The sequence below is a fragment of the Cottoperca gobio genome, chromosome 17 (genome assembly GCF_900634415.1).
Source record: "Cottoperca gobio chromosome 17, fCotGob3.1, whole genome shotgun sequence".
Classification (NCBI taxonomy): domain Eukaryota; kingdom Metazoa; phylum Chordata; class Actinopteri; order Perciformes; family Bovichtidae; genus Cottoperca; species Cottoperca gobio.
In genome coordinates this window covers 1466123-1538211 of record NC_041371.1, presented here as the reverse complement: position 1 = coordinate 1538211, position 72089 = coordinate 1466123, and the positions used below count along the sequence as shown (strand labels likewise).

Here is a 72089-nt window from a genome sequence, read left to right as displayed (position 1 = left end):
ACACGCATCTGCCATGCAAAACTTTCCACTGCAAACCCCTCCTCTCACCTCCGCCAAAACTGCTCCATCAGTGTTTGAGGTGGTGACAGGAGGACAACCGGTGTGTTAGTTAAAACCTTAATAGTATTATAGTATTATTATAACCCTTCAATTGATGTTATTTCTCACTTTGTATTGTTATATGAATGGAGAACAAACTGACCTTATATTTCTTGTGTTTTGTGGTTCAACCAGATGAAGAGCTTGTGAATGTGTCGCACTGACATTTGTTTGGCTTATTTGAAGCGTGTTTGCACTTAAAGGATTCACCTGTTTTGAAGCTGATAACCACGGAACCCTAACCCTTGTTTGTTTCATTTCTAAAAGATGTGACCTGCTCAGCTAAACTACTTTAATGCCAAAATCAGATTTTTTAAATAATTTTTGTGTCTGGCAAAGTAGCCTGGTGACATATAATTACCTTTATAAGATTCAGACACATTAAACTGTTTTCTCCTTTTCTTGACAACTGCTTCAAATGGATGAACCTAACCCCCCCCTCCATCATTAACCTTTGGAGACCCCCCCAGTGCATCCTGGTAAACCTTCAAGCACCCCAAAGACTCCTGAATGTCTCCTCAAAGACGGATGGAGGGAGGAAGGGTAGATAATTACACACAGTCCAGCCTGTCTTCACCTCCCTGTGATTACTGAGGCTGCATGTTAATCACACTTGAAGCAGCAACCTTTAGTCTGCGCGGGGCGTGACGAGCCCCCTTATTACTGTTCAGCTCTTATAAGACACATGAGGAGTTTTCTTTAAAGGTCCTTATGAAGGTTTCTAGGGTATGTGTCTACTCTGCTGCAGCAGTGTGTCTGTGATGGTGTGTTGGTGTGAGCGTTGAGGAAGAGGAGCGAAGATCACTGGAATGAAGGTTTGATTTTTGTTGAAATGGAAATATAGATGGGTAGTTAAAAACAAAATGTAGTTGAGGTTGAAGACGGTCCGTGCACTTTCCTTTTACATTTGAATCCAACATTATTTGTTGTGGTGAATAAACGGCTTCAGCTCCAGCAGCAGACTCAGGTCAGCACGCAGGTCGTGACTCGTCCTCACACCACATCACCAGAACCAGAAGTTCAAGCTGCTTTTGAACTTGACTCTGATGGTTTTTCACCTCAGGCCACACATTCACTTCAATGAAACAACTTATTCACTGTGTGGCAACGACAGACTTCAACTCAAAAATGATAATCAAAAGGTGGAGAAGTGCGTTCGTCTGGATGATCCATCTGCACAGGAGCTGCACACCATCTCATGCACCGCTTAGTTATATTATGGTTGTTTACGACAGAGGAGCTGCTGAATATAAAGATACAAATCTCACAACATGATAATGATAAAGCATTAATGATTTGTGCAAGGTTGGCAGAAAAAACTGCTTTTCATCTCAAATCAGGTAAAGAAGTGAAGAGACAGAAGAACTTCTGTTTTTATTATCTAAATGTTTTAAATCCAGCACATTATCATTGACTACCACATTATTCAAAACACAGATACAGATATAACTGGTGCCTTGTATGGAAACTCTGCACTTCCCATAATGCAACTTAACAGCGTCTCCTGTCAGCAGCCGAGTCTCCTGAAATGGTGTTGAGTTCATGTCGAGGGAAACGGTTTCTCTTGACGTGTCACATGCACGTTTAATACACATCACACCAACACCAACACTTACTTTTGTTTTGCTTCTATTTCCAACGTTAATGTTTGAAACGGAGCTGAAAGAGAAACCTTCCCTGGACACGTAACTGAAGTGTGAGGCTGCCCCACGATGACCCTGATGTCATCACTATGTTATTATAACTTAACAAAGCTCAGCCACAAATGACATCTATAATAAGACATTAAAAGAATTGAATGTGGTCCTTTAAACATAAACTAGAATGATTCCCCTGAAGTCTTGTGGCGGCGACAGCACCGTCAGTAAGACAAAGCCCATAGGTCCGTGCCCGTGCTGCTGGGGAACCCGGCTGTGAGTAAACACGGAGGGACAGGAGGTGTCGGGTCGACTTCATGAGCACTTCTCTGCTACGGGATCAGCACGGACGCGGATTTATCAGCAGCTCTGAGAAGAGGTCGGGTAAGTCGGGTCAGTCAGGTCACAGCGTCTTCCAGAACAAACTGACTCTCCCTAATCCCCACATACTTCCTGCTGGAGGGGGGGAGGGGGGATCCCTCCGGAGCAGCTGAGATGTTATAACAAATAGCTAAATCACTCTGACACTAACATCCAGGGGAAGCAAGTTGTTCTAGTGAACGTGGTGTACGTGTAGGTCCTGAAGTAAAACTGTGACAGTCCTCACGTGTTGAAGGGTCCCAGGCAGGATGCATGATGTTGAGAAACAGATGCTGGTGATACATTCTTAAGCGTGATCTAAACTGTTTTCTCTCCCAGTGTTTACGACTTCCTTTAGAGGCAGGGGAGTCAACATGCGGCCCGGGGCCAAAACCGCCCGCGGGGATGAGTTTACAAAGTGTAAAAATGATTGTGTTTTGGATCACAAAAAAATCCTGTTCCAGATACCTGTGACTAAATGTGTGTGTCTTTGTAGACGCACTGATCTGTCGTTGTAACACACATGTGTAAATTATAAACGATAATATTGTTGAAATTGAAACTTTTCTTCTCAGAAATCTCAGGTTGTAAAAAGATAGTTCATTAACTTTGAACATTTTCAGAATGTACTTGTTTGCACTAAAACGAAGGGAACATGTGGAGTTGTGGTTATTTACAGGTTACTGTGGTGTCACTGCTCCGGCCCACTTGAGCTCACATTGTGCTGCATGTGGCCCCTGAACTGAAATGAGTTTGACCCCCCTGCTGTAGTGCCTTGAATTTGTTTTTCATTTCTGAAACAGAGGGAGAAAAACGTTTAGTCTCACTACTCATTTCAGCCACACGAGGCCTCGTGTTCTCTGTAGGACTAAACACATTTGTGCTTTCTGCAGTTTTACTTTCCTTGGAATTTAATACTTTTTTAATTTAACTGGAAGAATTTTAGAAAATTATTCTGACAAAAACAAAAAAATCACCTGTATTTTCTAACTTGGCTCCAACAGTTCTGTGACATAAAGCAGGAAACAATGACTGTTTTGGTCTTTTGGAGAAATACAATTTATTTTTCCTGCGACACTTTAGTCTCATCCTGAAAGTCACATTTAAAACAACAACGTTTGCTTCTGAAAAGCGGTCGAGACGATGTGTCTCCCAGAAGATAAGCAAAGCTCGAGCTGCACTGGACTGAAGGGATGTGTAACCATGACATAAAGCTCGAGGAGCTGACGTCATCTTCAGGTAGCTCAGCTGTAAGCAAACACTCACCTGACACTTCTTCATAGAACAGATGAAACGTCTCAATTATATGCAAACACACCGCCACCTAGTGTCTGGAAACTAAGAACTACAACAGAAACCACGAAGCGACATTATTATATGGATGTCTTCAGAAGCTTGCACACAACTCTTTCTGCATCACTGTCCTTTGTCTTTTGAACATTTTATTGTTTTTTTACAATCGGACCAAGTCTTTAGTATTGTTAGTGCTAAACAACACATGATTTGTAGATGGACACAACTTTGATTTGACTATTGTAAATAATTGCAGATCCTAATAGTTACATTTACAAAATGCAGGACAACTATTTCGCTACTGATCCGACATTTAATTAAATCAACGATCTAAGTTTCTTCTTCACTGGCATCAAGTGCATCACGTGTGCATCAACAAGTTTACCCCAAACTAAAGGACAAAGCAGCGTGTGTGTCTGCAGTGCATGACAGGGGGCGCACACAGACAACAGAAGAAGATATTTCCGCTAAAACAAGCGCAGAGAAAACCGCCGACATTCCCATCCCGTGCGCAACACACATCTGAGTGATTTACACACAATCCACCAGGAAGAAGAGATTTTACAGACAGACACATTCACGTCAAGTTGCCAAACAGCTACTGTGATCAATGTTAAGGGGGTATTATTGGAATGTAGCAGGATATTACATGGCGATGAATTTGCCATAAAGTATTAAATATGTTGTAACAACTGAACATGGATCACCATGAAGTCAACAAACTCTCCTTGAAGCAACACAACGCTTCATTGATTCTATAGAAAGACAGTCAAATGCATTTCTTCATGAGAATATTGGAATTGTGCATATGTCTGCTCGTTTGCGTGCACATCCACTCGCGTGCGTGTACGTAGGGATGCGCGTGCGCGCAGGCGGAGGATCGCCGAGCCGAGCCTACCGTGCAGCAGGCACAAGCCGCTGGGCGCGCAGGAGAAGCCGCAAAAAATTCAGCAGCCGCTACTTGAAACTGCGAGGAGAGCAGAGGGAGCGGTCGGAACTTCAGTGTGCACGGTAGAGCCAACACCTCTCTCTTTCCTTCTTTTCTCCCCAACACAGCGCTTTTCATGCTTTTGGCTGTTTTATTTTCATCCCTTTTGTCTTTTTTCATTTCTCCATTTGGGGAGCCGGGGCGCACGCTGCATGGATGCGTGGAGCATGAGACAAAAGAACCGGCGATTCGACCGGAAAAAAATGAAAATAAGTAAAAACGGAACTAAATTGGACATTTTGATATTCCAGAAATAAATTCTTATTCTATCTCCTTTTCCAGGCGAAAAATGTGCACGAGCTTAAAAAGGGGTGTGTACCGTCTGGAGGACACGCGCTCTCACCCTCAGACACCATTTCGTTTTTACACTTTTATTGAGGAAAACTCGCTTCGACAGGAGCGTCTCCTCTCGCGCACCGCGCGCTCTTATTATTTATTGATGGCCCTGAAATAATGTATTATTATAATTTCCGCAGGCTGCTAGGCAACGCAAAGAGGAGTTTTTTCTTCATCTTTCCAGCCAGTAAACAGTTGAACATTGAGAAATAAGAAGAGCCCTCAGCTCGCCCCTCCTTTGTCTGTGTGGAGGTGTGACACCGTTTGTCAGTATTCAATCAGCACGCTCACATATTACACACATTCAGCTCGCCAAGCAGAATATTTCATGATTTAGATGAATATTGATTCATACTGGCGTTTGCACTGAGAAGGAGAAGGTTGGAAGATGAGGAGGAAGAGGAGGGGAGATGGGGGATTTAGGGAGCGTGTGTGGGATGGGGAGGAGGAGGGAGGTGATGAAGAATTGGGGGTGCACCTGATTAACCCCCCTCACATACATTCAATTCATGTTTTCGATTCGCTTCTGTCACTGCTGCATCGATGTTGGATGTTATTTCTGCAGCGAGTCAAACTTTATTAGCCATCCTCCGTCCGTTAAATGCCTGGTCCTTTGTTTGCCGCGGCACGCATGCGCATGTGGAGTAGGGTGTGGATGGGAGAGATGCCACCTTGCTTATCAATAGGATGAGAGGAGGAGGAGGAGGATGGCGGGGGTTTTTCATTCTTCGTCCATTGATTTATTGTGAAGTAAAATTAGATTATAGAAATAAAATGGTGTGTGTGTGTGTGTGTGTGTGTGTGTGTGTGTGTGTGTGTGTGTAGACGTGTGGTTTAGAGAGTGATGCTGTATCAGACTAGACATTTTTTTTTCCACAGAAATCTCGTTCAGTAGAGATGCTGTGCTTTTGTGCTGAAATAATTCATTGTTTGATTTGATTAGTTTGATGTGCAGAACATTTATAAAACGATAATGCAGATAATTAATCAATTATATCTTTGAAGGCCATTATCAGCCATTCCCTAAATCCTGCTTCTAAAATGGAGGAACTGCTGCTTCTCTTTATATCTTTAACCTTCATTTATTGTGATTTTGATGGAGATTTTTCACTATTTTCTGGTAATTGATAAATCAAAGAAATCCTTTCAGATGAATCGATTATAAAACGTTGCATTAGTTGCAGGTCAATATAAAGTAATCCTATAGCTGCTCCTACTGACCCGGAAGACTGCCAGATACTTTCTCCTGTTTTCACGTCATATATATATATATGTAGATATATGATCTTTATTTTGCACATCATGCATCTTAAATCTGTTATATATCCGGCAACCAAAAATGTCAAATTCAGACCAATGTTGGCTCAAGTGGCCAAAAGGGAAACACACCATCATTTATTTAAACAAATAAATATTCATTACACAAATCAAACCAACCAAATGTCTTCAATTAAACTGAATTAAATTAGAGCAAAAGTGGCAATTCAAGAATGAAAGTGCTAAATAATTAAAGTATTGTGATCACTAGTGAAACCAGTCGCGTGTGTGTGCATGTGTGTGTGTGTGTGTGTTGCAAAGTGAGTGAAAGCAAAAGTAACTAACTAAGGCAGTGTAACAAAATCGGACGTGAGCAGGTGCCTGCAGGGAGAAGCAGACAGCGTCCAGGTGTTCCAGATTACACCAATCAGTCAGCTGCAGGGCGAGGAGGGAAACCCCAGATGATACGCAGGGGTCATCAAGCTAAAAAACAAGAACCCATCATGACACCTTTACTAGGTGTGTGTGTCTGGCAGGTGTTTGGTGAAACAGGAGCCTGTGATGTCATAATCTGTGCAAACTAAAGTAATAAAGAAAGTTTACGACGGACTTTGCTTACACACCATGGATGATGCTAAGACGGAACATTCTCCTACAGAACGATGTTCTCATACTTTCTCAATTACGTTTCCAGGGAAACACATTTCCTCCTGGATTACAGTTTTAAACACGTGGTTAACTTTGTAAATTGAAACAAAACAAAAACGCAACAAAACTATTTAGTTCCGTTTAGTAAGTCCCTGCATCAGCATTTGGTTTCACACGAGGCACATTCTCTCCGGCTGAAGGTTTTGTGTTTTACTCACCAAACGTCACCAAACGTCGTCCATATGTGGACTTTGATCAGAAACGTTTGTGATACGTCAAAACAAACAAACATTTGAGAGAATGTGGTTGTCTGGGAACGTAAGTTCTACATCCAGTTAGGACCTGCTTCACAATTAAATATAGTTATTTAGTGTTTATACAGTTTTAACCTACAAGACTCAAAATGTTTCAACTATCAAATCATCAAATCATCAAATCATCAAATCATCAAATCAATGTTTACTGGCAAATTTAAAAGCATTGAAACATTGTCAGCAAATGAGCTCAGACTAAAGAAAGCCTGAAGTTATTCTCCATCATTGCTTTGGACCTCCGAGTAACCCTTGTTAAAGCCTCTTCGCTCTCCTGTCTGGAGAACATCACCTCCGTGACCCTTGACCTCTGACGTCCCGCACGGACAAAGGTGAAGTTACACTAGTTTGTACAGCGATGGTCTTTCAGGATTCCTCCATCAGGGTCAAGCTGGATTTCGTGCGAGGACTGAGCTTCACCTTCAGAAACACATAATAACGAGAACGTTCTCGACCTTTCGGAGGATTTTCGTGAGTCGACACGAAGGTGTTGATTGTGAGTGAAACTGAGTGATGGGGAGCTGCAGAAGCACTTAGCTGTTAGCTAACCTCGGCATGTTTTAGCCTGTTCACTTTAAATCACACATGCTTTACACATTATGCAGCGTTTTAGAAACTCAAATGTGTTTCTTCTACTTTTCTACTCATCCATTGACGTTCATTTGCTCCGTACACGATCGTGATGAAAGATGCTGATTCGCTGTGATGGATTACACACTCAAGATAGTTTTCAGAGTTTGCTTTTTGAAATGAAACTGGAAACTAATGGTAATAATCTAAGGTTATTAGAAACGTTCACAATGTTCAGCGAGCAGATCCACGATCTGCAGTTAGGAAGTGAAACATATGCAGCGAAGGTTCTGAAAGTTTTAACAACTTCTTCAGCTCAGAACTGATTTTCTGTTTGGACTGAAGCTCTGCTTCTAAAGGCATCGTGATATTTATTAGTTTAGTTTAAGTTTAGTTTAGTTTAGTTTAGTTTAAGTTTAGTTTAGTTTAGTTAGTTAGTTTAGTTTAAGTTTAAGTTTAGTTAGTTTAGTTTAAGTTTAGTTTAGTTTAAGTTTAGTTTAGTTTAGTTTAAGTTTAAGTTTAGTTTAAGTTTAGTTTAGTTAAGTTTAAGTTTAGTTTAGTTTAGTTTAGTTTAGTTTAGTTTTAAAGTTTAGTTTAGTTTAAGTTTTAGTTTAGTTTAAGTTAAGTTTAAGTTTAGTTTAAGTTTTAGTTTAGTTTAAGTTTAAGTTTAGTTTAGTTAGTTTAGTTTAAGTTTAGTTTAAGTTTAAGTTTAGTTTAGTTTAAGTTAAGTTTAGTTAGTTAGTTTAGTTTAAGTTTAAGTTTAAGTAGTTTAAGTTTAGTAGTTTAGTTTAAGTTCCGTTTCGTTTCGTTTCCGTTTTCGTTTCGTTTCGTTTCGTTGTTTCCGTTTCGTTTCCGTTTCGTTTCGTTCCGTTTCGTTTCGTTTTCGTTTCGTTTCCGTTTTTTTTTAGTTTCCGTTTCGTTTTCGTTTAGTTTGTTCGGTCGGCAGAGTAGGGTTAGTTTAGTTCAGACTGCTAAGAAATGAACACATGTTATAAAGTTATTGATCATCAGCAGAAAACATTCCCTTTTGAGAGGTGAAATAAAAACATCTCTTCCAGCTCCAGCGGAGCATCACAGGAGACACTCGTTGTTTGATTCTCTGCCAGCATCTTCAAACTTCCAAACTTGCCCAAAACAGGATGAGGAAGACAAACATTTCCTGTGGTGTTTCAGCTCCGATGTGAGATAACGGGACCGGGACTCCTGCTAAGTGTGTCAGCGGTGAAGCCAACAATGACTCTGACTGGCATCATGCTGAGAGGAGGCAGAGAGAGCTGAGGACTCACAATGACATAACACACCTGGAGGGGAAGGAGAGGCTGGAGAGACAGGTGATATGTTGTGTCATTTAAACTGTTAAAATGAGCAGATTTCTATATTTCTAACAGAGACAACAGGATGTCTCATACAACGTTAAACCTGAACAATATGAACAATGAACAGTCGAGCCATAGAGTGAAGATCACATTTACAGAACTCTGTCCTCGTGCAGACGCGATGTTAAACTGGAAACATGGACTCTAATGGAACCTCAGATTGTAGATTGTTTACTGAAGACAACATTAAGTAAACAGATTGTCAGTGATAAACATCTGCAGCAAAAACATTTCCACTGCAAACCCTCCTCTCACCGCCAAAACTGCTCCATCAGTGTTGAGGTGGTGACAGGAGGACAACCTGTGTTAGTTAAACAATTATAGTATTATAGTATTATTATAAAACCCTTCATTGATGTTATTTCATCACGTTTGTATTGTTATAATGATGGAGAACAAACTGGACCTTATATTTCTTTGTGTTTTGTGGTTCAACCAGATGAAGAGCTTGTGAATGTGTCGCACTGACATTTGTTTGGCTTATTTGAAGCTGTTGCACTTAAAGGATTTCACCTGTTTGAAGCTGATGAACCCGGAACCCTAACCCATTGTTGTTTCATTTCTAAAAGATGTGACCTGCTCAGCTAAAACTACTTTAATGCCAAAATCAGATTTTTTAAATATATTTTTGTGTCTGGCAAAGTAGCCTGGTGACATATAATTACCTTTATAAGATTCAGACACATTAAACTGTTTCTCCTTTTCTTGACAACTGCTTCAAAATGGATGAACCTAACCCCCCCCTCCATCATTAACCTTTGGAGACCCCCCCAGTGCATCCTGGTAAACCTTCAAGCACCCCAAAGACTCCTGAATGTCTCCTCAAAGACGGATGGAGGGAGGAAGGGTAGATAATTACACACAGTCCAGCCTGTCTTCACCTCCCTGTGATTACTGAGGCTGCATGTTAATCACACTTGAAGCAGCAAACTCCTTTAGTCTGCGCGGGGCGTGACGAGCCCCCTTATTACTGTTCAGCTCTTATAAAGACATGAGGAGTTTTCTTTAAAGGTCCTTATGAAGGTTTATAGGGTATGTGTCTACTCTGCTGCAGCAGTGTGTCTGTGATGGTGTGTTGGTGTGAGCGTTGAGGAAGAGGAGCGAAGATCACTGGAATGAAGGTTTGATTTTTGTTGAAATGGAAATATAGATGGGTAGTTAAAAACAAAATGTAGTTGAGGTTGAAGACGGTCCGTGCACTTTCCTTTTACATTTGAATCCAACATTATTTGTTGTGGTGAATAAACGGCTTCAGCTCCAGCAGCAGACTCAGGTCAGCACGCAGGTCGTGACTCGTCCTCACACCACATCACCAGAACCAGAAGCTTCAAAGCTGCTTTTGAACTTGACTCTGATGGTTTTCACCTCAGGCCACACATTCACTTCAATGAAACAACTTATTCACTGTGTGGCAACGACAGACTTCAACTCAAAAATGATAATCAAAAGGTGGAGAAGTGCGTTCGTCTGGATGATCCATCTGCACAGGGAGCTGACACCATCTCATGCACGCTTAGTTATTATTATGGGTTGTTTACGACAGAGGAGCTGCTGAATATAAAGATACAAATCTCACAACATGATAATGAATAAAGCATTAATGATTTGTGCAAGGTTGGCAGAAAAAACTGCTTTTCATCTCAAATCAGGTAAAAGAAGTGAAGAGACGAGAAGAACTTCTGTTTTTATTATCTAAATGTTTTAATCCAGCACATTATCATTGAACTACCACATTATTACAAAACACAGATACAGATATAACTGGTGCCTTGTATGGAAACTGCACTTCCCATAATGCAACTTAACAGCGTCTCCTGTCAGCAGCCGAGTCTCCTGAAAATGTGTTGAGTTCATGTCGAGGGAAACGTGTTCTCTTTGACGTGTCACATGCACGTTTAATACACATCACACCAACACCAACACTTACTTTTGTTTTGCTTCTATTTCCAACGTTAATGTTTGAAACGGAGCTGAAAGAGAAACCTTTCCCTGGACACGTAACTGAAGTGTGAGGCTGCCCAACGATGACCCTGATGTCATCACTATGTTATTATAACTTAACAAAGCTCAGCCACAGAATGACATCTAATAATAAGACATTAAAAGAATTGAATGTGGTCCTTTAACATAAACTAGAATGAATTCCCCTGAAGTCTTTGTGGCGCGACAGCACCGTCAGTAAGACAAAGCACCAGAGGTCCGTGCAGCCGTGCTGCTGGGGAGACCCGGCTGTGAGTAAACACGGAGGGATGCAGGAGGTGTCGGGTCGACTTCATGAGCACTTCTCTGCTACGGGATCAGCACGGACACGCAGGATTTATCAGCAGCTCTGAGAAGAGGTCGGGTAAAGTCGGGTCAGTCAGGTCACAGCGTCTTCCAGAACAAACTGACCTCTCCCTAATCCCCACATACTTCCTGCTGGAGGGGGGGAGGGGGGGGGATCCCTCCGGAGCAGCTGAGATGTTGATAACAAATAGCTAAATCACTCTGACACTAACAATCCAGGGGGAAGCAAGTTGTTCTAGTGAAAGTGGTGTACGTGTAGGTCCTGAAGTAAAACTGTGACAGTCCTCACCGTGTTGAAGGGTCCCAGGCAGGATGCATAATGTCTGAGAAACATGATGCTGGTGATACATTCTTTAAGCGTGATCTAAACTGTTTTCTCTCCAGTGTTTACGACTTCCTTTAGAGCAGGGGAGTCAAACATGCGGCCCGGGGGCCAAAACCGGCCCGCGGGATGAGTTTACAAAGTGTAAAAATGATTTGTTTTGATCACAAAGTAAAATCCTGTTCCAGATACCTGTGACTAAATGTGTGTGTCTTTGTAGACGCACTGATCTGTACGTTGTAACACACATGTGTAAATTATAAACTGATAATATTGTTGAAATTGAAACTTTTCTTCTCAAGAAATCTCAGGTTGTAAAAAGATAGTTCATTACATTTAAACATCTTCAGAATGAACTTGTTTGCAGTAAAACGAAGGGAACATGTGGAGTTGTGGTTATTTACAGGTTGTCATGCTGTGATGTTACTGCTCCGGCCCACTTGAGATCACATGGTGCTGCATGTGGCCCCTGAACTGAAATGAGTTTGACCCCCCTGCTGTAGTGCCTTGAATTTGTTTTTCATTTCTGAAACAGGAGGGAGAAAAACGTTTAGTCTCACTACTCATTTCAGCCACACGAGGCCTCGTGTTCTCTGTAGGACTAAACACATTTGTGCTTTCTGCAGTTTTACTTTCCTTGGAATTTAATACTTTTTTAATTTAACTGGAAGAATTTTAGAAAATTATTCTGACAAAAACAAAAAAATCACCTGTATTTTCTAACTTGGCTCCAACAGTTCTGTGACATAAAGCAGGAAACAATGACTGTTTTGGTCTTTTGGAGAAATACAATTTATTTCCTGCGACACTTTAGTCTCATCCTGAAAGTCACATTTAAAAACAACAACGTTTGCTTCTGAAAAGCGGTCGAGACGATGTGTCTCCCAGAAGATAAGCAGAAGCTCGGAGCTGCACTGGACTGAAGGGAATGTGTAACCAATGACATAAAGCTCGAGGAGCTGACGTCATCTTCAGGTGAGCTCAGCTGTAAGCAAACACACTCACCTGACACTTCTTCATAGAAACAGATGAAACGTCTCAATTATATGCAAACACCGCCACCTAGTGTCTGGAACTAAGAACTACACAGAAACCACGGAAGCGACATTATTATATGGATGTCTTCAGAAGCTGCACACAACTCTTTCTGCATCACTGTCCTTTGTCTTTTGTAACATTTTATTGTGTTTTTACAATCGGACCAAGTCTTTAGTATTGTTAGTGCTAAAACAACACATTGATTTGTAGATGGACACAACTTTGATTTGACTATTGTAACAATAATTGCAGATCCTGAATAGTTACATTTACAAAATGCAGGACAACTATTTCGCTACTGATCCGACATTTAATTAAATCAACGATCTAAGTTCTTCTTCCACGTGGCATCAAGTGCATTCACGTGTGCATCAACAAGTTTACCCCAAACTAAAGGACAGAAGCAGTGTGTGTCTGCAGTGCATGACAGGGGGCGCACACAGACAACAGAAGAAGAAGTATTTCCGCTAAAACAAGCGCAGAGAAAACCGCCGACATTCCCATCCCGTGCGCAACACAACATCTGAGTGATTTACACAAATCCACCAGGAAGAAGAGATTTTACAGACAGACACATTCACGTCAAGTTGCCAAACAGCTACTGTGATCAATGTTAGAGGGGGTATTATTGGAATGTAGCAGGAATATTACATTGGCGATGAATTTGCCATAAAGTATTAAATATGTTGTAACAACTGAACATGGATCACCATGAAGTCAACAAACTCTCCTTGAAGCAACACAACGCTTCATTAGATTCTATAGAAAGACAGTCAAATGCATTTCTTCATGAGAAATATTGGAATTGTGCATATGTCTGCTCGTTTGCGTGCACAATCCACTCGCGTGCGTGTACGTAGGGATGCGCGTGCGCGCAGGCGGAGGATCGCCGAGCCGAGCCGTACCGTGCAGCAGGCACAAGCCGCTGGGCGCGCAGGAGAAGCCGCAAAAAATTACAGCAGCCGCTACTTGAAACTGCGAGGAGAGCAGAGGGAGCGTCGGAACTTCAGTGTGCACGGTAAGAGCCAACACGTCTCTCTATTCTCCTTCTTTTCTCCCCAAAACAGCGCTTTTCATGCTTTTGGCTGTTTTATTTTCATCCCTTTTGTCTTTTTTCATTTCTCCATTTGGGGAGCCGGGGCGCACGCTGCATGGATGCGTGGAGCATGAGACAAAAGAACCGGCAGATTCGACCGGAAAAAAAGATGAAAATAGAGTAAAAACGGAACTAAATTGGACATTTTTGATATTCCAGAAATAAATTCTTATTCTATCTCCTTTTTCCAGGCGAAAAATGTGCACGAGCTTAAAAAGGGGTGTGTACCGTCTGGAGGAACACGCGCTTCACCCTCAGACACATTTTCGTTTTTACACTTTTATTGAGGAAAACTGCGCTTCGACAGGAGCGTCTCCTCTCGCGCACCGCGCGCTCTTTATTATTTATTGATGGCCCTGAAATAATGTATTATTATATAATTTCCGCAGGCTGCTAGGCAACGCAAAGAGGAGTTTTTTCTTCATCATTTCCAGCCAGTAAACAGTTGAACATTGAGAAATAAGAAGAGCCCTCAGCTCGCCCCTCTTTGTCTGTGTGGAGGTGTGACACCGTTTGTCAGTATTCAATCAGCACGCTCACATATTACACACATTCAGCATCGCCAAGCAGAATATGTCATGATTTAGATGAATTATTGATTCATACTGGCGTTTGCACTGAGAAGGAGAAGGTGGAAGATGGAGGAGGAAGAGGAGGGGGAGAGGGGGATTTAGGGAGCGTGTGTGGGATGGGGAGGAGGAGGGAGGTGATGAAGAATTGGGGGTGCACCTGATTAACCCCCCTCACATACATTCAATTCATGTTTTCGATTCGCTTCTGTCACTGCTGCATCGATGTTGGATGTTATTTCTGCAGCGAGTCAAACTTTATTAGCCATCCTCCGTCCGTTAAATGCCTGGTCCTTTGTTTGCCGCGGCACGCATGCGCAGTGGGAGTAGGGTGTGGATGGGAGAGATGCCACCTTGCTTATCAATAGGATGGAGAGGAGGAGGAGGAGGATGGCGGGGGTTTTCATTCTTCGTCCATTGATTTATTGTGAAGTAAAATTAGATTATAGAAATAAAATGCTGTGTGTGTGTGTGTGTGTGTGTGTGTGTGTGTGTGTGTGTGTGTGTAGACGGTGGTTAGAGAGTGATGCTGTATCAGGACTAGACAGTTTTTTTTCCACAGAAATCTCGTTCAGTAGAGATGCTGTGCTTTTGTGCTGAAATAATTCATTGTTGATTTGATTAGTTGATGTGCAGAACATTTATAAACGATAATGCAGATAATTAATCAATTATATATCTTGAAGGCCATTATCAAGACATTCCCTAAATCCTGCTTCTAAAATGGGAGGAACTGCTGCTTCTCTTTATATCTTTAACCTTCATTTATTGTGATTTTGATGGAGATTTTTCACTATTTTCTGGTAATTGATAAATCAAAGAAATCCTTTCAGATGAATCGATTATAAAACGTTGCATTAGTTGCAGGTCAATATAAAGTAATCCTATAGCTGCTCCTACTGACCCGGAAGACTGCCAGATACTTTCTCCTGTTTCACGTCATATATATATGTATATATATATATATATATATATATATATATATATATATATATATATATATACATATATATATATATATATATATGTATATATATATATATATATATATATATATATATATATATATATATATATATATACATATATATATATATATATATATTATATATATATATATATATATGTATATATATATATATATATATATATATATATATATATATATATATATATATATATATATATATGTATATATATACCTATTGCTGCTGAAGCTTTAGTGGAATTGTTGTATTTAAAACTTGTATTTTCTTCCATAAATATCCATAATATCCATGCAGTATTTATGTAATACTCCATTAGGGACATGAATAGTTTCTGTGCTGCTCCACTGTGATGTATACGTACTGATTATATTCTGCTGAAGCAATTTTGAGGTGCTCATACTTCATTTTAATATTTCCAATTGATGCTGCAGGGTTTAAACTGAGCTCCCCGGGACCAGCTGATACATTCAAATGCTGTTTATGCATAACTGCATCTGAAATACTAATACAAGGCTGATATATACTGCAACACGTTGACACTTTAACGGGGCTATTTCGCATGTTGAGCCGCCTGCTACATAATGCTGATGCTCCATTAAGGCCTCATAGTACGTCTGTGCTGGTGCTGCACAGTGCTATCACTTATAAGACTTTAGACATCAGTCATTATAAAGTGCATGTTTTGAGCTTTCTGATTGGCTCATACACAGCCATGTGACCTAGCATTGATTCCACCTGTGAAAACATGGCATCAATAGAACAATAAATATATAATAAAACGTAATGCAACAATTCCCTGACAGCACACACACACACGTGTTCCAGCCTCATGACATGACATCACTGTTACATCAGCTCTGTGGCTTCAATGTGCGTTCAAAGCTGTACTTGTTGAGCGTTGAAGAGTTTGCAGCGATGATCTTCTCATGAGTGGTGATAAAAGATCACCATGGAAACGTGGGGACTGTAGTAATGTGTCCCGTCTGTCTGGCTGCTGAATGGCTCTCATAAATCCAGCCCTGAGTCCGTTCATTCATCCTGCTGGACGGAGACAAACAGCAACCTGATGAGGAGTTACGACGGTGACTCATCTATTCAGGGTGTGTGTGTGTGTGTGTGTGTGTGTGTGTGTGTGTGTGTGTGCGCGTGAAAGAGATGACTGTGTGTGTGTGTCTGTGAGTCAGAGAGTAGAGCAGAGACTTAGCTATGATACTTTTCTTTCTCTCGCTCTTAATCAAATTGTCCGATCTTTTGGAACTTTATTCCTCCGAGGTTGTCAATTTATGTTCTTCTGACATCTTCTGCGCTTTATAAGAACTCTGCGTCGACGCTGCTGAACACAACAGGAAGAAGGAACATTCATTATTATTCATTATGAACCAAAACTATTCTTACACTTCTCAAGGGGCCATCCGCCTCATGGGACCCAGGGTGAAGGTGGTTTCTGGCTCACACACACACACACACACACACACACACACACACACACACACACACACACACACACACACACACACACACACACACACACACATAGCTCATAGGGCTTTAGAGTCTAAGAGAGGTAGATAGTGTGTGTGCGTGTGTGTGTGTCTCTGTGTGTGTGTGTGTGTGTGAGAGAGGTATGATGCCATGTCACCTCTCGCCTCTCGGGGACCCTGCAGGTCAGAAGGTCCCCTCTTCGTCTTTCTTTTTTGTTCCTTGAAGCCCCCGGAACGGAAGACAATTTGCCATTGGTCCCAAAAAGACCTTTTCCCACAGACTTACATTCGGAATCAGTGGATAGTTTTTGTTTCTGTGTAAACCAACTTCCAAGTACATTTAAATATCTCTTTTTTAAATAATTAAGTCCTAAAAATTGCACAAATAGCTGAAACCACCGTAGCATCCGTATGGAAGCGTAAGATCACCTGAAGATCTGCGTCATTTTATACTCGGAAATCAAACTGTTTTGGCTTCATGTGCCCTGAGCAACTATCAGAGGAATGAAGATGGCCCCGCCTCCAACGCTGTATCCAGTCATCTTCATACAGAGCTTCCCTCCCTTCAGAGATGTCAAACACAAAAGCCAAATGCTCTTTGTCGAGGCTCCTGCGAGTCATGTGATCAACAGGATCACTTTCAGACGACGCAGCCTCTGTCTTAATGAAAGCATCAGCCTGCGTGTGAAGCAGACGCTCGTTAACTTACAGCGGACGAGATGAAGCGGGACAATGGAAGGCTGCAGCTCGCGTGCGTGTGTGTGTTTCTGTGTTCAGTGCAGAGCAAGGTGGGGAATGGCTGCAGCTGCAGGTTGAGTCACCGCCGCTGCCACTACTGTCACTACCGCGGCAAAGATAGTCGACAATTAAACACAATTGGGTCAGTTTTCTGTCCTATAACTCTCATTAAAAGAAACAAAAACATAATCTGCCAGTGAGGTGACATTATCTTCATTTTCTAGAAATGAGTTTCAGTATGAAATACGACAGAATAAGGGCGACTGTTTCTTTACAATCGAGAAGATATGTCTCTTTATTATAGAAAAGTCTTGAATCAAGTTACAATATATATATGTTAGATACAGCAGCTGAAATAATCTCTAGGATTCAGTAACAGACAGATGAGCTGATGATGTCGGGCGGTGCTGTAAGACTTTTGCTGGAGTGCAGGCAGCTGTGTGTCATGGTAAAGCACGGCGGGTGTTATGGTAGCAGGTTGTGTTTCACGCCGTAAGGAAGTTCAGAGCGAGGTGGCCAGATGCTGACTGCCTCGCAGCACGCAGTTTACATGCAGAGATACAAGCTTGTATGTTGGCTGGCGTGACTCGACATATGCTAAATGTTATTGTGTTAGTGTGTGCATGTCTTATGCATGTATTTCTCATACTTCTAATAATGCTTCACACTGATTTAAAACATCACAAGCCTTTTGTGTCTGACCAAAAATCTGACCAATTGTCAAAAATCTGGAGGTGTGTAGTCAGAGAGAAGTGATGTTACCGGACCTGTGCAGTCCGCTCGGGGCTCCAGGCTATATTAACCACTACACACATAACACACACACATCTGTGGATGTGTTTGAGAAGAATTAGGAATCCTATGCCACTGTTAGAACAACATCTATGCAGTTGTTTGCCAGTTAAAATGCAGATTGTGAGGTGATTATCACATGAATACGTACACAAATCATTGTTGATGCTGATCTGGCTCGGAGGCGTCCATTAGCGCCAAACATCCACAATGTACATATTCTACATTCATATTATAATCCACTCAACATGAGCTGACTGAACTACTTCTACTGCAATTCCCACAAGCTAAGAATGTTCTGGTGGTTGTGCAACATTTAACATTTAGTCATCTGCAAAGAGTCAAAGTCAACACACTTGGACTGTTGTGTTGGGTGGCATTAACGTACAGGTGTTTTTATTTTATGATTTACAGTAACTGCTGAGTGAAAAGCATTAATACTTTAGAGTTGTAGCACAGGAACAGCTGCTGTTTGTGTTGCATGAGGTTGGGAGAGAAGTGAGGAAGTGACTTTGTTAGAAAGTAGCCACTGTTACATGTTGTTTGACAGAGCAGCTCAGTATAAATAATAAGCTGTGTATTCTCTATGAAGAGTCCACGAGCTGCAGGGAAAGCAGAATAAGCTGTTGAGCACTTGAACACCATTCAGTGTCTGTCACCGCAGCAGGCTGGCCTGACAGGAACGAGGAAGTTGGATGATTTCATTTCATGTCAAAGGAAGCGTGACACTGTGTATTAAGTGCCTCACTAAAAGTTTATTTTGGTGCTGTTCATGCTGAAGTGGAGTCACAGAGGGTTTACAGGGAAAATGGAGGCGGTGTGACGATCATGAAGAATTTCCAAACAACATGGACGTCTGCTGCCTCACAACTTATATCTGACGTTATAATGAGCAGCACACAGACAGAGTGTGTCTCTGTGCTTTGTGTTTACTCAGGTTGGTTTAGTAACCTGGGGGAGAAGATTACAGTTACAGTTCCTTTATGTTTAGGTTCAAATCCAGGACAAATCAAGAAAATGGAGTTGATGCAAAAATCCAAAACTGCCCAAAATCATTTACAACATTTCTGTAGAACACCCTCAGAGATATTAAAGAAAGAGAGACAAGGGTATTACATTTATATAATGTCAAGGTACTTGAGAGGAAATGTTTTGTAAATCAACTGTTTGTTGGAACCTTACGTCTACCCCGTCTGTGGTCTCTGTTCCTTAACTTGTTTTCATGTTGTTCTGCCCCCTAGTGCCCCAAAAATAAACGTATGCAGAATCACATTCATACATATTATTACAGTTTATGTTTTTATGTACCAACAGAAAGCTGGGAATACATTTGTGGGTTCGACGCCCCTTTAACAAAAGCTGAAAGTGTACCTTTAATTAATTAAAGAAAGAAGCACAAACAGACATTTTCACTGTGACCTGCCGACAAGTCTCGCTTCAACAGAAGAGTTACAGTGATTCTACAAATGCTAAACTTGTGTCTTTGACCCAGAGTCAGTGTTTCTGCAGCAAAAGTGCATGAAAATGAAAGTGGCGGTCGGCCCCTCCTCGTGTCCTCGCCTGCTTCAGTCCCGCCGGAGGTTTGACTGCGGTGCAACTTGTCCTCGTCCTCGGCAGCTCTTTCACCATGAGCGCCATCTGTCACATCGCACGTCGTCTTCCAGGAAATTACAGCTCAAACTGAAAGCGACAACGTTATCTGATATGTACCCCGGCGGGGCGGGAATAAACTCAGCAATCTCAGCTTGCACTCTGCTGAATCCCAAATCCACTCACTCACTCAGTCGTCCTTGTGGATTTGAAAATCATTTGGCGAGGGGAGATAAAGGCACAGTCCGTTCATATTTCTTATCCGTGGAGGAGACAGATCCCATCCTTAAAGCAGAGCACACAGTGATAACAGTTTTATTGTTTGAAACCTGTTATTGCAAAGTAATTGCAATGAAAGAGGAACTGATTATGGAGAATTGTTAAGTTATTTTTCAGCTATATCAACAATTGTGCTTGCAGAACAGGAACATTTTGACAGAGATAACACTTGTGGTTTAGTTAATTAATAACTCTTGGGTTTGAAGGAAAGGGAGTTCTTTCTGACTGGCTTCAGGCTTATTTACCATCTGAATGTATACAGCGGGTGCAGAGCAGCAAATCCTGATGAATCCAAACAATATGTGGCCTTCCTGTTTCACAATGTCACAAGTCTTGACTTCAGTGGAGCCTTTTCTGATGTTGTCTACAAGAATCACTTATTAACTGCTGGAATTTCCTTCTGGAAACATGCCATATGGGTTATAGGTCAGCATGAACTTTCACAACGTTCCCAGTCGTATCTGCTGAACATGTTCCTTCATCAGTGAGGTGTGCAGCCGCCATCTTGTTTCAGCCCAGCAGTGCATCTGAGCACAGACCAGAAGATCTGGTGCATAGTTTCACTGATGAACACGGATAACATTTCTTTATCCAGCTGCCAAATTAAACACTTTGTCCTTTCAGTGGAAACCAGTTGTGAACACAACATTGACGCATCATCACCTTTTAAGTTAATGGTTAACTTAAGCAAGACAATCATTCATCTGGAGTGTGTCCCATAGCCACTCTCTTTTAACTCCATTTAGTGCACTCTCAGAACCCATCGGCGATCAGTCTGATGGACATAAGCCTCCGTAGATAACGAATATCTGAGCCACGACCACGTCTTCGTTCTGCCGGTCAATTCTTTCTTCACAAGTAGTTTACAAGCTAGTTTTAAGCTAAATCATCATCAGACGATAGCCTGTATTACGTTCCTGCCAATGCATTCCTTCTCGTTCGCTCTCCATACAGACTGTTAACCTGCATACAACCAAAGCCCGATCAAACCAGAACGCAGAAATCTCCTTTAGCTTTAGCTTCTAATTGTTCCACTATGTTCACCGGCTGCTGTTTGCTGCTGAGCTGGGAGCTTTTCCTCTGAATATAACTCTGTGAACCAGAAGAGTAAAGATGCAAAGAGCTGAAACTCAAAGTAAAGCTCCGTAAAGCCGATATTTTACACCAAATGTGCTGTATTTGGTTCAAATTGTAGGACACGGAGATGCATTTAAAGACAATGGTCAATAGAGCTGGAAAAACAAATAGCATTATTCCCTTCAGCCGTCACAATGAACATGTTTGAGCTGCGCAGCCTTCAGCATCCATCAGCATCCATCAGCATCCATCAGCATCCATCAGCATCCATCAGCATCCATCCTCCTCGACGTCTTTACTTTTCTCTGTAAATCTTTAAGGACTGCCGAGTCTCGAAAACGTTGCAGGCGCCGCTCTTTGCGTGAATCTTAAACAGTCCAGGCAACGTTTCAGAGAGTCTGAAAATAATGAGATTGAACAACAGAGTTTAGACTCGTAGGTGCTCGCCCTCCTCACGCTCGTGTTGCAGTCCCAGTTCTGTCAGCTGCCATCAACGACAGAGGAACTGACGACGAGAAGAAAATTACAAGAATATCTCTCGCCAGGTTTTTATTTTTCTCCCTCAAGTGCGAGACGTGATCAAGGGCTCGTCTGAAACACTCAACGATGTGTGTGTGTGCGTGTGCGTGTGCGTGTGCGTGTGCGTGTGTGTGTGCGTGTGTGTGTGTGGGCAACATTAGACTGTGAGGAGTAGTTTTCTACGTGCGTGGTCACAGTAAGGGGCTGATTCTACAACGCTGTACGTTAATCTTTTTGTTTTTACTCAATGTAGAAGTTTAATTAATTCTACTTTTAGTTATATTTAAAAGAGAAAAGATGTGTACGTTTTTTAAAATAATGTTTGAGATTAAAATGAATGCATCAATTATTGTTTTTAACTATGTTTTTTATATTATATAAATGTTTGAATTATTAATTACTACTATAATTAATAATTACTACGTTTATTCATTTATTAATTGATGAAATTATATAAAATATTTTTGATGTATTTGTCAATATGTCACTATCTCTGGGGCGGAATTAATACTGATTTAAGTAATAATATGTTTTATTATTAGTATATAGTATTTAGTATGCATTCTATCAAATATAATGAATTGTTAAATATTTCTGAATATCATTATTTTGAGATGAATAAGCATATTATAATTAGAAATTAAATAATTCATTTAATTATTTAATTTGAAATAATAACATTTATTTTAATTTAATCATATATGATGACATTTATTTTATTAAATAATAAATATAAAAAAAAAAAAATTATTTGATCCATTCTGAAACTATTTTCATCTTAAACTTAAACCCTTAACAAGCTTGCTGTTGTTTCTCATTTCTCATTCTGCTACTTGCTCAGCTTTGACACAGTCGACACCAGACAGACCAATTAGAGGCCGTCTAGACTCTGTGCCCCGTGTACTCAGCCGGTCCGGCCTGCCCGGTCTGCCAGCGTGGCGCTGGATGATGTGTGTCTTGGCTCTCACCCCCCTGTGGCTCTTTTTCGGGGTTAGCTGGAGTTTAAGGTCGACTTTTCCCCATCTCCTCGTCTGGTCTGCCAACCGGCAACGAGAGCTGCAGTGCTGCTCTCTCTCTCTCTCTCTCTCTCTCTCTCTCTCTCTCTCTCTCTCTCTCTCTCTCTCTGTCTCTCTCTCTCCCTCTCTCTCCCCCTCACTTTCTCACTGTTGTGGCTGGGGACAGCGGACGCCCGCCATGTCCAATCTCATTGGCTGCCGACGAGCTGGTGACAGGGGTCATTCAGATGCGACGCTGAGAGGGCCAGTTTAGCCGAGCCAGACAGACACAGACTGGAGTGTGTGTGTGTCTGAGTCTGCAGTAAATATGTTTGTAGTTGTGTTGTTACATCTCAGTCTGAAGCCACCTTTTACTGCTACGTCTGTGTATTAGAAGCCGAGTCCTCTCTCCGCTGCCATTTTGAGGTCACGACCACAGTTTCCTTTCTTACGTTTGAGCTCTGGAGGAAAGCATATATCTTTGCTGTAGTTTGAACATGTAGCTTTGACAGTATTGGACTGAGATTGTGGAAGAGGGAAGTGCAACATGCAGAGCGAGTGTTCTACGGAGGCAGCAGCAGTTTTCTTTTCTACAATCATCTCCTGTGAGTGAACTCACTCCCTCTTTTTGACGTCTCCCTTCATGTGTCAGATTTATGGAGAGATATTAAAGATGATCCCAGTAACGGTGCTTTATGTGTTCCTGTGCACTGGGATCTAGCTGGTAAAGCGGATCACAAACATCACAGTAAAAAGTCCCCAGAAAGCAGAGAGGAGTTATTACCTCCGTGTCAGGACTTAAAATATGACTCAAACAAACTCAAAGCGTCGACTCTTTAAATATGACTCTTATATTAAAAACAGGACTTTCACGCAGGAGACTGATATTCCTGTTTGAAGCCAGAAGTCAATGTGTTCCTGAAGCTAACCAACTGTGAAGATGGAAGTTTATTGTTTGCATGCTTAAAGCTATACAAAGCGGTACATGTTTGAGCATACGTTGCACAAGTAGACGAGTTGTTATTCACTGCGTTAGATGATCAATCTCAGGCGAGTCTCTGCAAAAGGAATTATATTCTGCACTTCTGCACTAAGTGGAAAGCATTGACTGAAAGGTAAAACGCTGATGATAACTAATGCTAAAACAACAGAAAGTCTTTTAAAACCCATTTCCCATCAGAGTTGCTCGTCTCAGAAATGTCACTTGGCTCCGATCCGTTGCGCTCACCACCAGAGATATCGATTGATGTTGGACTCTGTCTGGCTCCGGGTGGAAGCCGGGGGCCTCAGGGATCCGTGCAGACAGATGGAGAGGAGGATGGTGTGGGACACTGGGATGGCAGAGCTGCGAGCGGTGGGTTTAAAGCTGCAGTGCTATTGATTGACACAAGAGATAGATAACTCTGAAGCCGAGCTGAAAGCAAGACAAAGACAAAAGAAATGTTCTTCCCTGAAACAATCCCCGGGTGGTTTTGGTAGCCAAATGGATCCTTATGTGATATGTGCAGATTATATCTACCTCTATAGTATTTGCAGTATTCTCACTGGAGTTGGACAAAGCAGATAAGCAGTAATTAAAACGTAGCCCCACCCCATATCTTACCCCATCACAGAAGATAATCTACCTCTCAGTCTCAGGCTTTGGTCATTTCAAGGTTACAGTAATATTGGCAGGTTTGTAATCTCCTGCTTCGAATGTTATCAGCCTATTAAACAGGCGTGATCATCGTCAGAAGACCCAAAACACCCGAGACCCGCGTCCCGTGTGAATCCAACCGTGTGTTGTTGTCTTTGCGACACAATCTTTTCCTCAAACTAACCCAGAAGCAGGCCCAGTTCCTTTGTTTTTAAATTTCACTTTCACTTTTACAACGTCGAACAACAGACTGTATAATCGGTTTGCGGACTACGCTTTTGAAGCTTCAAGTTTGGCGTTTCGGCTGTCGCCATCTTGGTTTTTTGAAACCAGAAGTGGCACGAGAGGAGGGAGCTAAGTAGAACCGATGGTAGGTGCAATTTGGCCAATCTGACATATTATAATATTAGTAATAACCAGTAATAACGCCTATTAATAGGCTGATACATTCACAATGGATGAGGTGATTCGGTAACTTGAATCCAGAGTATTTAGGCGTTTAATAATAAAGTACACATGGGAAATGTGCGTTGTAGTTCCTCTGGTACATATCATGTAGCAACTCAATGCAGACAGCAGTCCAAAGAATGGAAAAGCAGAACAGAAGTCATAAAAGGGAAGGAGATGTTTTACTGTTGCATGTGCTGTGAGCTGTTCTGGTGTCAGATTAATGTAAATGTGATTACAGGCACAAACAGCAAACCAATCACCAATCACCTCAAACCTGCAGCGTCCAGAGCTGCACCTTGTGCACCGTGATAAAAGATTTGCATTTTTGGAATCCAAATCAGATTAGAGTTTACATTTTTATTGTTTAATTCTATATCAAATTCGGCAGAGAAACTGAAAATATAACCAATAGAAATATAAAAAGTCTTATATTAATGCTGATACGTGAGCTGACATTGTTGAAAACACAGAATGTTAACATGTAACCATAATGCTACTTAATAAGCATGCTAACATTAGGACACCTTTAACATATATATTACAGCACAGTGCAGCCAGCTGATGTTGGACAAATGCAATCTTATAATTATTGGTGTTCACAACACTTGTGTTTAATAGGTAATCCTTACATAGAATGACAAACACAGCACACACACTATCGATTAAACGCCACATGTCTGTGTCATGAGAATGTTCAACACATGACAGCTCGTGAAATTCTCACATTTAACAAAATGTGAAGAAACCAATGAATTTACATATTTAGTAAGATTGTAATAATAGTGACTCCTTCAGATCCTCTGACAGATCGTCAACTGAGGGTTAACAAGGTCTATCTGCACTTTGACAGGTTATTGGTCTGCTATTGGTTGTCAGCAGATAGACCTTTGTGATACTAACATGATGCTTGAACATGTGGAGATAGACCTTTGTAGATCTCACTGACTCAGCAAATATATACAGAATCTGCATAAATGAGTGATGCAGATAGACCCTGTTCACTTTAAAGACGTTTGAGACACAGACCTCACATGTGTCCAATGTGTCAGATAGACCTCGTTAACCCTCAGTTGACGAGATATCTACTTTTACTCTGTAATTCCTTAATGTGTGAACTGTTCTCATCCCGTCTGTAGCTCTGTCTGTGCCGACTCTGAGCACCTGTTCAGGTGTTCGATTGTTCTCTACGTGTGGTCCAAACCACACGGGAAGGGAAGGTATCCAAGAACAAAGCTGCCGTACATTATCGATATCATGTAGACACAGCTGAGAACACAAAGCCCTCATCGTAACACAGTCAACAACGCTACATAATACGAACATTATGTCCACAGGTAGTCAGGAGTTAAACAAGTGATCCAAGTATAAGGCTGGTGGTTCACAGTTTTTTCTCCCAGTGATAAACGTCAAAGAAACACCCATCTTGCCAGGCGGGTGAGCCTTCTCATTGAAATTCAGCAGCGCCTGCCAGGAAAGATGCAGAGACGAGATCACCAATCCTTTGAAAGGACGCAAGCCGAGTACTTGACAGCTCTTGAAATCTCCTGTCTTAACAGCGTGTATCTGAGGCTGGGCGGCGATGGCGGTGTGTGTTGGGAGGAAGGAGTATTGGCAGGAGCCTGTGATGGAGTGGAAGATAGAGCCGGCTGTCACAACAGTTTGGGAAGAGTCCCTTTGAAATGACAGAGAGGACTAATACATCCACCCTGCGCCATCTCCAACTCCACTCAGGGTCCATTTTGATTTGTGGTTTATGATCTGCACTTTATTGCAGCTTATCTTACATGTACAGTGAGCACTCCTGCTCAAAATGGCTGCTGTATGGACTGATCAGAGAGGACGACAGACGCTGCTGTAAGGCAACAGCTTTCCAGATGGTAAAAGAAACAAACACTTGAGACAAGAGGAACGCGTAACTAAACAAAAGGGACTTTCTCATTAGCATGTATCATCCGGCTCAGCTAAGGATGGAAATCAAATGTGAGATTAAAACGAACACGGTCCTTTGTATTCCTTCGAGGCGTCTCGCTGGATAATTAGAAAACACATTGTGTTCGGACAAACTGAGGAGAAAATGGACTTCACATTAAGGAATGTTTTATGGAGATGAATGAGTTTCGTCGTTGATATTCCACGTACACACTGCAGACACTAATTCACTTCCTCATGCCCTTGTAGCCGGTCTGTTGCAAGTGACATAATAACAAACCACTGCAGTTAGTTCGGAAGATGTTTTCTCTTTTCACTCCTGATTTATTATCGCTTGAATGTAATTGACCCAACAAGCTTTCTGACAATGTTATTGAACCAGACACTGTCTCTGTTTAAGCCTCTCGCCTAATATCCACGGGTATTTCTCTGCATGTGCATCTTGTGGGTGGAATGTATGACCACGGAGTTGGTTATGCAAAGATTAATAAAACAACATGCATGGTCAATACGCCTATAGCTTTATATCCAATAAAGTCCGGTGTATTTGCATTGAATGATGGTCTTTAGATAAGATGAGTCATCTGTTCGCGTTAGCTTTTTCACTCACTTTTGAATTAATAAGCGGTAATCATATACGAGAGCTTTCAGAAACATTTTCTCAGTTGTGTTTATGATTTTGATGTTGACGTGTAAACTCCCTCTTAACATGAATGTGGCACCACTATCCTGCTAACTTAAGAATTGTTCCTTCACTACTTAAAGAAGTAGAAGAAGCTGCAGTGGAGTAGTGGCTGAAGCAGGTAGCTTTGTGTAACTGTAGGTTAATAATGACAGAAAAGCAGATCCAACAGCTCCAAAGTCCAGTTAAACCAAACTAAACGTAGCAAAGCATCGTGTTAACGTTGACTACTGTAGCCACAGCTAACACTAGCTCGTACGAGCATTAGCTAGCTTGTTAGCCATGCAAGTGAAACTTTAGCTAAAGCCAACATTATATTCTAAACATCTGCGTAGCTGTACGGGTCCGTGTACCGTAAAACTTCGTCACCTGCTCATGTTTGCGATGATGTCCATTGAGACTGGACTGCACATATACTGTACATGCACAATATAATGGTTAGCTGACAACACAGGCTAGCTAACAATCTGCAAATATGAAGAAATAAAAATCAACCGGTAGCGTAACTTTAAAACAGCACAGATATGAATCCAAGTAGGATATAGGCCTATATACATCCTGTCTGTTGAGAACTGTTCAAACAATCATTCCTACTCGCTATTACGCAAGACTGACAAGCGCCAATATGGTTGCCAGAGGAGGCATTATGCAGCTGAAAGCCCTCAAACATTAACAAAGACAACACAGAACAGCTGATCCATGACACATACTGTGTTTCTGTAAGACAATACTGCTCATTGTGTGAGTGCAGACCATCTTCTGTAAAACAGGAGACAGCAGACAATGTGCTCTGAGAGGAAGTGAGAGCGGTTTGTACTGTAAGTATGACTAAGACGGTCGATCAGACCATACGTCACATAACAACCTTTTAGAACTTATAACTGATTTAGAAATATCCAAAGTTTTCCAGGTCATTACTCAAACCTTTGTGTTGTTCAGATATTATTAGATTATGTAGAAACGAAGCTTTCAGGTGCAAGAAATCCCAAATAATTGTCTCCAGAATGATCATATTCTGAGTTTACAACTGAGTTTATAACGAATGCATCGACGTATGGAAGCAGATATCGCTTTTCTGCACCATAAACCAAACCAAGAAAAACGTGACCGAACGGTTTGATACATGAACTAAAAGAAAGCTGTTAAACATTTACTAAGTTTATGAAAGGTTGTGAGCGGTGGCTGCAACAAGATCTCTGCAAAGACTTTTCTGTAAATACATTATCGACATAATCAAAAAAAAGAAAACAAAATGACTCGTCAAAAAGGATATATGTTGAGTAATGTCCATAATTAATGGTTCTATGGAGCACAGACTTACGTATTCGTTCTTCTATAATTAGATGCATTTTCATTGCTTTTTCAAGTTTAGTCCTTCACTCGACTGAAAATAATTGTTCAAATTAATATTTTATGGGAAAGAATACACAAGTCCTTGATATGCTGCAGCCGCACTCGCCACTAATTAACAAACCCTAGTACAGACTGTTTTCATCATTCTTAACACTTTAGAGTCGGGTTGAAATATGTCTGTTTGTGTACTTTTAGTACACAATGACTTAAATTAAGATAGATTACGTCCACACTAAGCATGAAAACTGATGTGTAACGTCCGCAGCTCTCTGAAGTAGCTTCAGTTAAAAGCCTTCAGATTCAGCACTTCAGCTTGTGATTGGAACCCTTTGAAACCAAGAGACAATATTAATAAATTGGTATTATAAATAAATTGCTCTGGCAGATTCACTGGCATGAAAACACCGGGGTGTTTTGGCTACACTTTGCAGCTTTTCCTAATTGAGAGGATTCAGAGCTCCTTTGACAGCTTGAGTGGACTGCAGTGCATCGCACAATTTAGTAGACGGAGGGGCAAGTTGCCAGACTGAAAACATTGGGAGCGTTGGCAGCCTCGTGAGCTGCACTCAAAGGAAAAGACAGCGGGCAGTGCTTCAGTTATCGCTGTCTACAAACAGTGTTTGGTTCAATAGTCAGATATCCAATAGAGTTACAGTGTGAGTGTTGAATTGTTGGTTTCTGAAGGCCGATGTGGTTCACCGTGAGGTCAGTTGTTCCACATTTTGGTTTTCTGCAGATTCTTTATGTTGTTTTAGTTTAAAAACTGCAGTAATGTGTGACATGAAAGGTGATAAACGTTAATTATACGACCCAGAACTTAACCATATGGTTCAATCCCTGTTCTCATCAACCTGCTTCCCAGCAGCAGCTGTTTTCAGCCAAAAAGCTCCAATAAACTGACTTCACTTGACCTGCCCAGCAGCATGCAGCAGCCAGACCAGTGTGGGACTTGCTGGTGTAGGAAGTGGAGCATTTAGCAGCTGAAGAGCACACCATCTTCTCTCCGAGGTTGGTGGAGACCAAACCAGAGGTAAAAAGAGAGTGAATATTGGGCTCATATTATTGTACTTAGCTCCACCCTCGTGTCACTGCTGGTTCCAAATAACCAAGATGGCGATGGCCAAAACGCCAAAGTCCACAAACCAGATGGTGAGATCATGGTGACTGCATCCACTTCTTAAATACAGTATGGAATCAACCAAATCTAGCATCCTCTGGTTGAATTGTATTCTAAAATAAAACTAAAATAAAGATAAATAAGCACAGCTTTAAAGTACCAGCCAGGCCAGGAGCATGATCACATTCAAGTCCACAGAGAACCTGAAGCTCAGTGTCCATTCCCTCTTCATGTGAAACACAAGCTGCAAACATCCTGATTAGAAGAGTACCTGATCAGGATGCTAAAACTACAGTCCGTTTTAAAAGTCTTTCATTCATTCTGTCTTTGTTTGCTTGTTTATCAAATCTTAAATTCCTCTTTTCGTATATCTATCTGATTTCCCCGTGAACATGAGTCACAGAGTGCAGAGGAAGCACAGAACCAGTTCCTCTCCTGTTGATTCACCTCCGGACGCAGTGAAACTGAAGAATCTCATCACACTCTTTGTCACTCTGACAGGCCGAGCAACGAACCCGAACAAACGTCGTCTCTCTGTAAGGCTGTCTGTGCTCAGACAAAAGTGTCAAATCTATTTGTCTGTGTGTGTGTGAGCTGTGTCCCTCTGATGGTCTCTGGCCGACCTGATCATCGCTTTAACAGCAAAAGGTTTTTCGCTGGCCGCTCTTAGCATGGTGGCAATTAAACCCACTGGCAGTGCGTCGCTCTGCCTGTAAAACTCCAGCAGACTTTAAATAACTGGGAATCTGAAATCTCTGCAGAGATTTATTAACAGATTTTTAATTGAGGTTACATCTGCCAGATTAGTCAATCGATGAGTGAAACTAATATCACATGAACACGACTGTGCCGATGTATCAATACTTCCCTTTCAGGTGTTTTGAACAGAACACATTGATTCACATGACAGTCTGTGTGAGCATCACTCTCAGGTCCGGTTACCGGGATGTTGAAAAACGTTACAGTTACTTAATCAGCTCCACGGAGTGACTCATAAGAGATACACAAGTTACATCTGAATGACGGGTACATCTAGAAGCCTGGATGTGGACTCAACAAGAACTTTCTCCGATAAACAAAAAGGTAAAAGGACTTTTTTACTGGAGACATTTTAACTTTCACACTTACTGGGATACTTGAATAGAACAGAGTCAATGTTGTTAGTAATATCAAAGCTTTACTACTATGAAAAGTCAAAATGTCTTCAATAAAAGGACCAACAATTCTGCAGTGGAAAGAGAATTTACTTCATTAACTTCTCCAGTAGCTCTCCAAACTCAAAGTCTGTAGAGGAAAAAGCAACAATACAACTCGAACATTGCAAACCTTCTTCTGAACATGACGTGAGCTCCGTGTGTTGGACGGAATGATCTGTGTTCAGAACATTTAGCTAACATGTTGCTACAGTGTACCTAAGGCTGATTGCTAGGTTATTATGATACTCTTATGCTGAGCAGGGTATAGTAATAAAATACTACGTACCAAAACCTCCTGTAAACACCGACCCTCTTCTGTTCACTTCCCAAACATAATATGATTTCTTTATGTTATGATTCATAGTTTTATTCAATATCAACCTCCTGGAATAAAATAAATATTTCGGGATTTGTTTTTCCTCGTGGAGAATTCTGACTTGACATAATGAAATGTGATGATGGTGTTTCCAGGAGGATTTCATGTGGACATGCTCTACTTTGTATTCCCACAGACGTCATTTCCCAGAGGATGTGAGTCCTCAGAGGACTGCTATTTTTGGAGAAACATTTAATTTTCATAAAGAGGTACATAAATGCTTTAGTACTTTTTTATGAGCCGCTCTTCTGGTTTGACAATTTGTAAGTAATTCAAGTATTTTGTGTTCTTGTATCAAGTTGAACTGACTTGGATCAGAAGCACTTGAGTTCATTTACTGCGTTCTCATCTTAAAACTGGACTCAAGCAGCTCATTAGAGTTGTTTCAGCTTCATATTCAGAGGATGTCACAGTCTCTCTGTTTCAAAACCAAAGCTGTCATATCAAGGTTCTTCAAGTTCATGACAACAGGACAGGAAAGAAACACAAGAGTTATGGAGATCCACTGGCTCACGTCCAGAATAAACGGTGGAAATCCCATAAACCAAACAACGAGGCACGAAAGCAAACTGAGACGACGGCTCGGCGGCTTCTTCAAATTAAACTCTTTTTGTTTGTTTAAAGCTTCAGTTCGTACGTGAAGGAAGAAGGAGGCCGACGGCCAACATCCACAAACAGTTTCTCTTCATTATTTCAACATTAATGTAACATGTGATGCCATTGGTGTTGACATTTTCTCTGCTGGTCTTTGGGGTTGAAGTGTCAGTAAACCTGACTTTAGCTTTAAAAAGGACACTTCTGTGAGCCGGCGCAGCTTCCTGTGTAACAACATGGAAGCAGGATGGAGTTCACAGAACATTGTTTTCTTTTAGAGACTGAAGACCTGCAAGGTGACGATCCTGCAGCGGACAAAGGCAGCCAAGCTAACGCTAATACTGCTAGCATGTTTACCGTCGGAACTATTATTAGCATCTTCTTATCCAGATTATATTTAGTGACGTTATTTTAGATCTCAGATGTTAACAAATGACGTATTTTGTTGTTTAATTTGGACGACTTCAGTATTTAAGACATTTAAGGGAAAATAACAACCCAGTCGTACGTTTTTTTGCAAACAACGGACACGTTGAATCGCGACGTTTCGAAACCACAAAAATGCATTTTGTATGAACATTTCTAGATATGTGTATATCAACGTTTTAGTTTTTAATTTTGGAGTTTCAAAACTGCCTCTTCAAGAGGTTCAGGTTGAGGCAACACAACGACTCGGTCAGGTTTAGTAAAAAGATCATCGTTTGGGTTCTAGTGTGTCTGACTCAAGCATCCTCCATGTCCCTGTCCCTACACGGACTTATGTGGACTTTGAACACACATTTTATACGTCAAAATCTTTAGTGAAATAAAGGCAAACGAGCCAACAATCCATTTACAAACTTTAGAGGTGAAGTTTTTTTCACTGTGTGACTTTTTACATATATATATATTTCCCTGCTTGTTCAAACCGTTCATTGAAGCGACATCACTCTTGCCTTGACAGAAAGTTTCAAACCCGAGAGGTTTCAGCGTAACATCAGAAGCTACAGGTCTTGTGAAGATTCCCTGCAGTTCAGTGTGACCTGAGTCTTATCTTTGGATAACTCCTCGTGAGAATTTAAATTAAACTTCTGTCAGTCTGAGAGTGCCTCTGTAAGGATGGGAATAATGCAGAGAAAGTAAGATACTAACAAAGTCTTTAATATGAAAGTTAAGTACTTTTGTTCGTGTAAAGAGGAAAACTTTTTCACCATCATACTGACTGGTTTTTCTATTTTCATAAAGTGCACATGAGTGTTTTACTGCCAGTGCTCTGAGGTTGACCTCTGGTCTCTGTAATGCTGCGGACAAAACTCCTCATTTTGCTGCTGGATTTAAAAGTTAAAAGCCTTAAGTGTAGAAGGTGGTGCAGAGTTGTCAGGACATTTACCAGGTGACATGGAAGCAGGATCTGCTGACTGTTTCAAATCCCTTCAGAGACAAAGAGGGGATGAGAAGATAAGGAGAGCAGAATGATTCACGTTATTTATAAGGTGGTAGAAGATGAGATGTAGAAGCAGAAGTGGAACAGTATACCACTTCAGTCCTGTAAACATGTGGAGCTGCTGAATAGGAACAGAACAATGGATTCTATTTAGAATTTGAGATTTTGTTCTCTGCTTTTCTGATTTGCTATTTAGCGCAAGTTTACATTTGTGCTGGTTCATTCAGGTAACCAGAGGTGGATATCGTCCTGACTTTGGTTCCTACTAAAGATGTTAGAAGCACCTCAAAAACATAAACTTTAATTTATTCTTCTTAAAGGCACAGTATTCTTTAGCAGACTCAAACAGTAATAGTGCATTTCTTAAGTTCTACTCTCAGCCGTGGATTTACAAACAGATTGAAGATTCATCCGTCGTTTCTGCCACTTATTATTTAATCTTATAAAACAGATTAATCTGTGTGTCAAATGTTTAAATCTCAGTGACACACATGAGGTTATGACAGTATAAGTATAAGTGCGTCACTCCGTTGACTGTATCTGAATCATGATTCAGTGTTTTTATATAAGTTACACTGCAGCTTTATGATCACCTGCTCAGGTTGAGTTTGTTCTCTGAGAACAGCAGAAGTTTAGAAGACTGGAACATATCTGACAGGCAACTCAATTACCTTATTTCGGGATGGACAACTCACCTGACGCTGTCTGAACTGCAGTGAGGACGTAAACACCACCCATCTGGTAACACAGGCAGTTAAAACAAACACCAAATATGGTCCAAGCCCTGGGCTTGTGCTGATGAAGGAGAGAGGCCGGGGAGATGAAGAGTCCTTGACTCATGGCTCAAGTTCTCCACTCAGGTTCTCCAAAATAAACAGTTTGCAGTCTGTGAAAGTGTATTGACTGGATTAAAACGAGGCCACAGGTCAAACAGCACCACGAGGAGAGGAATGCAACGACTTGGTTCGTTCCATATGCTGCAGCATATTTGACATTGCATGTTCTGTCATAAACAGGTAATGACTCATGGAGCGGCCTGAAGTTGTGGGCTGTCAGTAGGTTTAGCATCAGGAACTAAATTCACCGTCCTGCATGGAAAGTTAGAGCCAAGTGAATCAGATACTTCTGGAGGTTTCTGAGCTTATTAGGAGGAAGAATATTAAAGCAGCTCAAATCTATGCTCCCGATGACAACGGATCACGGCCATGTTGTGCGCGGATAGCATTCAGTGGGTACATATATAGTGTTGAAAGGGTCGTCCAGGTTTGCTTGTCTGTCTCAGCATCGTGTGAATAGTTCTTCACCTCACAAACACTTCTGGCTTCATCTCAGACTCACTGAAGAAAGTGGAAACCAGATTCATGGCTGTTCCCGTGTCCTCGCTATCTCTTTAAATGTTAATGTTTGGTTCAGTTTACATTTTGCGACGAAGGGCCCCTTCTTGTTTTCTTTATAGCAACCTTGAGGCTGACGGATGGCCGTGTGTGTGTGTGTGTGTGTGTGTGTGTGTGTGTGTGTGTGTGTTTAGCAGAGAGCCGAGCTGTAGGTCAGTCATAGGTCACATATTTCTCAGACACACTGTCCACATCACTCATTAATAAACAGTGTGTGTGTGTGTTTATCTGTGTGTGTGTGCGTGTGTGTGTGTGTGTGCGTGTGTGTGTGTGTGTGTGTGAGGACATGCGTCAGCAGTGCCTCTGTGGCCTTCTGCAGAGACAGACTGTCACATTGAGGACTGGAAACTGCTTATACTGTTTTGTCGTAATCACCTTCTTACCTCTTCACACACACACACACACATATACACACACACACACACACATACACACACACACGCACACACACTCATGATCTGAATAGTTGTAAGATGTTTCTTTATCTTGATTTCTCTTAATCAGTTCATAAAAAGTGAAAAATAGACAATTTTGGCTTTTTCCTTGTAAAATACTGACACAACTGAAACAACATGAATAACAATCTGAATTACTACAATTACTACATTTACCCAATGCATCATAATGCTTTCTGCCACATTTGCTTTGCATGCTTTCATTTGATAAATGATTTATCATGTAGAATGGATAAATAAATGTTGCCAGAGCTTTGGAACGTAGTAATATTTGAGTAGGCTACGTTAATTTAACATGCAATGCTAATACAAATTAATTTAATACGTGCAGCCAATGCAATGAATATGTTATTTTCATGTAAAGCTCACATCTGCAGTGTGTGTGTGTGTGTGTGTGTGTGTGTGTGTGTGTGTGTGTGTGTGTGAGCCTGCATCCACACAGTGCTACATCTGCCATATGCTACTGCTGCTGATCCTTCTCATGAATATGTGCACATGCTCATGTAAACCGGTGCACACATGTGTACTGCACGTTGTGTATGCAGAGTTTAACCAACACACATGGAAAGACTTCACAATCATGTTCTTCCAATCTCACAGAAAGCACTATAAACCACTTGTAATATAACGTACATGTCTCAGCACCATGATTGAGAAAGTCTTTGAGTTGGTGTATCACTGTTAGACTGCAGTAGTAAACACTTGGTCCAACTCACAAGGCGTCACCAGCCTTTTGCGTACTTTAGTGGCGCGTACTTTGATGTCAATGCGTACAGGTTTGATCATTCGTAAATGAAATGTACCAGGTTGTATGCAGAGCTGACTGAGAGGCAAGATGAGATTAAAGTGTAAAACCTGGAGGTGTTCATCTCATCCTCAGATGGCTGAGCCCGCAGCTAGCAGCTAACCATGCTAACAACGCTAACAGTGCTAACAGCGAGCGCAGTCCTTCCTAAACGTTACATATCAGCAAAGGCTAAAAGGTCTGATCTGGGTCTATAGTTAAGGTTCTGTTAGCTTCATATGTTCAGATATCTATGTCATGCATTGGGTGGATGAGCTTCCTGTTTGAATGAAGTACTACTGCTGTTACTGAGCAGACAGTGTACTTCTGTTGAAATGTTGCTCAGCTGAGAGAAATGCATCAGCTGGAAATGTAATAGTTGTTGGGAAGGAAGCGCTGGATGAGTATAGATGCTAGGAATCCTAATACTACGTTTGTATTTGTTGCTAATATAGAGAGTGATGGATATGTGGCATTCCTTACCTCCGTCTTTGTCTAAGTTGAAGAGGAAGCCTCATGTTCTCTTCGACCTGTTTGCTCTGGAAGTCACATATTTATCTCTGAAGTTCATGTTTGTCCAAAGAGCTCTGGCTTCAGCTTATCTTTTCATTATGCCATGTGGGTCAATAGACGTGTCATTGTTCGTGCTCACATAATGGTGTTTGCCTTAATTATAAAAAATGATTGTCTTGTGTGTTTGCTCAACAAATCTATTGTCGGAAACAACATTCATTAATGACGACGAGCTCAACGCAGATCTGAGACACCGAACTTCATCACTGTCTTCAGTTTCTCTTCTGTCCAAATGATTTGAACAGGATTGGATTTGAAGTCCAGCATCTTTTTTCTTTGTCTCAAACACTTAAAGTGTGAAGTTACCCCTAAAAGACATATTTGTGGATGTCTTGTTGAGATATCTCTGCCAGAAGTTGTTATTAAATGAAGTTCTGAGAGCAGATTCTGAGGCAAGCTCGCACTAAAATCTGGTTTGGAAGTTGATTCTTACTTCTTTGTGTTTTTCAAACATGTTTCTGTGCACTCAGGAAGCTTGACCTGCAGCACAGTAAGTCTGTGGAGCTTGGTCCTTTGTTTTGTTCCTAATAAACTTCACCTTTTAGGAAGGTTTTGTCCTCTATCGCTCTTGTACATCTCAAAAGGTTTCATTCATTAATGTAATGTTCCGTAGCTCTGAACAATTCCGATAATCAAATCATTTTTGAAGCAAAATGCTGTTTCCAGCTTCTCACATGTGAATATATCAGTTTTGGACCATTGGTCGAACAAAGGAACTCAGTGATGGCCATTTTCTATAGGTAAAATAACTATATTAAAAAGGGAATAACTTTGGAAAGTACACACTTCAATGGGCTAACTGTGAGCTCTGAAGCATCGCTTTAGAGAGGCGAACACAGCAGCGCTATAGTGAAGACAAGGAAGACATACACCAGAAGTAATAATGCTCTCTACATGAACAGTAAGGATACAATCAGGTGTTTCGCTGCATTGTTTCATGCAAACTCTGATCAAGAAGCTGTACATCTCCTCTTTGCAACCAGCGTTATCAGTATCAGGTGTGAGCAGCTGGGACGAACACACACACCTGAACTCTTGACTTGAACTCTTGGAGCTCCAGAAAGCATATCCATACGAACAGCTTGAGCCTCGCTGTCGCCGTCACATCCATCAGGGATGTGATCAAAGTCCAACAGTTCGTAGTTTTCAATCACAAAGAACCTTAAAGTCAATGTGTCATCATTAAAGTGTCATTCACGCGCTCTCATCAATGCACATCGTGACACAACTTCTCCCAGTCAAATGTAGATGTAAGTAAGATAATAATAATAATAATAAATTGTATTATAAAGCGCCTTTCAAAGCTAAAAGCAATCTCAAGGTGAGGAGCGGCTGAGCAGAAGGTAGATCTCTAGCAGAGTAATGTTAACATTCACTATTATTTAAAGATTCATGACTCTCTTATTGAAATGGAGCCATTTGTTTGCTCGGTCCAGGTTCTACTTTATGTCCTCAGGAGGGTTTAGTTTGCAGTTTTTCCTCCAGCGTCAGGGCTTTAAACGCTACAGCTGTATCTGGGAATAGAAAAGTAAGCATCAGCAAAAAGCAAACAACAAATGTAAAACTTTCCATCTGCTGCAAAATGATTCTGTAGTGTCCATGTGTTCTCTGATGTTCAACAAGAAATGTTTCTAGCGACTACTGTCACGCTGCGTTCATGTGCGTCTCTGATCTTCTCTATTCTTCAGTTGACCTGTGGAGCAGTGTCGCTGTTTTATTACAAAGCGGCCAAAACACAAAAACCTTTTCCTTCTGCAGAAGATGCAGCTTTGCGTTTGAATTGTTCACCTTTGTGTATTCTTCCTTGTTAGTGCGGCTGTGTCTGCCTGTAGTTTGTGTGAGCAGTCGACATTTTGTCCAATAAACGAATCAGACATTAGGAAAGAAAAAAGCTGTTTGTCAGACAAATTCAAGGGACGTCAAGAGACGTGTTTGTTCATGACCAAATTACAAAGCAGCTACGAGACAACGATGTAATCCACATCATGTCCTGCCTCCTGCTCGCTCTACCCATGTGAGACAGTTCACCGTGTTTCCCGTTAACTCCACCAACAGGTCGCGACAGCTATTAGACTTCATTTAGTTAGCGTCACTTCCCAGAGGCCCTGCTGGCGGGTCGGATCGCTGGGACACATGAAGGCTGATCCAGCTGAGGCTCTTCAACTCAACAGGCGACGAGTCTCACGGGTCACGATATTGCTGGTGAATTATTCATTACTTCACAATAAATTACTAACAGAAGGCACACAAATGTATTGATTCAGAAATCTTCAAAGTCCCGTCTGTAGTTGAGGCATTAGACAAAGCTGCTCTGAGGCTGGATGCTCAGACGTTTGGGGCCGTGTAAATACTGAACCGCAAGAAAACAGAAGCAGCGAACGCATCGCACACGTCACGTTAACCACGGTGGGATCTACTACAAGTAAACAAGGTCCAGGTGTGCTGGTGTTGTGTTATAGTGACATCTGCTGAACATCTTAATGTTAGAAGCTGATCTTTGAGCTTTGTCACTGAGTGACAGAGAGGCTACGCAACACCTCAGCATTCAGAGAAGTGTGCAGAAGTAATGGATGTGTTTTTTGTTTTTTTACTTTTAGAACAATTCAGTGCATTATCATTTATTGTAGGAATATTGATTTTGCTTTCCTTGAAACATTATAAACAGATTCAAAACAGCAAATGAACAATAAGTAATACAATCAACTGGGATAACTATTATAATTTACCAGACTCCATTGACAGAAACAGTGATTTTACCTCGCTGGTCATAACAAAGCAGTTAAACTCTATTTATACTTTCTGCACGTTTCTTTATCATACAAACACAACATTAAATCCTTGACTTCCAAAATTCATATTCCATGGACTGAATGATTGCCAAATGCCTGTAGCGCAGTGCATTGTGGGTATTTCTCTGCAGCTTTGAAGGCACCTGTTCGATCACTTACCAGCGCGTGAAATCCTGACCTGGATGTGTCAGACAACAACCGAATCTTTTCCACATTCTTCAGGAGGAACGAGGCCAGAGGCTTCGCTCCGTTTCACGATGACTCCGGATGGAACGACAGTATTACAGGTTTGTGAGCAGAGAGAACAAATGTTCTTTATCATCGCTTCAAAAGGAAGAACGCTTTTTAGAAACAAAGACGAGATGCCAGAAACTTCCCCTGTTAATGAATCCGACGGGCTTTGTGTTCAGCTTTAGAGACATTTTCAAACAAAACCTAAAAAAAGACAAAAACATTTTACTGCTTTGTTTTCACATCAATCACCGAGTTTGGGCTCAGACCACATACTTGACATCAGCACCCATTCAAATGCATGCAGTAGAAAGATACTATGATGTAATATTATTAGTGTTTGGAAAGTTCAAAGGTGGAAAGAATACAAATCCTCCAAACCAAACGACAAAATAGTCTGCCATCGTCTTCCAGAGTGACGTTTGAGCCTTTTCTGATCTACATCCCAATCAGTAGGACCTGCAGTACAATAATGTTCTCATTGTAATGGTGAATATTCAATGTAATTATCTTAACATTGTGTGTTTTTAGTTAAATCTAGTTTGTACATATTCTGTTTTACAAAGTTCATGCACGTTTTCCAGGTTTTCAGTCAAAAACTCTCACAGAACAACTCAAACTGCTGTTTCCAAGGTCAAGAATGAACTTTCTGCCTCATTAAAACAAATGCTTTTGCTCCAGAAATGGGACACGCAGAACATTTGCGGTGAATGACTTCCCATCCAGACAAACTCTGCAGACAGGGAGGTCATGTGAGCGTCTGAGGAGGAGAGGATTGTGCAGTGTGAAATGCCACTGGATCCACAGAGATGCACGTAATCCGTTTCACTTCTCTGTTTTGTTTTTGTCTGCTGTCGGTTTCCTCTGCAGCCAACAAAGCACTCGGAGCGACTTTGCATTCAGTAATAAACGTCTCAGTAAAAAGCGTCTCAAAGCGCCTCGCTGGCTTTCATCTGTGCTCAGTGCGTCCTCTGACTCGCAAGCAGCAGCTGAACACACAGCGGCTTTCTGTGGTCGCACGGCGCTGATCAATAACCATTTCTACATCAGGAGTCTTCTCAAGCCCTGTCCATTTGAGGATTGACCCCCAAAACACCAGTGTGTGTGTGTGTGTGTGTGTGTGTGTGTGTGTGTGTGTGTGTGTGTGTGTGTGTGTGTGTGTGTGCGTGTGTTCAGTCTGGGGCCAGATTAAGCAGTGGGCAGTCTGTGTGTACTCTGGGTAATTAGACAGAACAAAACGATGACTTTGTTTAGATCACTTCCTGCTAAAGGATGAAATCCAAAACCAACAAACTCTGTTCACAGAATAGGTAGTGTGCAAACACGTGACAAAACTGTGTGACGTATGCGTGCGACGCCATGTTGGTTGGAAAAAACATCAACAAAGCGTCTAAAGCGAACAACAACAACTCCGACTTCTTCAAAGTATTGTGACTCTCTGGAGTCCTCTGCAAAGGCAAGATTCCAAGTCCAAATGTGCGGCCATGACCCGTACACGCTAAAGCCGTCGGATTATATCGAGGATTTAGATTCATTACCGCCGATTGAATATCCAGATATTGTGAACTACCTTGTGCTACAAACGTTGTGGGCAACCAACGCACAAATGAAGGCGTACAACAAGAGCTTAGATGCTTCTAATGTCTTTGTTTCTGGCTGGGTTGGTAGTCTTCTTACCAAACCACTGAAAGATGACGGGGTGCTCGTCCATGCTCGTGTAGATCACTCTCAAAGAGCTCGAGATGCACCGCTCAAGCCGTGGGTTCGTGAGCCGTGAGGGAGAAGAGCGGCGATGTTATCCTCGCACACTGTGTATGTATGGCTGGAGTAAGCGAAGCATGTTCTCACATTGGTGCTTTGCTTTTCGCAAGTGAAGTAGTCTCAAGAATAAGCCAAACAAAAACATGCACAGAAGAAAAGAGCAAACGGCATCACATGTAAAGAAAGTGCCTTATTTACCAGTCAGCGATGTGGAGAAGTAAGGTCTTACAGTGTTCGGGTATATCATAAGCACAAATGTTTAACGTAAACATTGAAAACATAGCTTTAGCATGAGCTCTTACCAGATATAAAGTGGACGCCACACGAGTTATGTTGCTAAACCAGCGTACGGCGTTCGGTAAACAGCAACTCATCCCTCTTTTGTGGATCGTTGTTTTTGATGATTGTAGGAAATCTAAAGAACCGTTTCTCTGGGTCACGAGTAGCGTTATGACCACAATCATACACTGCGCACACGATTGGCATTTTCTTTCAATCTTAGACGTTTAAATACAAAGAAAATTACGAAGCGTTGCAGCAACTCCCACGTGAACGGCCGCAGTCTTGGTTGTGTATACCAACCAACATGGCTGACTTACGGGTTGGGAAATAAGCGTGACATCACATGCACACGATCTATACAGTAAAGTGTGGAGGAGAAACATAAAAGAACAACACGGACGATCCGCAGTCCAAACCAAGACGGAAACGCTTCTTACTCCTTTCACAAAGGCAGCGCACCTTTCACAATAAAAGCCCAATACAAATACACTGCTTAACTGTTTACAAAATAAAACTCAAATTGACTCAATACAAAAGTTTAGACTATAAATTCACCTCAGACAGACGGACACGCTGCTCTGACACCTTTTTATTAACACGTGATGCATTTGAGTGTCATTTATTTGTGACGCATCCGGCTCATAAAGACTAATCATATCCAAAAAAGATTTATTCTGAAAACTCACTGATGCATTCATTGAAGATCAGCGACTAGAACAACAACACGTTTTACCTTTCTTACCTTTCAGTGACGTTTGCTGTAAACCTACTGGATTCCTTTGTCACATACAACTTCAGTTTTAACTTTAACTTTACTTCTCGTGTTAGTCCTGAACTACACACACATGGAAACAGCTCAGCTGGATGCCAGTGCAGACGAAACGTGTTTACTGTTGGACACAAATAGCTGCAGCCGCTGGTCCTGCTGCTAGCTTTGACACAGGGGACCAGCACTGACTTTTACAGATGGTACACTTTGTGCCTGCTACTGTATCCTGAAATTCCCTCGCAGCTCACGTTTTCAGGCTGGAATCAAAATGTGCGCGGGGATGGAGGAAGAGAAGGGTTTGCATCATCTTTGGCTCTGATGGCGTAAAGCCTGCCAACGTTCGGAACGTTTCGTTTTTCAGAAAAGCACACCGTGAGAACATCACCTCCCGAAACCTTCGTCACGGACTCCAAGCTGTCATTTCAGCCAGTTGCATTTCTGAATTCACTGACTGTGAGCTCCCAGCATCCTCTGCTCCCCGCCGCTTTCATCCAACTCAGTGCAGAGAGCCGGTGTGGAGGTTTTTTGTCTGTGATTGGGCCAAATTTTCTGCTCCAGTTTTCCAGCCTGTCCGCTCGGCTCCCTGCACTCGTTTGGTGAAACAGACTCATAAATCAGCCAGCTGGAGGACGTGTTCAGTCCTGTGTTACAAATGATGGCGTTACATTAATGCTAGGAGCACACAAGGAAAATACTTCACTGTGTCCCTTCACACAGGCCGCGCACTGGATGTGTTCATGGAGCAGTTTTACAACAAACCTTACAAAATGTCGTTCCTGTCGTCACAGCGAGATGTCCAAGTAATCACATCAATCAATAGTTCATCTGTGATGATAAGCAATACATGATGTGCAGAGTAATAACATCAGAGCAGGAATCACAGTCGCCTGCTGAACAAATTAGATAAGGAGGTTGTTAAATGTTTCACTGATGTGTGATTACAATACAGATTAAAAACAGCAGGTGTGTATTTGTGTCATTTTTAGTATTCAACAGTGTTGTGTTCTTTAAAGCATGCATGTTTAAGTTAAAGAACATTGTGCACTTGTATTAGCATTCTCTGTAGGTGTGCATGCTTTAAAACATGAAAAACACATCGATGTGAATCTTTGGAGTTACTAGTCCGACAGCTGCTCGGTCATCGGGGTCAGTTGAAGAAGTGACGGTGCAGAGGCTCCTTCAGGCTGCAGCAGAGAGCTGCAGCAGCTGAAGGAGCGTGTTGTGTTGTGGCTGCAGATCCTTCAGTAACACTCTGACGGGGCAGAACGGTTTTAAAATGGAGGTCAGTGTGACACAGGAGGTGAAACTGTGTTGTAGTCCTGGCCTGGATTCAAAATGGGATTATATCTCTGTCAGCGTTCCATGAAAACCATGTTGCTCCCCAAATGTCAACTTTTAGGAATAAAGAAACCGCTAATGCCAAGTGATGCATTCCAGCCAAGTATCACACACAGTGTCTCAATGTGCTCACAGCACTGGACCACAATGCATCACTCCTCTTCACTCTGTTCATTGGTTAGCTAATGAAGCAACGTGTAAACACGCAGTCACCTGTAGATTGTCTCCATTTTGTCTGCTGACATCAAAATAGGAGCTAATGGCTAATAATAAACCCTTGCAGCATCTTTGCCGATGGAGTACTTTGTTTTATTTTGCAACTTTGGAGGTAAAACATATCTGCTCCATTCATGCGAACACTAAACAGTAGTTAGTGCTCCAGCAGCTGCTCCTGCTTTCTGCTGTCAAGTGGATTTTCCAACGGACGTGGCAGAGGAGTGTGTGTGTGTGTGTGTGTGTGTGTGTGTGTGTGTGTGTGTGTGTGTGTGTGTGTGTGTGTGTGTCTGAGCAGGACCGGAAATGGGCCAGTGACAGCTTTAACCGTTAACTGTGTGTCTTGGATGGCAGGAGCACAGAAGTGCTCCGAGGCCAGGGATTAACTGAAACACCAGGACCTCCTGGAGACCTCCATCTGCCGGAGACACAGGAGAACACTTTGTGAGAGACATTAGAGATAATGTAGTAACAGAGAGCAAGACAATATCTGTAATGTGTGCAAGGAGAAACCAAACCCCTCAACTCACAGTACCAGAGATGTTTCAAACTCCTCCAGGGTTGAACTTTATAGACTTCGTTGGATAAAATACTGCAATTTTACTCAAATCACATTTAGATTTTGAGTTAATCTAAGATATATTCCCAAACCTTTTCTTTCAATACTAAATGCTTTGACCAACATTGATTCAAATTGAAATGTGTTTCTGTTTATCACTTGAAGTATTTAGTTCAAAGTTTGAGAATACAAATACTTCCAATGACCTCCAAGAGCACAAATGGCAGCATGTATGTACGTACATGCTGCTGAACTGAGTAGTAGTTCTCACTATGAGCGAAACCTATTGCACAGTTATATGTCTTATTGTTGTTATTTAAATACTGATTAGTGCAGCTTTAATCACATAAAGATGATATGCACACGGGGCTTTAACTTTAAGAGGATCTAGTGGAGAGAAAAGATAGTGAAGGTAATTTAGACATGCCACAAAGTTAAAGAGTCAGTGGGTTCACAGTCGGGAGGAGAAGCACTTCAGACGGTTCGAATGACACAGTCATGACAGAAAACACTGCAGGTGACGCAGACGAGAGCAAAGAAACGGAGAGGAGGGGAGGAAGGAGCGACGATGGAGGGATCGTTGCAGAGAGAAGGACGTGTGAGGCGGGCAGACGGGAAAGAAGAGAGCAGAGCAGAGGCATCAGTGTGTGGGCGAGACGATGAGGACAAGAGAGACTTTGAGAAGAATCTTGCATCTTTAACTGCTTTGCCACTTGTCGACTCGCCAGACATGAATCTGATCATCGATTACTAATGTGGTATAGAGACGTCTTCACTGCACGCTGCTGTCGAGTGATCAATCACAGCTTTTGTTAAGTCAGCAGCTCTCAGGGTTGAGCGATTGGAGAGTTGGTGGTTAATGAAGGCAACTGCTGAACACAGTGGAAAAAAGAGCAGGTGGTGTTAATCTTGTGTATGTGCACCCTCAGGGGAAAATAAATGGACCTTAGAATGATGAGTTTTCACTGAGGTCTGTTTAAAGATTGCATTGAAAGAACGCAGGGTGAGTGTATCTCCTTAAAAAGGTCTCAATGGTGTCTGAGGCGCATCTGACCGTGAAGCCCAGACGCCCTGAACCACAGAACAGGTTGTTCAGCCGTGCCTTCCAAAACATCATATCTTGCTCCGATGTACTGCGTGGAAGAACCCTGAAATCTAAATCTGAACAAACGTGCAGAGGTTTTTTGTGCAGCGCCAGAAATGAACAGAGAATCTTTTTGACTCATAGTTTGAGCAGAAGAATAAGAGATTTCCAAACAGCAGATCCACTTCACTGATTTCACAGTGATTGAGATCAGAGACAGTTGATTCCAAAGTCTTATGGATACATTTGAAAGGTCAGGAAAACTGTTTCCCTTCATTCATTTAAGGATGAAGTGATAGGAAAGATGTCTTTTGGGTCGTGGCAAGTTGGAGAATTTGTTTGGTCATTGCCTGTAATATTATGAGTCTGTTGGACTCTTTTTAAAGCGTTTTAAAGACTCTTTTCACCTCATTTTCATAGACTTTGGTGAACTTGTGCTTGTCCTTGCCACATGATACCATCGTTCATATAAAGTGATGCTGGAAGTTCCAGCTGGCAGATCCTTTTGTTCCCTGACTGCAGTTTGCAGGTTAAATTAAGTCTTTTGTGCGACCCAGAGCATTCTCTCCAGGTTGTCCCGGCCCTGCCCCAGCTCTTCAAACACTACAACCTCACGCCCGGCAGCGAGGAAGCGTGCCTGTAGTTGAAAAGAATCCATTGTCTGCTCAGATGATTGTGAGTCATTGTACTGGCAGCACAAGCCGGGTAGTCAAATGATGTGATGTAGCAGAGAGACCTCCATTGTGGCCGGTGTAAAGCTGCGGCAGGAGCGGCAGCCCTGGCAGATACCGACTGTTGGACGTTCAGGAGTTCTGCATGAATAGTGGAGTAATTCAGTCAGTGGCGACGAAGTGATTAGCATTTTGATTGGATTCACCGCCAGCTCTGTCCCATTCACAGGATCTGTGAGTAGCCAGCAGAAGCTCTCAGGGGTGGAAAAGGTCACGTCGGCTTTCAGATTTTACATTTACTGATGGACAAATTGGTGGTTTTGGTTGCAAACGCATACATGAAGAAGAATCTTAAGGTGTTGTGAAGTCAGTCTATTGAAATCACAACATGATTCTGATTTTACATTTCACACAATGTTCAGTAAATGTTGTTTTAGCCAATTACAAAAGCTTTTAAATGGCAAAGAGAATTCATAATGGCCATTTCCTAAATTAGTCCTCTGAGACGCACATGTCATGGATACTAGTGAAATACTTGTGTGCTTGTTTACCCTGAGACTGGGGACCAGGCTTAATCCAGTTCTTTTCATTGTGCAAACCTTTTGTAACTCCAAAAGGTGAGTGTATGAAAGAAAACTCCTCACAAAAGCATCGACGCGTGAGTTCTTCTTTCTGTTTGGACAGCGCCAAAGATCATCTTGTAAGTTGTTCCAAGTGTGTGTAGCATGGCGGCGTGCAGCCTCCCTGTGTTTCATATTTCGTATCAGTTTATATTCTAGATTCAAGAGAACACTGATACAATTTAGATCAAGGCATGAATCCAGGAATGTTTTCCTAACATAGTGAGATTGAGAGTATTTCCTCATGAACTGCTGCCAGAACAAAAAGAAACTTTTAGTGTTTAAATACAGCTTTGGATCTAAGAGTGGATATAAACATGTTTAGTATGAAGATTGTGTTTTGACAAAGGAATGCTTTCTAGTCATAAATCTAAGCTTTATAGGGCCAATAAATACACAGAGAAAGTAGTTCCTTGTCAAAATACTGTCAGGGTTTAAAAACTGATTTTTAACAGTTCATTCAGAGGCACAATTGCAGAGCACCTTTATTCTGGCTTTTCCTAATGAGCAGAAGAGACTGCCAAGTTGTTTTTGGCAGTTTCTAAGCATCAACAAACAGACTTCATATTTCAAACAGCAAATTGTACCGTTCTTGAGTCTTTGCTCCTAATAAGCCTGATTTGTTGTGGTAGTGAAGTCCTCTCCCCCATCGAGCAGACAGATGGTGAAATCCATGAAAAAATGCTTCAACTGAAGTCGTGAGCCAGGAATCTGCAGGTGTGTGTGTGTGTGTGTGTGTGTGTGTGTGTGTGTGTGTGTGTGTGTGTGTGTGTGTGTGTGTGTGTGTGTGTGTGTGTCTGTGCGTGTGTGTGTGTGAATGCAGTCATGAAGTCTCTTCACTCAGCTCTACAGATCCCACAATTTCATTCCATTCAGCTTTCAGCCAGTCAAAACAAAAAATAAACGATTCTTTGCAGATGATACAGTGTTTTATATATTACACACACATTATCTACTATTTCAGTCAGCCATTACAGAAAAAACCATATCATTCACTTACCCACGGTGGTATCAAGTCAGGCGGATAGTGTTGGTTTTATTTGCCTGGGTTTTTGAGATCTGAAAACAGATGTTTGTGTTGAATCTTTTATTGCTGTGAGCACCCAAAGCAAAGTTCCATTCATCTCCATTATAATGTGTTCTGGCTAATCCTTCAATTAGCCAGCTTTGACAGCCATTAAAGGAACATTGAAAGCTATTTGATAGAAGTGTTGTCTCAGTAACAGATATTTAAATGTCCTCTTGCTCGTGGCATGTCAGCTGTGGAAACACTTCTTTGCATTCTTAATTAGTTTTTGATCTGAGAGGTGAGAGACGAGATGTGCTGAGAGTCTCACTAGTCCAGGATGATGGAAGAAGAATATCACACTGTTACTGTTTTCATTCATGTTTCTTCACTGTAGCATTTGGACTTACATTACTGTTTCCACTCCTCTTTAAATAAGAGAGGAAACATCATGCTGGGAGGCTCTCTGCGGAGCATGTGCTTCAGATTCAGAGAATACATCAAAAACGCAATATGGGGGATGTTGTTCCATAAATGCATGGCTGTTGCATATCATTTCTATCTTCTTCTTCTTCTGCTTTATCTGTTTCTATATGAAAGCTCATGCAGAGATGTAAGATTCTTCACTCGCTGTCTCGTACAGAAAAGTACACTTAGATGCTGCTGGTGCAATACATGTATTCATTCTTACCACGAGGAGAGACTGCTCTTCCTCAAAAACCATCTTCTGAAGAAGAGTAATGCTCAATGCATCACTCACTGAGTCCTTTGTGGTGATATTTTATTAATTTATATGAGGAGCTTCCAATGTGCCTAAGACTTGATTTTTCCCCATTACTTGCTTACACTTGGTACATTGTTTGGTTGCTTTCCTTCTTATTGTACGTTCGTCTTGGTGAGTGAATCACTGTTTCTATAATACTAAATCCATTTATTTTTCTCTTCTGTTTCAGAAGTCAGAGATCCAAAATGGGAGGCAAGCTCAGCAAAAAGAAGAAGGGATACAACGTAAACGATGACAAGGCCAAAGACAAGGATGCCAAAGTAGAGGGGGCCTCTGCCGAGGAGAGTGAAGCACCGAAAGACAACAAAGACGAGGCCCCGGCTGCCACCGACACTAAGGAGGTAGCGAACGACACGGCGGCGAAGGAGGTGCCAGCAGCAGACGCTGCAGCGCCCAAAGAGGAAGAAAAGAACGCCACTCCCGCCGCCAAGGAGCCGGAGAAACCTGCCGCCAACGCTGAGCCGAAAACAGAGGCGCCCAAGAACGCAGAGCCCGCCAAGGCTGAGGAGAAACCAGCTGCCCCCGCCCCGGCCAAAGAATCAGCCCCTGCTGCCAAGGAGCCCGAGGTTAAGGCGGCAGCACCTGCCCCGACGACTGAGAGCAAAGATGAGGCCGACGCCAAAAAGACTGAGGCCCCCGCGGCACCAGCAGCCAAAGCCGAGGCGGCCCCCGCTGCCTCCCCTGACCCCAAGCCTACAGAGGCAGCAGCTCCCGCACCGGCGAAGGAGGGGGCCGCAGCCCCTAGTTCAACACCAGCCGCCGAGCCTCCAGCCAAGGAGGCGAACGCCACAGAGGCACCAAGCAAGGATCAAACCGTAGCAGTTCAAGATTAATGGACAGCTTCTTTTCGGAAATAAAAAAAAATGTACCTAACTCAACGACGATGAAGATTAAAAAAAATGAAAATGAAATAAACTAGCCCACCCATATTATGATGATTAACAATAATAATAATAATTGTAATGCTAATGATTTGTTGATTGAAGACGACTGGCGTAGCCACCTGGATACATTTCCTGCTGCTGCAGATTATAATTGCTATTATTATTGTTATGTTTTATTTTTTTCTGCTGTAGTATTTGAACTTTGATACGAGTCTGTGTCGGCCATACGCCTCGTCATTCCACCTCAATCATCCCTCTCCCTCATACGCTCAAGAGGTTTAACCTCCCATCTCAAACGTTCACCTGCTCCCTCTGCTCTGTGGACGTCAGAATATCAAAATTTAGGGAAATGGGACTGCGGGAAGGAGAGGTTTTAAGAAATCACTTTAACCAGCTGGTCTTCCTTTGAATCTGTCCATCATGGAGCTCTCCCCCTCCACTCATCCTCCCCTGCAGAGTTTCTACTCTCAGCTTTGGCCTGATACTTGCAGCTTTTCTTTGCCGTGTTGCCGTGTCCTTCTTTAACCCATCCTTCCCCTTGCTTTTTGGTCGGGTTGTGTTGCTACACATTTCCCTCTTGGGGTTACACGCCACTTTCTCTGTACGGCAAAATCTTCTCTTTTAATTCCATTGTGAGGATGGAGAATGCTCAGGCTTTTTAAGACATTGTGCAGCTGAAGAAAGGCCGACTTTGCAGAGCAAAACATATTCGTAGACGTATAAAACAGTCGAAGGAATTTTTCAGATAAACTTCTAGATTTTGTACTGAAACCCTTAGGTATATTGTAAGTGAACTAAGTGGTTTTTTAACATTTGTATACACTTATCAAATCTCCAAAGCCTCGCTGAACAGATCTCTGCAGTGTTCTTAGAAAGTCTGATAAAGATCTTTGATCCTCCATCCAAACCTGACGACACATTATGAGATTATTGTTTTTAAAGACATATCTTCTGCTGACCTGGGTCAGATAGTTTGATCTTGCTTAGAATACCAAGTTGGTGGCATTTACTGCATCATCAGGAGACGTCGGGAGTTAAACTCTTTTCTGTGATTGTTTTCAGTTCAGTGTGGCTGTTGAAGGAACTGAAATCCTGAATACTTAAGTAAAAGTTCCACATAGTACACGTACTTACATGTGCCGTAAGTAAAAGTCCTACATTGTACTTAAGTCAAGGATTAGCAGCAAAATATACTAAAGAAAGAAAAGTATATTCTAATAGTATACTGATATAGTGGACAGTGATGGAAAGTGTTCACGTGTGCTCATCACATGTTATTGCATTTGTAAAGAAAATCACAAAAGGAGAATAAAACCTCCACAAATGCCATTTTATGGCTTTTGGAATTAAATTTGGGATGGAAATATAAAAGAATAATACATTTGAATATTTGAATTAAACACTCTGTTACCAGTTGATCTATTTACCTAAAATTGACATATAGCGTCTGAAACTTTCATATGATTATAGCAGGAATACCAGTAAAGCAGAGTTTGGTATCTAAGCAGGTGGGAACAGATCACACACAGGTGCTGCCTGGGGGGTGGGGGTGGGGGGGGTCTGCTCGATCTGCAATGGTCCAGCTCCTATGGCAACCTCACGCCATGCTATTATTATGGGATGGAAAACCCTTGCACATGAAAAGGGGAGCTTCTTATTTTGCCATTTTCATCCCTCATGCATTTTCCTTAACTTTTCAAAGAATATATATATCATATATGTACATATATGCAGCAGTGGAAGAAAAAGTACTTACAACTTTTACTCATCGTCGTGCTTTCAGCAGAAAGTGGGGAAGCTTCTATGTGAGCTGAAAGAAGGAAAGATGTAGCGAAGGATTGAAAGAGCGGAGATATAGAAACAAGAAAAGAAAGAAATCTGATCTCACGATTAACGGAAAATCTCAATTTGCAAAGTAAAATAAATCGGATACATTTGAGTAATACTTTTCACAAAACAGTCGAGTAAGAATAGAAATGAACTTAACCTCAGAGTAAATGTACTTTTTTAACTTCCACCTTTGCAAATATATGTAGGTATATATGTATATATTTACTCAGCTATCCATTTGCCAACTTTTCTGTTTCATCCAGCTGACACGCAGCGTTTTGCTCCCAGCACTTGTCAAACCGTAGCAGAAACAAACTCTCGAGGAGCGTTGTGTGTCACTTGGTTCACTTCTTCTTCCTCTCTTGACTCAGTAAATTGCATGTCTGTGGTTGGGTGAACCTGTAGTCCTGTCTTTTTGGTCAAGTGGAAAAAATAAATCTTTCTCAGTCTGCATCCACTACAGTTGATATTTCCATTCCATGTCTCACCACTGCTATCTCCACACCACACGTTCATTCAAAACAAACAAAAAGATGATATGGAAATTGATGCATTCAAAATTATATGTACTTGTATAAATGGTGCAACAGTAATAAAATGTAAGAAATTGACTGAAACTCGAGGATTTTGCAAGTCAACTTTGTTCATGCACACACGAGGTAAAACAAATCTTTGATTCAAAGCCTTAGGTGTCATTATTGCACCTCTCTGTGGCCCTCTGCTGAAGACATACCTCTACTTTATAGTTTCATGTTTACATCAAGCTATGTTCATAAAATAGTTGGTCTCTCTAGTTTTTATCATACGTTGCTCAAACAGGAGGAAGTAGAGCCTTTGTTGGGGACTATTTTCAGAGGCGGATTAATCCACAGACGCTGTTCTAGTGAGTACTTCCAGAAAACAGGCTCAGACAACAAAGTGGAAGCCAAAGAGCCCGACAGAGTTACTACTTTTAATGTAAACCTGAGAAATACACTAGAGTCTTTATACTATAATAATAATTATATTACACAATTGGGTCTTTTAAGCTATTTAAGAACATAAATAGACACATGCTCTTAGATGCTTTTTGATTTTCCTGTAAAAGCCAGTACTGACGCTAAGTTAATATAAAAGTACTTCAATTCTACTTCTGCTGAACTTCTTCTTCTTCTTCTTCTTCTTCTTCTTCTTCTTCTTCTTCTTCTTCTTCTTCTTCTTCTTCTTCTTCTTCTTCTTCCAGGCGTTTTGTGGTTGCATCCAATTCTTAAGCATGTGTCAGTGTATTAGCACACGGCACAACAACCTCCCTTATACAGTGTTTGGGCGTCACCACACAAATAATAGATCGGTCCAATCTCTGATCGTTCAGCTCCGCTGGGGAAGAGCAGGTTTTAAAAACGTGCATCAAAAGAGAATCAAGAGAATATATGAAAGTAATTTAAGAGAATGTTGCTGCTTGAGGCCCAATGTGTATTTTGACTGTTCGTCCTTGCATATGCACTTATCAGTATATCATCCTGCAAATCATCTGTTTTTTTAAGGTGTGTTTTTTCCTGCACTTCTCATAAAGATAAAAACATTCAGGCTCATCTGCACAAAGTGATTCACAACATTACAACAGTTTCAGCAGCCTCTTCGTCTCTCGCAGTGTGAGACACCAGGACGGTGTTGAAGCTTGGGTTAGATCAGTGATGGATCTAATCTCTGCTGATGCAACCCTTCACATTAGAGCTATACTGGGTTTATATTTCATCCCTTTAGATGTAGTCTCACCATATTCTCTCACATTTATAACAACTTTCTGTACTGAAATATATTTAAACTAGACAGAAATGCATACAGAGATGTTATACACCTTAAAATTGATCAAGAGAATTACAAATGAGTAAAATAAACAAAGAAATCAGAGCATGGATGTATGAGATCTGCAGAGCTGTCAAAACAAGGAGAAAGCCAGCTGGGAGATGGGAGGAAGATTAACTAACGGATGTACTTTGTAGCCTGGAGGTTGAAGCTGACCAGGTGAGACACGTCAACTGACAACCTGAAACAATGAAGCAGTGACATCATGCTCTCTTCTGATTGGTTGGTTTGTGGACTCACAATGTGGGAATTTGACACAAGTCAGAATTGTGACACAGGTTGGTGGATTGATGTGTCCAGGTCTCAAGTCCACTTCTCTTGTATATCTAAAGGAACAATACATTTATATTTATAAATAAATGTCCATAATTCTCTGGCTCCAGCTTCTACATGTGAGAATCGCTGTATCTTGGACTCGTCCTGGGCATTTGTTTAGTATTTTCCCAAACATCTTAAAGACTAATAATCAATCAATTAATTGAAAAATAATCCAACAATAATTGATAAGTTATGCACAACATTAAGATATGTCTTTGTTTCCCATTCATAGCCACATTGATGATGTTTAGCTCCAGGTCACACCCTTCACATATCGTCAACTGAGGGTTAACAAGGTCTATCTGCACTTTGACGAGTTTTGAGAAAAACCAACTCCAACCCATGTTGACACATCACATGCTGCACACTAGGTAGTGAAGTTAAGACTGTTTGGACCAATTCAGTGCATTATGGGTAGAAACTAAACTAATTCTGCAGATAGACCTTTGTGGTTCTATTGTTGGAAAACCAGAGTCCCAAGTCTATCTGACATTCCCCCCCGAAGATTTAACCCTCAACTGTATTTTATGCAACATAGCTTTAATAAATCTGAATTTTTAAGACTTTTTATTAAACTACTAATGATCTTAACTTGAACTACTAATGATCTTAACTTGAACTACTGATGATCTTAACTTGAACTACTAATGATCTTAACTTGAACTACTGATGATCTTAACTTGAACTACTGATGATCTTAACTTGAACTACTAATGATCTTAACTTGAACTACTAATGATCTTAACTTGAACTACTAATGATCTTAACTTGAACTACTAATGATCTTAACTTGAACTACTGATGATCTTAACTTGAACTACTAATGATCTTAACTTGAACTACTAAAGATCTTAACTTGAACTACTGATGATCTTAACTTGAACTACTAATGATCTTAACTTGAACTACTGATGATCTTAACTTGAACTACTAATGATCTTAACTTGAACTACTAATGATCTTAACTTAAACTACTAATGATCTTAACTTGAACTACTAATGATCTTAACTTGAACTACTAATGATCTTAACTTGAACTACTGATGATCTTAACTTAAACTACTAATGATCTTAACTTGAACTACTGATGATCTTAACTTGAACTACTAATGATCTTAACTTAAACTACTGATGATCTTAACTTAAACTACTAATGATCTTAACTTGAACTACTGATGATCTTAACTTGAACTACTAATGATCTTAACTTGAACTACTGATGATCTTAACTTGAACTACTAATGATCTTAACTTGAACAACTAATGATCTTAACTTGAACTACTAATGATCTTAACTTGAACTACTGATGATCTTAACTTGAACTACTGATGATCTTAACTTGAACTACTGATGATCTTAACTTGAACTACTAATGATCTTAACTTGAACTACTGATGATCTTAACTTGAACTACTAATGATCTTAACTTGAACTACTGATGATCTTAACTTGAACCACTAATGATCTTAACTTGAACTACTGACGATCTTAACTTGAACTACTGATGATCTTAACTTGAACCACTAATGATCTTAACTTGAACTACTGACGATCTTAACTTGAACTACTGATGATCTTAACTTGAACCACTAATGATCTTAACTTGAACTACTGACGATCTTAACTTGAACTACTGATGATCTTAACTTGAACTACTAATGATCTTAACTTGAACTACTGATGATCTTAACTTGAACCACTAATGATCTTAACTTGAACTAATAATGATCTTAACTTGAACTACTATTTACTAGATTACATATAAAACAGTCGGCAGCACGTTTTGAATAAGTTCTTCCTGTGCTTCAAATGATCACGTGATTCATTTCCCGCCCTGCTATTGGTCGTCAGCAGAGAGACCTTTGTGATACTAACATGATCTTGAACATGTGGAGATAGACCTTTGTAGATCTCACTGACTCAGCAAATATATACAGAATCTGCATAAATGAGTGATGCAGATAGACCCTGTTCACTTTAAAGACGTTTGAGACACAGACCTCAAATGTGTCCAATGTGTCAGATAGACCTCGTTAACCCTCAGTTGACGATATTGTGTCAGGATCACAGGGTTGTTTGAGTTGACTGGATTACACACACAGAGCCCCACAAACTGCTGACAATATTTTAACTCCTATTAAATAACAGAGAAAGATACGGCTGGGACACCAGAAAAAGGACAAATTTGAAGGAACGAAGCCACGCCAAGAGGTGCTGATTGATGTCTTTATCTCTTTAAGAGGCAGTACATCAAGAACTCATTATCTCTGCTGTGATTTACACCTGTTGGAACTCGCTAATACCTTTACCTTTACTCAGGCCACGACACGGCTAGATCAGATGTGACGCTGTACAAAAAAGGAGCTGGATGGGCTATATCACATGGACCTCACACAAGGCCTGAACATGTAAAACTCCAGATCAATAAAACAGAATTTTGATCTAAAAAAGTATCCTGGGTAGTCGTGCGGAGTGAATTGGATTATTTCATGGCAGGTCTGATTTATTCAAAAGGATTCAAATTCTATCTATCTATCTATCTATCTATCTATCTATCTATCTATCTATCTATCTATCTATCTATCTATCTATCTATCTATCTATCTATCTATCTATCTATAGATAGATAGATAGATAGATAGATATATAGATAGATAGATAGATAGATTGATGCAGTGTGGTGGCACAAGTGATGCATTATGACATTCTATTTATGTTTTTATTTGAAAACACTTGTAAACCTAGATCTGTGTTTTTGTCTGTCAGAAATATTAAAATGCTCAGAAGCAGCAGCTCTGACCTTTAGAATGTGGAGCGAATCAGAACCCCCACAAAACACACACACACACACACACACACACACACACATACACACACACACACACACACACACACACACACACACACACACACACACACACACACACACACACACACACACACACACCCTGCAGTGGTAACTACAGGCTGCAGAGCTTCACATCAGCAGGCTTCATGCAGAGGCAGGAAAGCGGCTGAAGACAGATGGTGAACAATGAAAGAAAATATAACGTTTGTTTCAGCTGCTATTTTCTCTCACAATCCAGTCCATCAATCCCCAAAGATAACGTCTAAAATAAAATATTTAGACATGCAGTAATTACAGATATACAAAGCTGTCGTGTTGAGGCCTTATCATTTCCTGTTGGGGCGACTGTAAAGGGTCACATAGTGCCACGGTGATGAGATGAATGCAGCAGGTGACTCCATTGAATAAGAACAAAAGCAACAGGAAAAGCTTGTTAAACATCTAACATGTCTATATTAAAAAAAGCTTTGTGGGCAGAACTTAAACAATGTGGCAGCCAGGCAGACACGCCAGAAAGTTCTGCACCTAAAAACAGAGGTATGGTTCAACACTTGCATTCTGGTTCAGCACTCAGTATGGCTTAAAGTTACTGAGAGGAACTTTCATTTTGTTTAGATTTTGGCAGTCCCTGTGGACAAAGAAGGTAGTGTTTCTGAGCACCAGAGTCCCTTTAAAAAACATCTAATTTTACTGCAGCAGGGTCTGACAGTCAGCCCCCGTGCCTCCCTTCCCTCCAACGATCCCTGCAGTACAACCTGCGTCCTCCAGCAGCGGTGTGTCGTTGTTGGTCCCACTGCAAGGCAAAGCTATGATCCTGGACATATGATGCTGAAGGTTCTGCTGAAGGTCCTGCTGGAGGCCCTGCTGAAGTTCCTGCTGAAGTTCCTGCTGAAGTTCCTGCTGGAGGCCCTGCTGAAGGTCCTGTAGAAGGCCCTGCTGAAGGTCCTGCTGAAGGTCCTGCTGGAGGCCCTGCTGAAGGTCCTGCTGAAGGTCCTGCTGGAGGCCCTGCTGAAGGTCCTGCTGAATGCTCTGCTGTAGTCTGAGTTGAAGAAGTTTCTGTCTTTTGTCTTTATGCCGTCACTGTAACTCAGTCAGTTAAATTAAACATTGTTGTTCTCTACTGTCCTCCAGGTCCTTTGGGGGAGTTTCTGTAGGAATTGGACATTCTCCTATCTAACATCCCATCTCTCCTGTCCTCTTTTGATCTCTCCCTGTGTCCGTCCCCACCTCCAAAGCTGGCAACCACCTCAATCTCATAATTACCAGAAACTTCTCAACCTTGAACCTCTCTGTAACCCCGCTTCACATCTCTGATCACTTTCTCAGTATCATCCTCTCTCCTCCTCTCCCAATATAACAAACTTAACTCCCCTACTGTACCTGTCCACCGTATCCTTCACTCCCACTCTCCCTCCTCAGCTGTCCTCTCAGTCCTCCCTTCATTTGACTCCTCTCTACTCTGTCCTCCTCTCTGGACTCTGTCCTCTCACTTTTGCCAGGTAGGTTTGCCAGGCCCCTCCAGCTCCCTAGTTGGATGACTCAGTGTGTGCTGACAGAACCATCCTATGGGCAGCTGAAACAAAATGGTTGAAATCAAAACACCCTGACGTCCTCCTTGCCTTTCAAACGCTTCTCTCTTTACTCTAAAAATGTCTACCAATTTATGGCCCATATTTTTTACATTGGTTGTGATCAGCTTTGAAAGCCCTAGAAGGGCATAGACTAGAATCTCATCACCTATATATCACAATAGACACAATACAATGTAGATGATGGTCTGAAGGTCGAGGATTGACGCGCAGCTTCCCCCAGCAGGCTTGAACTGGCAACCAGAACACTCTAATGACATTTTAGCTGTGACACCTCTTATAGCTCATTTCTTTTAACCTAGTAGCAAGGCTTAACTATACTACTACACAAATCATTTAGCAGATGCTCTTATCCAGAGCGACTTACAGTGAACTAACTACAGGGACAGTCCCCCTGGAACAACTCAGGGTTAAGTACCTTGCTCAGGGGTACAATGGTGGCAGCCTGTATTGAACTCATGACCTTCCGGTGTTCTGGAAGGCGTACCAATAGACCACTAGGCCATCACAACGCAGACCACCCACAATATAGAGACAGAGATAATGGAGCTCATGACTACCAAAACATACATGGTTTATATAAAAGTGTACATGGTGTACATTATGATCAGACTTATAATGGGTCTAACTGTAATCAGTGCCTAAAACATAACTTTTACGTTAGGTTAGGTCAGAGTAAGTTGAGAAGCTGTAGATTGTTATGCTCTCGTATCAACAAGCTCTTTATTTGTCCCTTTCTGTTGCTCACTTGGCTCTACTTTTCCTTTCTCTCCGATGTGACTGTCCTTTGAAGCCTGTGTGAGCAACTGTGTGAGCACCTCTTTCAAAGCGTCCGTGTCATTTAGCTTGCTGACTGTGAGCATGTTCTTACCCAGCCTCTATCTCTCTGCATTTTCAAAGCCAGGCGTTGTGGGGGAGGATCAGAGAGAAAGAGAGAGGGATCTAGACGGAGGCAAGGCTTTGTGGAAGATCAGTCAGATGCTCCTGACATGTGGATACTCTCGATCGGGGGGCCTTCGGGCCAAATATGCAGAGTCTGCCGGCATCTCTGCTCGGCGGCTGTAATGGAGGATCCGTTAGGATTTACAGACTGATGCAGTATCTTCATCAACTTCGCCAATGTGTTGGTCTTCAGTCCTCACAGCTGCACTAAAAGCGAAGAGATGGAAATAGAAACTATTGGAGAACCAGAGATTGATAAGCTTGTCATTGTTGTTGTAATCATCTTGGCTAGATATTTGGTGTATCAAGGGTTCGGACGGACAACAAGACACATTGTCCTTATCACCAACAGTAGCCTATGTGTAACAGTATGTGTGTAACAGTCGTATCTGCTTATCTGCAGCCTTTGTCCCTCCCTTTCCCTCTTAATGTGCTTCCCATTGGTACCAGGTTATGGGGGGGTGGTTGGCAAACATCAGCTCAGTTGTTTTTTGTAAAAATGGGATATTTGTTCATGACGATAATTAAGATAAAGAAATAAAAAACACTGGTTAAGGCCAGTTAGTTTCATGTAATTATAATGTTGATTCTGGTTCCAGGGTTAGGACCCCGCTTCCATGGAGGGGTGTGTGTCGGCCCTCCTGCTGTGTGTGTTTTCCTTTGTCTGTCTGTGTTGCCTTGCAGGTCCATGGTAGGCGGAGTACATTAGTGTAACTGGGAGCACCAGGCCAGTCTCCCATAGGCATATAGGATCTGGCTGTCCCAGTCGACGGGCTCTCTCTTCTTTCTCCCAGCACAATGTTCTTGTTGACTTTGGTTGTGTTACTAGTTTAGGTTCTACACACCTCATAACTTCAATATGTTTTTTGGATATGGTATGCTCAGTTATAAACGTGTACACCTTTCAGTTTAAATCCATGTCACTAGACATTGTAATGCTAATCAGACATGTTTCAGACTCAAGGGACACAGGGAAGGATCTAGTCTCAGGACTCGTCCTCTGGGGACCATGAATGTCTGTTATTATCGTTCTGAAGCAAACGAATGGAACGACTGCCATCCCAAAACAACTGTCTACAGACAGACAGAAATATATACTCCTGGCACATTACCCAAAACTGCTTCTGTGGTAGATCCCGCGACCGTACTGATCTCCTGGAGCACATTTTGCCACCATGACACCCGCACAGACTCACAAGATGAAAACAATCCCAGTGTCGCTGTCGCAGCTGGTAAAGAAATTATTCTTTCTTAACTTTACTTAAGTATTATGTCATTTATCCTTTTAGCCAATCAGGTTACTTCACATATAATTACTCGTGCTATTAATGTTAGGTAGACTCCCTTTAATGAACTCTCTTTATGTTGTTCCTCCATGTTGGTTTTCTGTTCCCACAGAGATCAGCGCTACGTAGATTTACTTCACCTCTACAAGCAAATCTAATGATCTTTGCAATTGAAATCAATTCATTTTAAAACAAATCTTAGACATGCTAGGGTTGCTCGCCCTAACTCTGAAGTCGTATAAAGCTTCATGGAGTTTTAATGTCCAATCTATATCAAATATATGATCGTTAGATGTTATTGCAATCATCTGAGAGTCTGTTGTCAGCTGTTAGGAGTAGTGGGCAGAATAAAGTGATTTTAAGGGCCGGTAGGTATCTGTATTGCTCGGATCACGTATAAATATTAAAATGAACACATGGCTTTATGGAATGGAACTCTTCCATTTCATAAAGTGCCATTAACTGTAATGAAAGCGTGTGCATTAATGTGAGAAATGAAGAGCTGCAGTCTGAAATGAGATTGTCACCATCTGAGAAAGTGACACCAACTTATTACAGAATGACTGAACGCAAGGAAGTAAAGCTAATTTCTGCACTTTATAAAGGATAGTACTTAACGGGTGGAAGCTTCAATCTGTGGTCTGTAACGTAAGACCACTTTACAGACCTAATTATTTCATTTTTAATGAAAATTAAATTAAATGGAGTACAGTATCAGACTGGAACTAAATAAACTAAATAAGATTACCCTATTTACAGTGCCTCCCGATACATCCTGTGTTACACACAATACAGTATTAAAAGGTTTAACGTGTAACATTTCCCATTTGAAATGTCGTTAAAAAACGACTAGACTTATGTTTTTGTTTTTTTTACCCAGGGAAATGTGTAGTTTTAATCAAGGTGTCTTTTCATCAGGCGGTGTTGTGCGTATTCATATAAGTGAAAACAGTGTTGAGGAAATTTGCAATATTTTCTCAGCCACTACTTGGAGGAAGTGGAACATGAGGGCACTCTTAAAATATTCAGTGTTTCCCATGATCTCCCTCATGTTTCCCTGGTCTCCCTCGTTCTTGCGTAATCTTACATAATGTGTTGAATATTTAAAGCGACTTCAGCTCTAGTGCTGAAGGAACGAGGACGATAGTTTGATTCACTGGAGAGGAGACGGTGATGGAAACAACACAACAAGAGACGACTATTGGAAATAATTAAAGGCTGTGTTTGAGGACGCACCCACACCAGAACACAAACACTCATGGAAGCTGCCTGCAGTGTGATTGAAATGTCTCTAAAGTAGAAACCTGTGACAGCTGTAACATGTTCGCTGTAAGGAGACTCCACCCTGAGGTAGTTTCACATGTAAACTTCTACATCCAGGATGTCCATGTGTTCCAGCAGTTATGTTGTAATGAAATATTAATTTCTTATTGTGTTTTAATAGGAATGAGGAAAAAATACTAAAAAATAACCTTTTGTTTTCCTCAATATCATCTGTGTGTTCTACATATTTATATGTGGAAATACAATGAATGCAATGGCAGAAAACATGCTATTAAATTAAATGTAATCCAGAAACCATTTTATTTCCTCACTAAGGGGTATACTCAGAGGCTAACAGTCCGTGCCAAATGAAGACTTTGAGTTTAACCTCTCTAACTTATTGCACAATAATAAATTGAGCTTTTTTCACTGAATTAATAGACTTTAAAGTGTCCTTTCACATTACTCTGGCTGTAAATAATCCATTAAAAGAACCCCTACATTTTTAGAGCCTGCACTAATAAACCCATTTATGAATCCCTTAAATAATCCGCGACACTAACTCTTACTTTTTAAGATATGACATTTAAACAGTAAACAGTGAATCTTGTTTAAATGGAGAAAGTCAATACTTTTAAGGGATAAAATCAGGTATTTAGATTCGTAGCCAGCCAAGTCATAGTTGATGAACATTTTTAATAAGCTGCTTTACACCGGATGTAGAAATGCAGTGAAGACGGACACATGGCAACAGGAGGATGATGACAACAATGTATAAATGACAGAGTTAATGATCACTTTAATGACTCCCGAGAGCTTCCCTGTGAAGAGGCATCACCGTTAACGGCCCACGACAAAGAACACGATGGCACAGAACTGAAACAAAAGGGCACTGAAAATAACTCCAGATACCTGCTTTGATGTCCAAAGCAAAGCAACCCCATTGAGAAATCAGCCGGAAAGACTCCAAACCTGAGCGTCGGCCCACAGCCTCGCTGAGCCCGGCTCATTGGTCCAGGAGCTTCCTGTTTCATCCCGATTGGCCGTGGAGGCGGCCACGGTGGAGACTCTTGCCTAGCAACAGGCACAAGTGCAGCCACTGCAGAGCACCCCACCCCCCACTCATGCCTCCTGTGGGGGAGCAGCTGATAGATCGAGCATGTGGAGACACAGAGAGAGAGAGAGGCAGGAATATAGGATGGCATATGTACATGAGCACACAAACACAGGGCTGAAGACGCAACCCACACACACACACACACACACACACACACACACACACACACACACACACACACATACAGTAAGTACATCTTGTACTGTCTTGCTGAACCTTACGTAAACAGGCTAATATTGGCAGCTCCAGCCTGCAAGAGCAGCTGGAGGGAAATCTAACACACAATTTCTCCTTCATATCTGTGTGAACTAAAGAATAATTCATGTTTCTGTGGTTGTACTAAAGCAACTCAAAGCATTTGGTTATGGTTTGGAAAGTGGTCGCAGTTAAGTATTGAGAAAAAGCAGCGGAAGGGGCGTTTGGATTTTTTCTGAAATAAAAAATTCAACCAGTAAAACCATCACGCAGCTGCATTCTGTATAACTGAGACTTTCAAATCTAAATGTAAAGTTGGATATCACAAAACATCACATATTGCCAAAAATGAAGGCTGAAATACTGAAGAACAAAAGGCCATTCGACACCAAATATATGAGGAATAAACTCAGATCTCTGTAGATGAAGGAACAGTTTGATCTGCACATTTTCCTTCATACTTTAAGATAGAGAAGATTTTAAAGCAGCTAATAAAGAACACGCTGTGCAAGTGTAACAGTCCCTTGAAGCTGTCATTTTACAGAGCCAATGAACCCGTTGTCCTCTCACTGGTTTCCAAATTTAGATATCACAAGTTTGGCAGACGATTACAAAGAATGGCAGGTCTGAAAGAGCATTAGCCTTCATGTGGGTTTGTAGAAGAGGAGGGTGTTATGTCTCACTTCAAGGTAAAAACACGCTCACTCTCTCAATAATCACAGCGTGCACAAGCAGACTCGTTATGATGAGAAATGGTCTGTCCTCCGGCCATATCGTGGAGTCGATGAACACAGAGATGATATGAAAACCTCTCCTGTGCTGCATTTCCAGTTTCCTCTCTGATCGGGTTGTGTTTTACAAACATTTCTCTGAGTGGGAATATTCTCAGGAGGCGATACAATGTTCACGTCCTGCCTGTAGAACATTGTACAAGTTATTGTGCTCAATGCACCACGTGGTTGGAATATCTTCAATGAGGATATTTGCCCACCGAAGCTCATCCGTCATTTGTGATTGCGCAGCCTTGATAAGATAACTTTAGATAAGCCTAACTAACTAACTAGCCAAACGTTAAACCGATCACTGGAAGGCTTTACAGTGTAAACCCTGGAAAAATGTAATCTCACTGAATGGGAAATTATTTGACATAAAACTAAATGGACGCTTTTATATAGCGCTTTTCCAATCTTTACCATCACTCAAAGCACTTTACAACATGTCAGCATTCACCCATTCACACAGAGTCAGGCTCCGTACAAGCTCGTCAGTAGTGATAACCTTTCACACACACACCGTTGGCCATCGGGAGCAATTTGGGGCTCGTCCAAGGAAACTTTGACATGCTGACTGCAGGACTGGTGGATGACCACTCTTCCTCCTGAGCCACAGCCGCCTGAAGTAGACCTGCAGCACAAAGCGGAACATAATATCACTGACGAGAGCGAATCATCGAGCAAATCATCGTGCAAATCATCGTGCAAATCATCAAGCGGTCATTCGCTTAGAATGCCGAACGAATGTTCATGTAAAAGTGTGTAAATAATGAAATAATTATTTAACTATGGCAGGTTTTGTCTTAAAGCTTTTTGGGCGTTGCAGTTGTGATAATGGTCCTTATACCTTATCTGTTGGATATGTTAATAAATAGTGAGGTTTTTTAGTTTGTTCTTTTTTTACGAAACAGATTTCAGAAATGAAGTACATTCCATTATTTTCAGTACAATGCAGCGTCCAACGATAAGGATTACAGTATGTGACGGGTCGGCTCCAGTAACAACTTACATTCGGCCAGTTTCATTTTATTTATATCGTTTTCCAGACATTGCTTGGCGAGCGTTACTGCGTCTGTTTTAAAGAGGCTATAAAAGCTTTCAGTCTGAAGCACCTGTACACACCCACGCACACACACATACACACACACCCACTCACTCACACACACACACACACACGCACGCACACACACACACACACGCACACACATACACACACACACAACACACGCACACACACACACACGCACGCACACGCACGCACACACACACGCACGCACACACACACACACACGCACACACATACACACACGCACACACACACACACACACACGCACGCACACGCACGCACACACACGCACGCACACGCACACACACACACGCACACACGCACACACATCCCTGATCCCTGGAGAACATTTCGACATCACTGCAGCAAGATGAAAAATGAAGTTGCCTTAAATTATTTTTAATTTAAGATTTGAGGACAAATCTTCAAAATTCAACATTGACAAGTACTTCTGACACTGATTGTGTCTTGCCTGGTAATCTACAGATAGTTATAGTTAGTATATAGCTCGTGTGCTCCATATTCACACTGTATCCACTGAATAATTCAAATCTCATCTTTTGCCAAGTGAAACAAATGTGCAGGAGTTTGTCGCGGAGGCGCTGCTGCAGACGAGTCAATAAAACACCAACACAGCATTGATACATGCAGTACAGCAGGAATAAATCCAATTTATACACATCATTTCATTGTGCTGCATATACCGGCTCTGCTCTGCATGGCCACCGCACCGGAGAACAAAATAACTCTGTGCATGATGTTGCCTGTATTCCTCAGGCGGATGGTAAATGACAGTAGTTATATTATTTCTGCAACAGATATTAACTCTCATTCATCAACGCCATTTCCACTCGGATGCTCTTCCTTGCAGGAGGTGAGAGAAGTGCAGCGTGTTCACAAAGTCTTCACCTCTTTAACAGTCCTGACAGCTCTGTGTGCTAAATGCACCAAGTACACCAGCAGGGTCGAGCTCAGCAGGCTGCATCACATTCTACTCTGCGCTCTTCATCAGATTTAAAGAGGAACTCCACATTATTTATGTGCTTGCACTGCATGCAAAGTCTCATATGTTGTTGTGGGTATAATATGTTAATAGAATATTAAGTCACATACACGCATATACAGGGCAGATGAGGTTTGGCACCGGAAACTTTAAAAAGGGATGTTAAAGAACCAGGTCGTTAAGCAGGAGAAGTGCATTTATTAACCAAACATTTAGTAAAACAAAGGGCTAAAATTAAACTCGGGAATTTCAATAACTAAAGCTAAACTAAATAACTAAAGTGATGCAAAAGAAAGCTGCAGCCTCTCAGCTTCAGACTCCTCTGAAGCTGAAGCTCACTCCACTAAATGTCATTTTACCTTCTCAGCTCAACCGAGCGAAGCATCCAAATCACACAGAATAATGAGTTACTGGTGACATCTCAATCTGTCTCCAGGGATCATCCATACCACTGAGCATATTAAAGAACGTCCCTTACAGTCCTAACAGTGTCCAGCTAAGTGAACATCCTGAGGCAAACCTGTTCGCACTTTCCTTTACTACATCACTGCCGATGTTTCTCAAGGTTACAAACACCCTAACCCCATTTACACTTTCCAACCAAGTACATTAGAAGTCAGAGTATATATAATATATACAGAGTCACTGTATATAAGAAGAATGGTTTATGGACGACCGTTTCTAAGCCTCGAGTTCACCATTTTGGCCGTCGCCATTTTGGTAAGTGACACAAGAGGGTGGAGCTACAGTAAGTACAACCGCACACTGAAGAAAGACATTTTTATGAAAACAAAATGGTACAATTAACTTTCATGAACTGAAAACAAAAACTGTCAAAGGGTTAAAGTTGTAAGATGAAAACATGGAGAGCACCCAAACCGGACAACACCGTGGTAGACACCTGTCAATCACAGGTAGCCCCGCCCTAAAGCAGACGCTGCTTTATCCTCTAAAGTTTCCATAAGTTACTAAAGGAACATGATGTGTTGTAGAAGACTTGAAACTACAGATTGAGACATAAACTCATCAGGAAAATGTTACTGAGGTAAAAAAATAACGTAGGATCATTTTCTCATAGACTTCAATACAATCACACTCGCCCCCTGCTGGTCATATAACAGAATGCAGGTTTAGGACTTCCGTATTGCCGTCATTTTTCCGAGCGGGGGAGGGTTATGCAATGTGTCTAATAACATATTGTGTAACAGTCGGGAGTTATTATGTGAGCATGTCTGCACTAAAAACATCATGATTTAAAAATACCATGAGCACTTACTGTTGCTAATGGTTCTTATGAATTCTTAGAGTTTGCAAGCATCATGTAGTTTGCAGAGTTTTAAGGTTTCATTCTATTTTAATTTGGCAATCAACTAGTTCAACAAGTGCTCCTGCAGCTCGTGCAGTTTATCAAACTGCAGGACAAATTCAACAGCAGCACGCTGTGACACGTTCCCTCCATCAGCGATGCTCGTCCGCTGAGCCTCCTCCAGCTCCCTCTGTCTTTTTTTACACACTTCTTCATCCTGCCCAGCGGGCGGTTCTGTGCATCCGTCAGGCGCTGTGTGGGAAACAGTGTGACCGGAGCTTTGTGATTGTTGTAATTTTCATCTCACACCCCTCCCTCCGTGTCTCTCGTTCGCGACCACCTGCTTTTTTTTTTTCCCCAGCTGCTGATGCTACTTTGCCTCTCAGAGGAGTCGGCGGGTTTCATTGGCTCGCTAGATCGTCATGGCAACCGCATACTTGGAAATGTGCTGCTCTCAGAGAAGACACAGCGATGCCTCTGAGTCATAACTGTTAATTATATATATATATATATATATATATATATATATATATATATATATATATATATATATATATATATATATATGTTTACATGCTGAAGTGTTGTGGTGTATTGGTGACATTAGTGACAACCCAAACCTGCAGAACGTGATCACATAGTTGCTGCTTCGGGTTAATGTACAAGAATATATTCATATCTAGAGATGTAGTAAATACAGAGGAAGACAAACAAATATATATAAATAATAACAAAAGTAATGATCTTTTCCTTTCAGAAGTAATTTCCCTTGAACTGCTTGAACCTGGATGGTGAGCTTCTTGGAGTTGTTTTTCTTTCTCGATCTGGTCGTCCTGTCTGCGATGCACTGGTCTCCAGGGATCTCTGACATGTTGCCTTCCTGTTTCTCAGTAAAGTAAAAAGAAGTATTGATGTTACTGAATCTTGGCAAGGTGAGTAGAAGTGCTAGAAGTTCACCTTCATCTGGCAGTGTTTGTGGTTGTGAAGACCTCACAACACATCTACGACTTTGTCTCTTACACATTGACAAATTGCTTTGGCCTCATCATCAATCTATTAAAGACGCTTTTACACCAAACACACATTTTCGTCTGAAAAAGGATTGTGTGGGTTCTACTTGTACACAGCATTCTGAAATACATGTTTGACCATTGAAACTCTTTGTTCTAACTCATGTCATGCTGCTGTATTTTGGTTCGGTTGGTTTCGGGGTAACGGCACAAAGAGAAACAGAAACATGTATAATTATATCTTCATCATGTTTAGTTTTGATGAGTTTATTTTGATTTAATATGGAAGTTACAGCAGAATTAGTAACATACATTTCAGCACAAGGACCAGATGCTCTGTGTTGAGTGTGTGTAGCTCATTTACAGCATCAAGATGTACATTTGCAAAAGCATTAATTGTGCTACATGTGTAAAGGTGTGTTTGTGTAGACGTGCTCACTCACATTCATGACCAGCACATTAAAGGTTGCAGTTATTTTCTGCTCTGGTAGCTTTTGTGCTCCCTGCTGAGGACGCCCATCATAACATGTTTAGAACAAGCGAGCGTGACAGAGAAAGCATTCATTTTTGGCTCGTTCGCCTCAACAAGCTTCAATTTGTCTCCCACTTAGAGACCAATCGACTCGCTCAGCCCTTCGCCCCTGAGACCTGCGAGCAGCTTGGATTAGAAAATGGAGCTCTGCTAAACAGCACTCAGCAGTGTGTGAGGTCCTCGTCTGGATGTTCAGGACCGCCACACGACACAGAGAAAACAACATAATGATGCCAGTAAGATCAGTTCATGTAAAGAGGTTACGTTCATTTCTACATGTGGAAAAATGGCCGCTGACTACATCATTTACAAATGTGGCTTTGTGACTGATATCTTCACTGGAATCACTGAGATCAATGGTTTCTGTCCTGACTATAATACTTATTTAGCCACCTGAATCCAAACTCGACAGTTTGGATTTGTGTTTAATTGCTTGAGTTTTGTGTTATTTCCTGAATTAAACAACCAAAGTTATACTATAGTATACAAGGCAGTCGTTTATTTCTTTAAGTGGGAGTCTGCTGCATAACAACAAGGTTACATTGCTCCACGAGTGTTTGGACTTGAAATCCAGATAAAATGGGTTCAAACCAATATGTTCTGTTTTTTAATTAATAACTTCTTATTTTTTGGAGCGAGACTGGAGGAGTCCAGCTGTGTGCAGAGCTTCAGTTATCTAATGTCTTCCTTAGAAACATGTGTGTCTTAACACACAAGAAGACAAACACAACCTTCTCTGTTTGGGGGAGGGGGGCAGACATGTCACATTCTGTTAGATGTGTATGAGGCAGTGGCTGTGTGCGTGTGTGTGTGTGTGTGTGTGTGTGTGTGTGTGTGTGTGTGTGTGTGTGTGTGTGTGTGTGTGTGTGTGTGTGTGTGTGTAGGGGGTGATGTTTCAGACTGTTCCTTGGATGTGGGTTGAGCCCAGACAACCATCATCCCACCATCACCCCCTCCTCCCCCTCCCCCCCCCCATCCCCCTCCCCCCCCCCATCCCCGAGCAGCTTGTCCTTCCCCTAGGGCCGTGTGTCTGCCATGTCAATCCAAGTCTGGATGGGTACACACACTGTATACTAAAACACACATCTAATAATCCATGTATACAGGATACTTTGACTTTTACAAAAGAATACAGATCAAAGTGTCTCATCTCAACGATATGTCTCGTAAAGACTTCTGATGACTTTCTGTGTAATCTCTTTCTGCTCATGTCGTCCACTTGTGTGACCTAACTTTATTCTGTTACAGAAGATAAAAACACGTCGTCACATTAAAGATACATTTAGTAAAAATAGGGAATATAAACAGATTTTAAAAATGAAAAACCAATATACTACCATGAAAACATTACAACACTTTTACTGCATCCTTTTGTTCGTAAGTCAGCAGAGTGTAAGTTAAAGCAGGATGCTTTGATTTTACAGTTCCTCAAAGTTATTCTTTGTGTCGAGACTCAACTCAGCGTGAAAAGACAGTTTGTACGCTTTAATGTGTGCTCCAGCAAACATAATGCAGGACAAACGGGACATTTGCGTTTAGATTCATTTAATTTATATGAGCATTACTGCTGCTCCGAGTTACACGCGGGCAGTGTGCCACATTCAAGTCCTTGGATGATGACATTTCATCGCTGGAAGGCAAAACTGGCTGATGACGTTCCTCTTCTCTGCTTTAAATACAAAATGTTTATTTGCATAGTTGGTATTGAGGTAATCCAAATGTAATCAAGTTCCTTTAATATTGTGATACTTGGATTAGTTTACTGACTACATGTTTCATCACATAATTGTTTAGGAATATATTTTTAGCGTAAACCCTGGAGATAAACATGTTTTTCTTATTTATTCGGGAGGATCTGACCCTGTTCTACACATGACAAGTGCACAGAAAGTGAATACAAATAGCCATTTTGCGTTTTTCTGTTTTAGTCTGGAGCTAGCTGCATGGTTAGCCTAGCTTAGCATAAAGACGAGAAAATGATAAATACATGCACCAAACATCTCTAAAGCTCATTGATGATTAACACGCATCTAGTTTCTTTATTCTTCATTCACTAAATGTAAAAACAAGTTTTCTCGATGAACAACTGTTTCTCCATCTGCGCAGCGCTCGTGCGCCACGACTCCAGCTGCAGCGCGAGCTGCCAGACACGGTCTCTGTTTTGGTGTCTGTACGGGCGCGATGACACCAAACCTGGCAACCTCACTTAGACAACGCACAGTCACTGCACCAGCTGCTGTTTGTCAAGAAATATAGACATATAGCTCCAACTCCTGGTCAGCTGATTTCATCAGTTAATACTTAAACCAAATTAAATGTTGACGAGGGAGTTGGGGAAACGTCCTGCTAATGTATCGGACTTGGTAACATTATTAAAAAATATATTCTGGAAGGAACATTTCTGGAGGAACAAAGTTTTATAATGCACACAACTGCATCTTGAAGGAAGTGATAGAAACATGAAGATTTGAGTACAGTACCCGACCATCTTGCACGCAAATAAGTATCTAAAGTGGACATACTAAAACAGCTAATTAGCATATTTGACAAAATGTTGAACTATTCCTTTAAGAATACTACAAATGTTCAGAAAACCCCCTTTGCCTGTGTAACAATACCAATCTTTGTATATACTTGATGTATATATTCTATGTATTAAAGCATAAATTGCAATTATTATTACAATGTTTAGTCAAACGTTTGGAAGTTTACGTTTAGAGATCAGCACCTGAGGACGTTGCAGGAGGATCAACGACTGCAGCTTCTTCTCACTTTCGTTCATTAGGCTCTATTTTTCAAGGGTGTAATGGTTGCTTGGCAACAACAGCAGTACTTGTGTGTGAGGAACACGGAGAGACGCTGCAGACAGGCTGAGTGGGCTTTGATTAAAAGAAGAATAAATCTTTGATCTTCCCTCTCGTTGAAAACACAGAACTCTGCGTGGGAGATTTGTTTCAGTGGTGGACGTGAACTTTGTGCCGCTGACGTCACCGTGTTTGAGGAGTGACAGAAACTCACTGAGCCTGTATTATGTCAATTCACGTCGGGATATGTTCCTTGCTTATAGCTTATAATTAGGTTTCTTCCTGGACATTTCCATCCTCATTGTTGTGGCTCTAGAGATCCCTCTCATGATGGCCGCCTTAATTGTCTGCCAAGATTTCCATCTTAAGGAAAGTTAAATTTTTTGGGAAGTTACAAGTTGTTACTGACTCCAGGTAGAAGAGAGCACAGAATACACTGTAGCTGGTCGGCACACATTGCTTTCTGAAGTCCTTTGAAGGTTATATGAGGCTTCGGCGGAGCTACACGAGTGCTGTGCCGTCCGAAGGGGAAAGGTCTGGTATGTTGATTGACATCAACCTGTGAGAAGCACAGTTTATATAATAGTTCCTCCGTTTCCTCAGAGGTCAGCGCGGTCCAGATGGTTTCCAACTTATCAGCAGCACACATCTGCGTGTCAAGGATCCTCGTAGTTTAACTCGACATGAAAGCATCTCGCAGATGTTCTCCTACAAAGATTGCAGCGATTGAAGAATTGATCTGAGGTGTGAAGTGTTGCCGT

General features: G+C 41.4%; 1 protein-coding gene across 1 annotated transcript; it reads left to right on the top strand.

Annotated features, from left to right (window-relative positions):
• The first annotated feature begins 13387 nt into the window (after positions 1–13387).
• Positions 13388–52051, top strand: basp1 (brain abundant, membrane attached signal protein 1). The gene is made up of 2 exons (XM_029453670.1): positions 13388–13539; positions 48885–52051. The coding sequence occupies exon 2, from the start codon at positions 48901–48903 to the stop codon at positions 49546–49548; it is 648 nt and encodes a 215-aa protein (XP_029309530.1). The 5' UTR covers positions 13388–13539; positions 48885–48900; the 3' UTR covers positions 49549–52051.
• Positions 52052–72089: the final 20038 nt, after the last annotated feature.

Bases quoted from the DNA above. Each gene is read 5' to 3' on its own strand.
- basp1 (XM_029453670.1), top strand. From the start codon at position 48,901: ATGGGAGGCAAGCTCAGCAAAAAGAAGAAGGGATACAACGTAAACGAT.